Below are 69,947 nucleotides of genomic sequence, written 5' to 3'. Positions count from 1 at the left end.
CCAGCCCAACGATGGGGCTGCCAAGACCCAAACTGCGGTCACAGGTGGGGTCCTGCTCCCAAAAACCCACCTCCAGCAGCTGGGACTGCCCGGGAAGATGCGAAACCAACTCTGGCAAGGTATAAACCCTGCAGAACATGGGAAAAAAACCATCTTCCTGACCCCCAAGGTTTCGCTGCCTTTGCTTGAGCCGTGAGTGAGATGCTCACACCCGGGTGTTTCGTTGGGGAGCAGGATGAGCCCCCCCAGCCCTCGGCTGCCCCACGTCCCCCGGGCACTGCACATCCCATGGACACCCATCCCTTCGGCATGCCCGCCAAGGCCGGCTGGGCTCATCTTTCCCTTTTATTAAGAGCTAATTATCCCTCTATTAGTTTGGGGAAGGATAGTGGTGATGTTTGTAAAATCAGCATTCATTAACCCTTTCACCCCAGCCTGGGATTAATTTCCTGCTGACCCCGTGCTGGGCGATGCGCGCCCAGGGGGAGCGTGGCCGGCCCGCAGACAGTGGGGCTTTGTTCGGCCGCGCAGGCTGCGGCTGTTGACGGAGTATCGCCTTACGTGTGGAACGCTCCAGCCCCTCTCCCGGCGTCCAAAAGCAGCAAAGCCCGGCAGGCACCGGGATTATTATTGGAAGTCCAGGGAGGGCGAGGAGAGGCGTCAGGTTTTGGCAAGGCTGCGGCCACAGGTTCGCAGGAGGGAACTCGCCGGTGGGAGCGGGAGGGGTGGGGAGGGGGACGGGCAGAGCTGGGGGGTAGCACAGCACCCACACCCCCCGCTCTGCCTGCCCAGAGCTGCCTTCTCCCACTGGGATGCAGCTCAGCCCTCCCCATCCATCCGCCGGGAAATCTCTTCCCTCACAGCCTGGCTTCACGCCTCAGCCCTCTTCATGGTCCAGCCACTCGCTCCTCGAGGTTCCTCCCCAGGCTGGCCTGTTAAACCCGTAATTAATGGCCGACACCTTATTACATTAAGCAGCAGGATGCCAAAGTTCATCACACATATTTCTCAGGAGCTGCTTTTTTCTTTAGATCCAGTCAAAAGCGATGCAGGGACGGGAGCTGCTGTCTGTGCAAGGTCCCGCTGTGCCAGCACAGAACGGGCACATGGAGCGAGGTCACACAGAAGGTGAAATGGAGCTGCAGTGCTCGGGCACACACGGAGACATCTCTTCTTGGGAGAACAAGCCACGTGGCTTCCTCCACCGCCCTGCCCCACACGGTGTCCTCTGCTCCCCATCCACACTTGGGGCCACAGCTGCTGCCAGGCACCCTCTGGCATCTGTCCTTTGATTTCTTGGTGGCCCCAAGGCACCGAGGAAGGTTCTCCAAGGAATACCACTGCCCTGGAGCTGCTGGTTTGGTGTCAGGAAAGGGTGGCCACCAGTGGCCAGCTCCAGTGCCCACAGCTGAGTGCCAGGACTGCGGCTGCTCTCGCAAGAGCATCGTCCCAGGGGCCACTAGGGAAATGGCACCTTCTTCCTCGGGAGGAAGCCTGGGCCCAGATTTTCCCATGCAAGATGGGCAGAGCCAGCCGTACCCTCTGCCCCAGAGTGACCCTCGGCTTTGCTTGTGGAGAGGAGCCCACACCCACAGCCAGAGAAACCCCAAGGGGAGTCCAAGGGGCCAAGCCGCAGGCAGGGCAGCGGGCAGTGTTGGGCACAAGCCACCTTCCCGCAGCCTGGGCAGCCCCCATCACAGGGCCCGGGTGGCAGGAAGCCTCCTGGTGTTTTTCTCTCATTAATGCAAAGGAAAATAAACCCGTCAGGCAGTTGCCTTTGTGCTCCCGGCTCTGGCCAACACGCTGCCATTTTACCCGTCATCAGCTCATCTCCCCAGATTTCCCCTCTGTCCCCCCACCCTCCGTCCGTGCCACCATGGCGAAGGATAAAGACCCTGTGGAGAGGAGGGGAAGCCCACCCTGAGCCAGGCCGTGTGCTGGGGCCACTGAGAAGCCCTTTGCTTCCTGCTGCTGGGCAGGGCTGGCACCCCCGGGCACACCATCTCCTGCCCCACGCTTCGGGGCCAGCCCCACTCCAGATCCTGGCAGGATTCGGGGCTTTTTCCACCCCACGCCAGACACTGGCTGGGCCACATCCCCACCTGAAGTCCCACGCCCCCATCTCCACAAGCTGGGTGGAGGAGAGCAAAGCCCCCCCCCCCAGCCCCTGCCCTTTCGAATCGCCGGCTCTCTTTACTTTCTGGCTCAGCTTCCTTACAAAGACCCCAGAGCCACAGCAAGAGCCAATTTCCAGCAGGAACCTGGCTCTGGGCTCACTGGGGAGGATTACACCAGGCTGCAGGAATTAGTGGGGGGAAGCTCGGCTGAAACCGAAGCCTCGCTCGGCCCTTCCCAGGATTGAGGCTGGAGGCAATCGCTGGGCCGGGGACAGGGGCTGCAGGAGACGTGCCAGGCATCGCCCCGAGGTACAGCTCTTTGTCCCGGCTCTGCCCAAATCCCCTCCCCGTGCTCTGGGCACCGGCCTTGGGGCTGCAGGAGGGGGCAGGGAAGGCTCACCAGCATCTCTCCATGGGGTGGGATGAAGCGATGGGTGCATGGCTCACGCCACCCCCCCAGGACACCTCCACCCTTATCCCCCTGTGCCCCCCACAACAGGTCACTGTGATACAGGCAGAGGCACAGAGCAACCAAATAAATGGGGTAACCCCCTCGGTGGGGTGCCGGGGCTGGCTGAGGGGCAGGATCCCCCCCAGCTCACGGGGTGGCTGCAGTGCCGACATTTCACATTGACCACTCATCTTCCTTCAGGACAAGAAAAAAGAAGAGCTCCACGTTTCCTTCAGACCCTGTTCCAGCAGCCAGGGGACCCTCTCCAAGGGTTGTGTTTCAGTAACGTTAAAAGCTTGCACGTAATTAATTTACATTTGCTGTAGAGCAATGCTTGTTTTCGTTCCTTTTTTAACAAATGAAAAACTGGATTTGTCACAAAGCTCCCTGTTCTGCCAGGCCTCTCCCTTCTGGAAGAAAACTCCCTCCAGCGCCCTCCCAAAGGTCCTTCTCGCCCCTCCCAGCCCTGCCACCCCGGCAGCCGAGCCCCTTCCTCATGATTGCCCCAAGAAGCTGCTGGCAACGCAGGGGGGTCATGCACAGGAGCCCCAGCACGGCTCCGTGTGTCCCGGCTGGTTGGCTCTTCCCTCCCTGCCGGGATACATCCAGGGAAGAGCCATTTCAGGATGCTGGAAGCCCTGCCAGGGCGACAAGGCTGCAACCATCACCCTGGCTTCGGGCCTGGCTTCGGAGAAAAAAACCTTGGCAGCACGTGATGCCTTTCTTAGAGCACTTGAGATCAGCTGGTTTTAGCTACAGAAAACTGCTGGTCCTTTGTGTTGGGCCTGGGCTGGGCTTTTTCTCGTCCCAGATTCGCTCTGCCTTGGGGCATAGAGGGCTTCGCTACCACGCAGGACGCTGCTGGCTGCTGCGCATAAACCCTGAGCAAGCGCCGGATCCCAACCCGCTGCCTCGGCATCCCGAGACATATCCTCCTCCTCTTCCTCTCCCCCACGGCGGGCAGAGGCGCAGAACAAACCAGCAGCAGCGGCCAACCCCGGGGCAGGGACCACCATCCCGTACACTCCAGCACCATCCCCGCTGCCCGCCCGATGGGGACAGTGACAAACATCCCCCCTCCCGCCCCCGTGCATGGCCGTCGTTGCTCTCACGGCGGAGCCCGCGGGGCTCGTTGCATACCACGACAGGCTAAATGGATCTTCCAGGCTCCTCTCCCTGCGAGCGGGGAAACCAGGTGCGGCCGCATCGGTGGATGCCGCAGAAACCCTGGCTGTGGGAAAAGCCCATCGCCTCGACCAGGGGAACCTGTTAGTTATTTTGGATATACTACAGGGAAAACAAGGCTAAACTTCCCAATCCGCATTCAGCAGCTGGCCCAGCCAAGGTTTATTAAAAGGGATTGTTGTTACACAGCCTCTCGCAGGCTGAGGTTTTTTCAGATGCTCCCCTTGGAGTGGATATGGAAACGCCGGAGGAGGAGGCTGGGCGTGCTGGGAAAGGCGGCTGGGTCCGGGAAAGGGCTGCAGCGAGGGGGGAAAACGGGGCGTGATAATGGAAAGGGAACTCAGAGCAGCCCTGAAAATGGGGGTTCCACTGCCCCACTTACCCTTGGCCCAGCCAAGACCCAGCGCAGCGCAGCCGGGTTGAGCAGGGGGCTGGGGGGCTCCGTCCCTGCTGCCCTCCGGGGCCGCTGACCCTGTGGGTGTGCGGCTGCTCAGGGCCTTGCAGGGAGGGAAGGTCCAGGGGAGGCAACACCTCGGCTGTGCTGGAAATAACAGGGCAGTGGGAGGGTGGGTGCCATTGCGAGAACACCCTGCGAGCACCAGTACCACCAGTACTGCACCAGTGCATGGAGCCGGTGCCGCAGGCTCGGTCCCCCCGGCACTGTTGCCTCCCCTGCTCGCACCCCCCGGCGTGCCGGGACAAACCGGGCGCTCCTACATAACCGGAGAGATCAGAATACACCAAAAACATCTGAAAAGCATCAAGTCTCTCCCTGCGGTCTGCTTTCCATTCGGGGAGGTTGCTGCCAGGTTACATGGACCCGCTGGTATGCGAGTCTGTGGCCACGAGGCCAGAGGTGGCCTGGGGAGCCTTTGCTCTGATCTCCGTGGCCGTGACAGCCCGACCCTCCCCTGCAGCCCCGGGACACGGCGAGGTGGGAGGTGTGGGAGGTGATGCTGCAGCCCCCGCACCCCGAGCACCGTCCGCCCTGTGTCCCGGGCACCCCGGGGCTGCTCCTGCTCCGCGCTCCCCAGGCCGGGGCTCAGCCCGAGCCCCCCAGCAGCCCCGTCTCAGGTCCGGCCTCGTCTCAAACCGCGGCTGGAAGCGCTGCGGCGCCGTTAGTCCCTGATCACCCACCACCGGGCTGGGGTGAGCTTCCCGTCACCTAACCAGGTGATGCAGGTGCTTCCCATCGGGGCTGCCCCTTCAGCGGAGTAGGGCAAGCAGAGGTGGGGTTCCCCCCCCCCGCTGGCTCCTGGTGCACCCCAGCATCCAGCTGCTGCAAACGCTCCGGCTCGGCTGACCTGGCAGCCGCGTCAGACCCGAGCGGGATCCAGCCAAGGGCGAGTTAATAAACTTGACAGAAAGCTCCTTTATGTTAAATAATTAAAATAACTTATCCAGTCCTGATGGACGTCCAAAAACATCAGCAGCTTTGCAGCTTTAATGAACTTTCCAGATCTGGAGGCTCCCGGGCGAGATCCTGCTGATCCCCCTCACTGGGAGCAGCAGAGCTGCGCATGCTGGTGTGCCCTCAGCTCCCGCATGCCCGCGGGCACCCGGGGCTCCATGTCCCCTCCCTGGCACCCCCAGGGGTGAGGATGCTCCCAAGCAAAGCCCTGCCCAGCCCAGAGGCTTTTGCAGGACCCCCCCTTGCATCACGGGTGTGAGCGGGAGAGTGGCCGCTCCCCCAAGCCCCTTGCAATGGGGACGCCGCAGCTCCACCGCACCCTGGGGGACCCCCCTCTGCAGCAGCCTTGGGGGGCACTAGGGGACTCTGCCCCACCAGGCCTTGCTGTGGGTGTCCCTGAGCCCACGCCGGGGGGAACCCACCCGGAGCAGCCCCCGAGCTGGGGGGAACCTGCCGCGCTCCCGCTCCCCGGCCGGGTGCTGGGTTACAGGAACCTGTTAAAGTGCTTTTCTCCTTCTCTGGCAGGTCCGAGCAAGTTTGGCGCTTACAGTTTTACCCTTTGGGCATCAGGGACCAGTGAAGCTGTTCAAAATTAAAAGCATTATTTAATTCACACTGGGATCAAAGCACGCAGAGAAGAAGGATTTTTCAACCCAGCAAACCACATATAAGCACGTCTGTCACACCCAAAGGCCCACTCCCCCCACCCTGACCCCGATCCCACAGCCCCTGCTCGCTCCTGCAGACGTCTTGGCACGGTCCCCGCGGCTCGGGCCGTGCCCCAAGCACCTCTGAACCAACCTGCTGCGTTTGATCTCCTCGGCCCATCTTGCCTCTCACCCTCGGCCGAGAAGAAGTTCATCCTCCGCCCTCTCTTGGTGTCTCAGCCTCTTTTTTTCTGCCCCCCCCCTCACCCCATAACCGTGACCCATCCCTTCGTGCGCCCCTGCAGTAGCGGTGCGATCCAGCCCCCCCAGGCCCTGATGGGACGATCTGGATGGATGCAGATGTGGTTTGCACCAGGCAGGCAGAGCTTCGACCCGTCCATCCTCTCCTAGAGCAACCACCAGGCAGGCTAGAGGGAAGCCGGCCTTGCTCCCCTCCTCTGGGCACCCCGGGTTTCCCTCTGCCTGGCTGTGGAGGAGGCTCATTCCTACCAAGAGCCTTCTCTGTACTCTGGGCTGGAGAGTGAGGCCGTGGTGCCCCAGCCCTGCTCTGCCACACCAGGCCCTGCGATCTGCAGGGAGGGGGCACCCGGAGGCTGCAGCCCCTGCACGGGACCTCGGTGGCCGGCACTCACACTCCCGCAGCGTCTTGAGCCCAGGAGAGGTGACACCTTGCTCAGCATCCTACTCCATCATCCTGCTCCATCATCCTGCTCCAAAATCCTGCTCCATCATCCTGCTCCAAGATCCCGCTCCATCTTCCTGCTCCAAAAACCCTGCTGCATTGTCTTGCTCCAAAATCCTGCCCCAAGAATCCTGCTCCATCATCCCGCTCCAAAATCCTGCTGCTGCATCCTGCTCCCCCCCAGCCCACACCCCACCTGCCATGTCCTGCATCCCGCACCCCAGAGCCACACCAGCAATGAGGACAACACGTAACAGCTCCAGCACCACCCTTCCCTGGGATCTTTCTTCTTCAGCCACCCCACACACCCCGAGCTGCCTCCGTGCTACCTGCTGCCCCCGGCAGAAACAATCCTGGGGCCAGGCAGCAGCTGCGGCCAGGGGGCTGCACTCGCCAGGAGCAGGCAGCGAGGGCAGGAGAGCTGGCCCAGCCCGGCAGCGAAGGGGTGTCCAAAGCGCACCAAAATCAGAAGTAACGGGCTCCAGGCTGAGCGACACGGCTGAAGAAACTCAGTGAGCGTTTCCCACCCGGCCCCGCTTCTCACTCGCGCTGCGCCGAACTTTATAGCAACGCAAAAGAGCTGGTTGTAAAGAGCAAGAGCAATGACTGCGGTGGAGCCCGTTTTGGAGCCAGCTAAAGCACCATCTGGTAAGGATTTATTACCAACCCATTTCCTAAAATGACTTTTTAATAACTTATCAAATGAAGGTACATTGAGGAATGACTCAGGCACTAGATGGGATGAACCATCACCGAACTGCAGCAGCCAGAAACGGCTCCCGCGAGGCTCGGCCCGTTCCCCAGGGCAGGAGCAGCCCCTCGAGCTCACCCAGGGGGAGCAGGTGGCCTCCGAGGAGCCTCCACCTGCAGGGACCATCACAAAACCACAGAATTATTTAGGTTGGAAAAGACCTTTACGAGCACCAAGTCCCCAGCCATATCCACCAGGTCCCCCACTGTACCCAGCACTAAGTCCACCGAGTCACTGGGGCCACGTGAGGTGCCGCAAGCGTTGAGACCAAAATCTCCACATTTTTAACGCTGACCAAAACAAAGCCAACGGCTCCCTCCGATATCGGCCAGAAAAGCCGGCGATGAACCGTGCGAGCTAACTTGTCCCAGATCTCTTCAGACCAGGCTGCGATTTCAAAAGACAACCTGGGGCAGCAAAAAAGCACACGGGAGACAGCCGGGTTTCCATAGGAAAAAAACCCTTTTATTTAACAATATATCAGGTTCCATCACGGCTCCATGGAGTTCAGATGCCACAGAGCTGGTTACCGATGCCAATGATATGCTACTGGGCGGGAGAGCTGGGGAGAAGGCGAAAGGAATCAAAAAAGAGGAACATGACACGAAGAAACAAAAGTCTGCGGCGCCGGGGAGTGCGGCCGACGGGACCCCGGCGCCCGGCCCCGCCGGAGCCCCACCGGGAGCCAGGGATGATCAACCAGCGCGGGGTTGCTGAGCCCCACTCCGGGACGTGCCCCTGCAGCGGCTGGGGGAACTGGGCACCCCCCAACAAGGTGCTGGCACAGAGGGTCCTCGCTCCCCCCCTGCCATGCCACCAGTGTCCCCCTACACCACCAAACGGTGCCCAAATGGTGCTCGAATGGTGCCCAGCAGCTGCTCCGGGCCCCTCGGCCGAAGCCCCCGTCCTGCGTGTCCGCATCTGGGCTCTGAGTCCAAATCCAGCTCCCGGCTAACGGCAGCGGAGGATGGACAAGGAAAATCCAGCAGCCCGGATGCTCTGGAGGTGCCAGTGGCCGGGCAGTGGGTCGGGGGGGGCAGCAGCCCCGCAGCTGGTTGATCACACGACGCGGGGGCCGCCCGAGAACGCGGAGACTTTCCCCCCTCCTCGCCCTCCATGTCGGGAGGTGACGCCGCGGGATGCAGACGTGGTCACAGCTCTGAAATGGGGGAGCGCGCGGGACGGGGGGTGTGCTGGTGCGTGGCGCAGCGGGAAGGATGGAGGGAGGGAGCACCAGCCCTGCTCCAGCACCCCCAAACCCCCCCCAGGGCTGATATAACGCAGATTGACAGGCAGCTGCCCAGCAACTGGGGCTACTCCCACAGGGAAGTGCCAGTGCCACCGGAGATGGTTTCGGTGGGCACGGCCCCCCCCGCCGAGGGCAGGGAGCCCCAGCCCTGCGCTGCCGGAGGAGTGAATCCTCCCCAGCCTGGACACCAAGCAGAGAAGAGGCTACGGAGCGCTCGCAGTTGGCTAGTAGAAAACAGGGATAGCTGGGGAAAGGGATCTGCAACAGGAGCAGCTCCACAGGTCTGGGAAAGCAGATCAGGGGCTCAGGATGAGGCACTGAGCTGCACATCCTGAGGTCTGAGTGGTTTTTTGGTTAAAGATAAAAAAGGAGATCGTTTTGATGCTCCTTTTGTTCACCTTGTGTTACCGCGCCTCTTGCCGGGGCTCAGCAAGGGGCCGAAAGCTCTGCCCAGAGCCCGGATGGCCACGAAGGAGCCAGGCCCGATCCTGCCCGGGCTGTGCCGGCGGCGAGGGGCACGAGCGGCCCCGCTGGGGCAGAGCCGGCGCTCCCAGCCTCGCTCTCTGCTTGGGGCCCACCACATTCTGCATTATACCGAGGGCCTGGCCCCCCAAAAAGGGGACTGAACCCCCCCTGCAGCCGTTCTGCCCGGCAGCGCCCACACACCAGCACAGCCCCGCGGGGCAGCTCCAGGGCTGAGCGCAGTATGACAATGTTTTACACCCGTTCTTGTGGTTAAAATTTCTTTTTTTTTTTCTTTTTTTTTTTTTTTCTTTTTAGTTCTCATTTGTTTTTCTAAGAAAAAGCAACCAGAAAATAATTCAGAGTTTATACAAAACATCTTTACATTATTTCTTCCAAAAAAGACTAGTATTTACACAAACAAAATGAAGCAGAAAAAAAAAAAAAAAAAAAAGAAAAAACCAACCAAACTTCAATGCTTTCAATGAAAAGAACCGAAGGGACACACTCCGTTTCAGGACCCAGCAGACCGAGGTGCTCAGCAAAAACCAAGAGTTCAGATTTCACCCTTTCTTCACATATTTACAAGGTTTCTCAGCTGCCCCCAGCAGCAGGAGCGGGGCCGAGCCGCGGCCCGGCTGGGGGACGGTCACCGCAGGAAATCACCCGGCGCCGTCGGTTTGCTTTCGGTACAACCTGTGGCCAGACTCCTTCCCTTCTCCTCCAAAAACTCAACCAAAACTAAATTAACTCCCAACTGCCTCTTCCACATCAGCCGTCGATGAAGAATCCTTCACCACCACCCCCACCATCTCCACCGCCCAACCCGGGGCTCTGGCCGCTGCGGAACTGGCAGATTTTACTGATGGAAGAGGGCACCGGTGAGGAAAAAGGGGATTTTCTTTAAGACACGATTTTTCTGTGATTTCTGAGAGCAGACCCCATGTCCCGGCAGGGAATTTGGGGTCCCAGCCGGGGTAGCCCCAAGTCCTTCCACAGCCCGGGGTGGGCAGTGCTGGCACGGACGCTGTGGGGGAAAAGGGGGGGCTGAAAGGTGCTTGGGGGAGGGCTGGGGGAGCGGGGAGGAGAGTTGGGCAGGGGGGAGCACCCAGTTTAGGGCCCTGGAAGCTGTCCTCACCTCGGGCTGCCGAGGGCGGGAGGAGAGCTGGGGCAGCACAACCCAAAACCACAAAAACCAAAATCCCAAACCAACAATGCTCCCGGCCCGCTCAGGACTGCAGGAAACCCCCCCCTGCCCCCCTCAAAGCCCAGCGCAGCACCCCAGCCCTTGGGTTTTTCCTGCTCTGCCCCTCCTGCCCGCTCCTCCTCGGTCAAGGCACTTTTGCAGAGCAGCTCTCTCGCTCTTTGGGCGCTTCCTACCAGAGGTTCCGAGGCTCTGGGGAGCGGCGAGGACACGCCAGGCCAGGGAGCCCTGTGCCACCAAACCCAGCCCGGGGGGGAGCAGCACCGCCCGCCCCACGCTTGCTCCCTGAGCAAAAGCAGCTACTTCTGAAAGGAAAAGAAAGCGAGGAAGGAGGGAGGCAGCCGGCAGCCCCCGGGCTGGGACAGGGCACTGCCAGCCCCACCGGGCTCGTCCTCCTGGGAAGGATCCTGCCGGGAGAGCCCATGGCTCAACCCCTTCCAGTTTTTGGGCAGGAGATGGGCAAGGCAAGGGCAGGGCGAGCTCGGGCAGCAGGACCCCCGGGAGGTGGCAGGGCTGGTGGACACTCCTGCCACCAGTCCCCGAGGGCAGGGCGTACAGACGGGCACCACGATGTCCCGGCTAAACCCGGCGGGCAAAGCCTTGGGCTCAGCTCCCAACCAGGCCAGGCCCAAGGGATGGCTCCAGGGGGCTCCCAGCCCCGAGCACCGGCCTCCTCCTGGCACCCCTAGCTCCCCCTGGCACCGGCTGCACATCGGGAACGTTTGTTTTCCAGTTTTCCTTTCCAAGGACAGCCACCTGCAGCATCGCCGGCCAGGGGACAGGACCGGGGGCCGAAGCTACCCCCTGCCCTCCCGTCTCCCTCCTCCAGCTTCGCTTCCAGCAGGCTCAGCCCCAGCCCGACGGAAGATAAAAACCCTCAGCAAAGGCTTTTCTTGGCAGCAGGGGCCGGGGAGAGCTGCCCGGCCAAAGCTGCTGCTCCACACGGGGCAGGAGGAGCACCCGGACTCTCGCGCACTGAATGCTTGAGACATGGTATAGATAAATTTTTTTTTTTTTCTTTCTTTCTTTTTATAAAGAGACTAAAACAAGAGTCAACAGCTACGAACACAAAAGTTTAAAAGGGCAGCGGCGGGAGCAGCGGGGTCTGCCCCGCGGCCGGCGGGACGGCGTGCTGGAAGGAGGCGACAGTGTGTGCCCGAAGGCGGCGGGCAGGGGGCCGGAGTGCCGCCCAGAATTCACAAAAATAAAAATGTTACAAAAAAATTAAAATAATTATAATAATAATAATAGTAGTAGTAGTAAATCGGGTTTGCCAGCTTCCTCCCTGCACAGTTGTCTGCATCTTGGCACCTTGGCAAAGCATCCTCCTCCTCCCCCCGCTCGCTGCTCCTCCTCGGAGCGAAGCTCCTCGCCGCGGCCCCGGCGTCGCTCCGGGCTCCGGGACACCAGCGGCGGCCGACGCGGCACCAGGCGCACGGGCACCTCCCGCCAGGACGTGGGGGTGACGCAGGGAAATCCCCAAACGAAAAAAAGGGTGGTTGGTGGAGTCTCCGGGTTTGCCGGCGATGTCCGAGCGAGCGCAGAAAAGGCACGGCGCCCGCCCCGCCCCGGCCGGCTGCAGTCTGGAGAAGAAGAGGAGGATGCTGAAGGCTCACCCTCGAGTCTCGGGATTACAAAAGCTGAGAACTACAAAACTAAATACAAAGGGGAGAATCAGCGCGCGAGCGTGCGAGCGAGCCATCCGCTCTCCGGCGCCGGACCCCGGCGCTCCCCCGCGCCGTGCCGTGGGGTTCGATTCGCTTCCTCCCTCCCGGCGCCAGACCGCCCGTGGGGAGACCCGGGGGGGCGGCGGCTGCCCCCCGCGCTCGGCGCTCCCGTGCTCCTGCGTCGGCGGCTTGCCCAGGCTGCTCCTCACACCTTGTAGTAAATGTTGGCTGGGCTCTGGGGGGGCATCTCCTGGACAATGTAGACGGGGTGCCCGTAGTCCCCGCTCACCTTCTCGTAGTGCGGGCAGTAGTTGTTCTCTGTAGTCCGTAAGGGGATGATGATGTCGCTGGGCTCAGAGCCCGCGTTGCCGCTGCATTTCGGGCTGGCCAAGGTGCTGAGGGACAAGGCTGCGGCTCGCTGCTGCGTGTGCTTCCGGTGCCGCTTGCGGATCTTGATCAGAAGGACGACGAGGAAGATGATGATGAGGATGAAGATGACGCAGCCGGCGCCGATCGCCGCGAAGACGGCCACCTTGGAGCTCAAGAAGCCGTCGCTGGGACCTTGGGTCTCCTGGCCGTCCTGGTTGACGGAGCCTGCGAGGCGAGGGGAGGGAGGGGGGCGGTCAGAGGGCCCAACAGCTTCCCCCCGGGCTGCCTGGGGAGGGGAGCAGCCCCCCCACCTCCAAGGGCATGGCGCCATCTCCCCCCCCCCGACCCACACATCCCCCTCTGGGCAGCAGGCGCTGGGCAGGGCAGGCCCTGGGCAACCACAGAGGAGGGAACCACGAGCCCACTCCCCCACCCTGTATCGCTGTCCCCCCCCTTTTCCATCCCCCGGCCGATGGAGCAGAGCATTGCTCGTGACTGGGTGACGACCGCTCCAGACCCCTGGAGCCTTCGCTGCCCGCGACAGACCTGGATGCTCTGGTGAAAGCGGGATCTGACACCCGCGATATCCGATTACTGACCCCCCGCCGCCTCCTGACCCCCGGGGCTGGGGCAGCCCCAGCCCCCCAAGGGGAGGGCGCTTGGCTGGCCGTACCGGGCGAGAAGAAAAGAGCAACTCTTCCCTATTTCATCTGATTTCACTTTTCTCTCAGCAGGGTCAGGAACTCAGGAAACCGCCTTCAAAGGGCTTTCACACTGGCTCGGCTCAAAAACCCGAGGACCTCGCCTCCTCTAAGCCCTCTCGGATGTACCACGAGGAACAGATGGGCAGCGAGGAGGAGGAGGAGGAGGAGGAGGGAGAGTGCTGGAACAGCACTTCCCTGCAAAACTCCCGTCAGGAGCGGGGAAAACAACCCCGGGCTGCAGGACACAGCGACGGGCACGACGTATCCCTGGGATCCACGCAACAAACCCAGCCCAGAGCAGCTGCCCGGCAACCTCCAGCCCCCTGCCCTGGCAGGCAAGAGCCCCCCCATCATCCCTCTCCTGGGGTGTCTCTGGCAAAACTCACCCGGCTTGCCGGGCTCCTCCACCGCGGGGACTTTGCTGCGTGGGCTCTGCGTGACGATTTTCACGGTGTTGTCAGACTCCTTGCTCGGCCGACTCGTCGTCAGCTGCTCTGGGATCACCGCGTTCGGGTCTGGGGAGGAGAGGGATGAGAAACCTCCATTCAGCCTGGACGGCAGCAGGTCACTCCCCTGCCTAAACAAAAATTGCCCCCCAAAATCCCAGCTAGTCACCCTCCATGGGGCGCACGGGAGTCACAGGAGCAACGGGAGATGCTGAGAGCAACAGAGCTGCTTCAGGGCTTGTAGGCAGCAGCTTCCCCACCCTAATCCCCCCCCGGTTTTTATGTTTTCTGAGCTCCCATGCGTGGGTTGGGGCAAGTTTCTCGCCTGGGCAGCGGGAGGAAGGAGAGGGGAAGGGAGCCTGCCAAGGCTGCAGAGTTGCTGCTTCTGTTTGTTGTAAATATTGGCCCCAAAATGAAAACACAATAATGAAAAGCAGCCACCGGGAGCTGCGCATCCGGGTCGGGGGCTGGAATGAGCCCGGGGCCTGGCTGGGGCTGGGAGACACCCGGCAGCTTGTGCGGGAGGTGTTGGGGAGCTCCCCCCCGGGAGAAAAGCAGGCTCTGCCCCAGCCCCGCCGCTGCCGATGGCCTCAGTGTCCCGCTGCCACGTCCCCACAGCGTGGTGGCCACGGCCGGGACCACTCTGAGTACAAACACGGATGCCTGCTCGGCTCGATCCCCCTCTCAGGTGCCCAGCAAGTCCTGGGGGAGATCATTTGTGCCAGCCGCACCCCCCACTCTGGGGTGATGCACTTGTGCAGGTCGGGGGTCCCGCACTGAGCGAGCTTCCCACCGGGACACTGGCCACGAGCTAACGCGGAACAATCACTCCATTTTAATCCCAACGCACCAAACGTGTGCGAGTGTTGGCAAAAGAAAAAAAAAGAGAGAAAAAAAAAAAAAAAAAATCCTAAAAAATGAAATTCTGCTGAACTAACCCAGGAGGCCTCCCAGGCTCCAGGGACCAGATCCAGCCCCCCCTCCCACCTCCACCATGGCAGGGCTGGGGCCCGGGTTCGGGGCCCAAGGTTCCGGCGCGGGAGGACTCACCCTGCCCCACTTTCATGACAATCTTCATGGAGCGTGTCTGGCAGACCCCTCCCTCCCGGTTCTCCAGGCCATCCAGCGTCCCGTTGGAAGTGGCTGCAAGAAAAGAGAGGGAACATCAGGCAGGTTTCCCACCGGCTGGAAGGGCGCTGGCAGGCAGGGCCCCGCTGTCCTCCGGCACACGAGGGACCTGGCAGGAGCTCGGCACCTCCCGACACCCCCGTTGCGGCCGCTTCTTCACGCCCCAGCCCGCTGCAAGTGTTTAATGCACCGAGTTCTCATTCTCTGCACCTTCCAGAGATGTCTGCGGCGAGAAGGATGGGAGCCCTCCAGCCGCCCCTCGCTGCCACATCCACACAAGCGAGCCATTCTCCGCGCCTGCACCCTCCTCCCCCTTTAATTCCTGGATAATTTCCTTTGCTCCTTGGTGTATCGCAGGAACACATGCATATGCACAGCTTAAATTATACATATATAATTACACACTGTGCCTCAGCGAAGAATGTAAACTCAGAGCCCCAATGGGGTTGAGTGGCTTTAATTGCAGGGCAGAAGCCAGTTAAATTCACATTAACTTTTTGCTTTAGCCGGCACAGAATTTTAAGCCTTTCAATCCTGCCGCACGTCTCCCACTGCCACCACGCAGAAACCCCCCCCCCCCCCACCAGCCCTCCGACATGAGAGAAAAAAAAATAACCCAAACCAAAGGATTACAGGATTAAGCACCTAAATGGCAGGTTCTGCTCAACATATTCAAAAAAACGGCTTCTGACCCCAAAAGTGCCCTCGTCGCCAGCAACAGCAAGCACCCAGCTGAGCCAGGATGGGAGATGGGCTGGGTGGCCCTGGGTTACCAGGCCAGCACCTCCATCCACCACGGCAAACATAAATCACCCTGGTGCTCCACCAAATCCAGGCATTTGTTCACCCAGGGAAGCAACAAATCCTGGGAGGAGCTCGGCGATGGCACAGGGCCCGAGCGGGGCTTAGGAAAGGCGATGCACCGGAGAACCATGAAGCTGCGGGGATGATTTTACAGAGACAAGGCAGGGAAACAAAGCAGGACTTGGCCAGCACAGCGCGGCCAACACCTACCCCGAGCCTCAACGCCAAAGCTCAGCCCCGAGGTTTCGGGTTGCCTGCGCAGCCCAAATCCTGCCTCCACCCCACAGAAACTCGGGTTTGGGGAGGGCGGCTGGGGGCAAATCCATCAGACCCCGCTGGGAGTCAGCACGGAGGTGAAGGGAAGAGGCTGGGTTACGGAACTTGCTTTCTTTTGTGCAGGAGAAAACTCGCCCTCCTGTAGCGGGACCCTTGGGTGCCTCGATGAGGACTCATGCCTGGATCACGCCGCGATGGAGGCTCGAAGTCCATCAGCTCTCTCCAAACGCCTCTGTGCAATCAAGGCTCTCGTGTGAAACACCAGCGCATGTTTTACTAATCAGGATGTCACTGGGCCGTTTGCTGAGTTATCACCTCTCCCGCGGCAGGGTTTTGCTGGCCAGCAGCTCCCTGGATGGAGCCGTACATCCACGCCTCTGGGATTTGCTGGCGGGCGTTTTGACAGGAGCACTGTCAGCACAAATCCCGACACAAACGCCTGGGAAAGTGGAGAAAAGCCTCCCTGCAGCCTGCACGAGCTCTTCCCACCGTGAACTGGAGGCGTGAGCAACAATTCCCCACAAAAACATCTCGGGGAGCAAAGTCTGGCAGAAGGCAGAGCAGCCCAGTTCTCCCAGGCCAGAGGCACTGGTGTGGGGAGGAAAAAAGCCGAAACGTCCCAGCTCGTGGCCCTGAAGCAGTTCCATGAGGAGGTTCCCAGCACCACACCGTGGGTTGCTCCATCTCAAATAGACTTCACCCATTCCCACCGCAGGAAAAAAACAGAGCAGTCTGTAAAAACCAGCCTCTGCGAGACCTCGTAATCTTATTTATAAGGTAATGACCTAAATTATAGCAAAACAACCTACAGAGTAAGTATGGCTTGAGCGCAGGGAACCAGGAGATCCCGCAAAGGTAGAGCACGCAGCAGTAACAGGGGACAGCAGTTCTTCCAAAGTAACTATGGAGACGTTGCATTCGGATACAACAAAAATATTAAAGGTCCAAACAGGACAGAGGAACGGCAGCTGGAGTCTCAGAGATGGACGAGGGGACGCAGCTGAGCATCCTTCCTTCCGTGCCACACACAGGACTTGGTTTGAGAAGCTTCTTCTTGTTCTGAACGTCATCACGATGAGGGGAGAAATTAGCTTGGAAAGGGAATGGCACGAAAAAAATGAAGCGGCTACTCAAGGGAAAAAAAAAAAGGTAAAAACGCTTGCAAAAGCCATGGCGATGGTCTCCAAGACGGTCTCTTCAAACAAGCTGCCATGCTCCGTATAGATCCAAAATGGGCCAAAGCAAAGCAAGATGCTCCACAAAGCCGGCCGGGCTTCCAAAAGCCCAAATCCCATCCAAATGGCCAAAAGAGAGAGTACAACCTCCGGTGGGTTTTATATAAACACGTAGGACAGACCGAGGCGTTGGTGAGCAGCAGGTCCGGAGGCGGGCGGGGGTCCCCACTGACCCGTGGGCACGGCGGCGCCGCAGGCTCCTCTGCCAGGCTTCACTGCAAAGCTCCGAGATGGAGCTGATCCTCCCGCTCCGTTTCTGGCTTTCTGGGTGGAAGATTTCCCAGCAGAAGGTCACACGATCGGGCCAGCAGCAGACCCAGGATCCGGGAAGCACCTGGGATGGAAGCCCAACGCGTCCGGGATCCTCGGCGCCGCGCTCACAGGTCCTCACCCTCCGCGGCCGGTGAAATCCAGCAGCAACAAATGCACGGCAAAACGGGAGAAAAAGGTTAAATCCACAAGGCTCAACAGTGGGCAGCAGGGCGGTAGCAGGAGGCAGAGCTGTGAAACGATGAGGGAAGACAGGCAGGGAGCGGGGGACACCCGGGGGACGGCCGCCATCCCCACAGGCAGCATTTGCAACGTGCAGCTCCGGCGCATCGGCAAGGCTCCATCCGGCTGGGCCCCGGCAACCCGGAGCGTCCCGGGAGCGTTTTCTTACCCCCTTTTCCATTTTGGAGGGACTGAAGAGTTTGGTTGTAGGACCGGGAGAGCAGAAGCAGCCTCTGGACAGATGACTTTTACTCGGGCTTAAAGAGAAGGCAGCCCCCAGCCCCAAGAGCTATTAGATGCCTTTGCCTTAATGAAGCATTAAGCCTCAGGCTGCTGAGTGATGAGGATTTAACGTTGATACCATTAACCATGTAATTGCTTGTCAATTTAGAAGAGATGCTCAGCCTGCATGGCAGCACAGGCAGGACCTCCGCTTGCTGGCACGACTCGCCCCGGTCCTCGGGCACGAGACCAGTGAGACGCCAAGTCCCAGCCCAGTGACACACGCCAGCCGACTGGGACAGATGCCTCTGAGAGCCCCAACAACCCCCGTGTTTCCACCTCCAGCGGCAAGCGGAGCCCTGTGCTGTCCCCAGTGAGTCACACTCTGCCTCCCCACTGCCAGCACTCGGGAGTGTCACCGCAGCTTTTCTTCCTCCCTTAAAAATATTTCAAATGGGAACTTGGGTTTTGGCAGATGGGAAACTCTGGAAGTAATACCTGGCAGCAGATGAAGGCAAGGGTCTCTTAAATGGTCAGTTTTGGACAGAGCGAGACGTTTGCTTTCTCTTCTGGATTCCCTCTAGCAGGACTCCGTTATGATTTGGGCCCCAAAGCACAATTAATGTGCTGAGCCTGTAGCGAATCCAAGTCTCTTTCCTTTTATTATTCTTAATTACTCTTCCATCTGTGCACCGCGGCCCTGCTCCAGACCCAGCCAGGCGCTGCGTGGACGCAGCACGGACACCCGCGCTGCGATCCCCCCCTCGCCCCCAGACCCGTCCATGATTCGCGTTTCCATTTGCACAGCACCCACCGGCACCCGCCGCCACTCGCTGCCAGGGCCTCGGGGTGCCCCCAGCCTGACCCCCGTCCTGCCAGAGCAGACAGGGCAGCGGGAAGGCACAGACCAACCCTGCTGAGGGGCAGCGGGTGGAGAACGGGCTCAGGTCAGGCACCGCTTGACCGGGACACCCACATCAGGCTGAAAGCCCCGCCGGGCACAGGTAAAGACCCTGAAGAGGTGCTCAGACGCTGTGCCAGAAGACTCTCTTTAAAATAAAAATCCAGTTCATGCCACTTCCCTTCTCCAAGACTTTCAAGGCGTTCTACGCACCCTCAGTAGGGTTGTCGCATCGGCAGAGGTGTTGCACCGGCACCCAGCTCTGTCATGGCACCAGGCTCCTTTCCCCCCCATCCCGGCCAGGGTTGGCACCCCAGGGGACCCACAGAGCCACTTCCAGGTCACCGAGCAGCACCCGCCTGCTCTGGGGCTGCCCTGAGAGCACAGCTTGCCTTCAGCCCCTTCTCCTTCTCCTCCTCGGTGGAGCTGGGAGGTGGCAGGGGCACAGCCCCGCTGCACGCAACCTACGCTCACAGTATCACCATTATTATTAATATTAATATTATTATTATTTCCTTGCCAGGCCCCGCTGAAGGGAGGCGAGCCCACCGCTCCCCCCTCCCCGCACACACACACGTCACCCCAAGCCCCTTCCATCAGCTCCAGCACATCGGCTGGGTCGGCTGCCAGAGCAAGGGCAGGGGCTGCGCGGGGGGAGCCGAGCCCCGCGCTGTCACGCTGCCAGCGAGGCCGGCAGCAGCCTTCCAGCCCAGAGGCAGCTGCGCCGGGAAGGGGCCCCTAAAGCCCTAGAAATGTGTGTGCGAGCCAGCCCAGCCCCGTCCCGTCCCTAAACGGCTGCAGGAGGTGCAAGGCTAGGGTTTCACACATCCTCCTGGCAGCCCACGAGCTGCTCCAGCCTCCCAGCCCGCTACGGAAAGAGAAACGTGGAGCAGCCGGCTCCCCCTGCACCACTAACCCCGAGGATGTCCTGGGGTGCAGGGGCTGCCCCCTCCCCAGCGTCGGAGGGCACTGCTGGGTCCATGCAGGCAGCCAGGATCAAGGTCATGGTGCCAAGAGGGGTTTCTCTGTCTCCCGCCCCTATCCTGACCGTGGGTCAGCGTGCAGACAGCCCATGCAGGCCCCTTCTCCCGCCACCCCCCATGGTCACCGCGAGATGACCACCGTGGGCAGGGATCCCCAGCCTGCTACCACCATCACCTACTCCCCGTTACCCCCAAAAATCCCCTTCCGGCAGGAAAAAGCTGCTCCCAGCACGGCGACGGCTGTTGCCAAGGGGTGGGCAACACGCAGAGATCCTTGGAACTGGGGGTAACCACCACGACCTTCTCACTCTGCCCTGCCAGCTTCCAAAGCGCCCCAAGACCCAAACCTGTGTTTCACAAGCGACACGCTCCCTGTTCGTTATCTGTGTCCTCCTCGGGGTTTACTGTCTCAGGATCCCAGAAACAGCTCAGAAAAATGTGGGTGTTTTCTAGAAAACAGCCCATCCCAGCACTGCTGGAGCTGGGGTTTTGAAGCACGGAATGAGGAACCCTCCTCACGTCCCAGCAATCAGTCCCAGGTTCCCTTTGCCTGCAGCAGAGCATCTCCCGGGGTCAGGGGAGCCCCCTGAATAGGCACGGAGCTTGTGTCCTCCCCTCTGCCCCCACAGGGGACAAAGAGGGGTCCCGGCCGGTTACACCCACCAGACCCAGGGCTGCCACACCAGCGCGCACTGGGCCATGGCGTGCCGAGGCTCATGGCCGTGCTGCTCCTCCTCCAGCGTAGCCCCGAAGCCTCCCACTGCCACCGCTTCATGTGCAGAGCGAGGTTGGGGCTCACAGTTCGCCTCCACTGCTCCCTCCAGCTCACGGTGGGGATCTCGAGCCCCCGGAGCAGCACGGTCCCTACCCAGCTCCCGCAGGCACAGTCGCATCGGCCCATCTGCCCAGTTACCGGCCGACACAAAGGTTCCACTGGTACTGGCCATGGTACTGGTTAAGGATTTCAGCTCTCCGACGTGCTTCATCTTCCTGGGAAGCACTGGGGTATGGCTGGAGGGGAGGGGGATGCTAATGCCCACCAGCACCATGCGCCCAGCCCCGGAATTGCCTGGCTAAATCGATTTTATGTATAAAAATCCACAACTCCCCCTGCACCAGCCTCCCTGCTGCAACCTCGGACTGAGTCCTTCCATCGGGGGGAACAAGCAGCTACAGCCGAGCCCTGGTGGGTCTCCAAGCAAGGCATGAGGCAACAACCTAATGGTGCTGATTCGGGCTGAACTGGTTATAGTAATTATTTTGCGTTGTTGCAAAATCCTACAAATTTTCCCTGCTGAAGGGAGGGCCCGAACCTGGGGCTTCAATTCCATCCTCCCCATGCACCCAGCAAGCAGAGGATGGGCTGCTGGCCACCATGCCCTGGGCAACCTGGCCTTCCCAGCTCGCAGTTCTTGCTCCAGCAAACACCTGAAAATCACCAGGTTCCAACATGCTTCTGAAAACAGGAATGAAAACAATCGCACCGGGTCTGGCTGGGATGGAGTTCACCTCCTCCTGGCTAGGGTCAGCCCCTCCCCAAGATAATAAAAATGTTAAATTAGCCCCATCCCTTCTAAAGAGCAGCAGCTACGTTCGCAAAGCGCAGGCCTGGCAGCGCCAGCTGGGTTAAGGGGGGAAGAAGGGAGGACACCACGTACCCACACTCATCCTCGTGTGCTGCCGGCCCTAAACGCTGGCCCGGGCCCAGGCAAACACTGAGGCACCGCATGGAAAACGATACCTTAACACAAGTAATGCTTAAGCGAAAACCTAATTTCCCAGTAAAACAGCTTTCCGATGGAAAAATTATAACCAATCCTCGTTAGGACTATAATTAAGAGTCACAGCTACATTTCAGGTAATCTCACCAAGGCCAGGAGCACTTTTTGGTCACAAGACCGCTGCTTGCTTACTCTCCCACAAGCCCTTTTGCCCCAACACCACCGAGATGTTCACGCAGAAAAACCTTGCAAGGTCCCCGTGTCCCCGTCCTGTGCCAGGGGGCTCACGCAGCCCCGCTTCTCGTGTGGCTCAGGGCAACTGGGGCACTAAATAAAGCCTTTGTCTTCAAGGCCATCCACCCCCTTCCAGAAAAAGAGAAAGGTTATTTGCACAGTCTCTGTGGTAGCCCCATGCAGCTGGTTATAGGTCAGGGAAAAAGTGCCATGTAATTCTCCACCTGATGCTCTGCCAGAGTCATTTGTGGGCCCCGCTGGGAGCGGGAGAGGAGGAAAGCACTTATTGCGTTTTAACAGGGTGTAAATCTCTTCAGTTAGGTAGCAAAACATCTGCGACTCTGACCGAGAAATCTGCCGTGAAGGGGATGGAGAGGGGGATGGTGCCACCCGCCGCCGGCGAGGCCGGTGCCAACGCGGCAAAGGGGACGCGGAGCTGGCGCTGCCCGAGGAGGCCGGCGGAGCTTCAGCCATGTCCCCGCTGCCTGGGTGCTGGGCTGGAGACAGCACAGAGGAAAATCAAAGTTATTGGGGAGCAGAGAGGCTGATTCACGTGGAAAACTGCTGGAAGTTCAATCTGCCTGGGAGAGGTCCCAGCAGGAACGCAGGAGGGGGTCCCAGCTCCACGACACCCGCACACAGACACAGAGGCCTCCAGCAACACCCTGAGTTACAGGATCCGGACTCCAGACGCGGATTTGCCCCCTCGCTGAGCGAAGGATGGAGGAAAGGGCCTCTCTGCCCCCCAAGTGAGGGCCGAGGGGTGACCCCGCTGCTCCCCGCCAGCGCGCCGCGGCCGGGTCTCCATTAGCTGCGTTAACACCCGCGCGGCGCTGCCGGGCGGGATCAAAGAGCAGAGTCATTACACAGCAGCAGCAGAAAAATCATCATTCCTAGGGCAAAGAAACTTCAAATGGTGAGTAAAACCAATTCTCCCCAGAAAGGCAAGCTTTTAAAGGTGCTGCACGCAACCGGGGCAGCACTCCCCAGCACAGCCAGCCTGGGCAAGAGGCGTCCAAAACCACAGGTCATTAGAAATTAAAGAGATAGAAAGGGGCTGCATGTCACAGTTCATTAATACCAAACCTCCTCGGGCTCTAGCGGGTCTCCTGGTCCAAGCACAGCATCGCTTGGAACCCCGCAGCCTGCTCCTGGTCTGACAGCCAGCACCCACCCCAGCACCCAGGCCACCCCGGGTGATCGCCCAAGTGATCCCAGCTTGAAGCTGAAGCTTTTCACGCCAGGTCGGAGCGGCGCTTGTGCCTGCAAGCCTCTTCCTAGCACCCTGGCAGCAAGAAAGCACCGTAGGTGCAGGAGCAGGAGGAGATCCCAGGGGAAAAGCCCATGGAAAGGGTCTCGATGACGAGGTGGTTATTTAAAAAAATACACCAAGGAAGTAGGTGCCTGCACGTATTTGCTGTACTCCCCTCCCCAGCCGCTCCTGTATGCTGGGATTTTCTTTTCAAGTCTTCCTCAAGCTGAAGGCTTCTGCTGCCTTTCAAGCCTCTTACTGGAGGTTTAGTCCAAAAGGCACCAAGTTTGAAGCCCTCCCGGCATTACGGAGGAAGCCGGCACTGAGAACTGGGGTCCACCGTGCATCTGCAGCTCCAGAGGATTCCCTGGGGTCCCAGTCCCGTGGCAGGGGGGAGCCAGGGCTGGGAGGGGAGGAAGAGGAGTGGGGGCAGAGGCACGGCCACAGCATGCACCCCAAAATGCCTGCAGCATTGGCCCTCTGCTGCAGCTGCAAAGGGAGCAGCTTTTTTGGGGTGCGCGCAGGGCAGCAGCCCCCAGCAGCGTGGAGGGGTGCAGGGCAGGATTGCCCAGGCTGCACATCACCTCTGGATGTCACCTCAGTTTTCAGAAGCACTGAGGAGTTAAGCCTGGTTTATTTTCTACTAACGGGTCAGGTCAGCGTTAAAAGAAACGCTCTTAGAAATCGCTTGTCCCGGGGAAGAGCATCCTGGGATGCAGGCAGCGCAACTCCCCAGGCAGACACAACCCGGTGCCTGGCTCCCCACGGCGGGGAGAGCCCTTGGCCCTGCAAGAGCTGCGGGCAGCTGCCTGTTGGGTGCAGGCAGGGGCCAGGCTGCCCAGCAGGCAGAGAGTTAAGCGGCCCCGGCACCCCGGTTGCAGGCAGGGCCCCCCTCTGCCCAGCCCAGGAGCAGATCAAAGCGCTGGGTATTTACCTCCTGGCCGGGTGGGGGACACTGGCCCTTTCTGATAGGGCTTTTCATCCCTATTAGGGCCGTGAAAGGCCGAGCTATGAGATCAGCTGCCAGGGGCTGTCCAGGGACAGCGCTGAGCCGAAAAGGTCAGGAGGGAGGAGGAGAAGAGAAAAGAGGCAGAGGCTTAAGGGACAGGGCTCAACAAAATCGCATTTACTGTGGTCACGGTCTTCAGACAAGCCTCCAAGACAAGGAATCGCGTGTTGTCTAAGGGCCATTATTTGGGTTTGACACGTCCAGCGCCCGGGCTTTGAAGTTGGGAGTGGGACACTGTTAGAGACCCGTTTGTCTCCGGCGCGAGGCTGCCGGCTCCCACGCAGCATCTCCCGTAGGGAGAGGGTCTCCTCCACCCTCTGCCACCAGCTCCCAGCAGGACGGGGACGGAGGAGGAAAGCCAGTCCATCCCCAAACCAGACGGTGATGCCACCACGCCGGCTTTGCTTCGCCCAGGCTTTCCGCATCGCCGCAGGGATGTCGCAAGCCGGTGGGACGAGGACAGCGTCGGCCCATTTGGGTGAAGAATGAGGAAGCTGGTTAATTGGGTTTTTATCAGCACAAGTTCATAGCTCTCATCATGGCATCAAACGGCACTTTTGCTTTCAACTCATCTTCACCAAACAAGTTGTGGGACGGAAGATGAGGAGCACATGAAAGTGGCCACATTTAAATGCAATCAGCAAAGAAAGCCAGCAAAAAGCTGGCGGGCTGACAAACCGCCCCAGGGGGCTGCGCCTGGCCCCCCCCCTCACTGCACCCATCAGAGACGGGCAGCCAGCGCAGCACTTGCCAGAGCAGAAGGAACCGGGGAGGAAATTATTAAATACCAAAGGCTGCAGAAAGGAGCTCAAGCAGCTCCATAGACACTCTCACACATGCTGGCATGGGCTAAAGGCTTCCCAAACCAACAGCAGCTATTTCGGAAGCTGGAGGAGTACAGGCAGCAAAGCAAGCATGGCAACGTGTCCCAAAAAAAAGAAAGGAGGAGGATTCTGGCAGTTGGCAGTATATAGGTGACCCCCTTCTCCACAGTGAAGCGCAAGCCATAGAAAAACGCTGATGTAGAAAGGCCCAGGGACGAAGCCCACGTCATAGAGGCAGCAATGGTTTACAACAAATAATTCTTGCCAGGTTAAGTCTAATTGCATCTAAAAACAGAAATGCAAGACAAGGGTTTTAAAGAAAGACTCAGGGTAATATATCTGGTCTCGCTGAATCCTGCTGCCAAAAAGCGTTAGATTGGATTACGAACATTATTACATCAAAAATGGGTTGAAGGGCTTAAAGACTAACAATAAACAGCGTATGTATTAGATTTATGGGGCAAACATCCACCGGGGCCTCGCTTTTACTTCAGCGTTTTCATCAAGCGAGGTCTCTTTGCCTTAAAGAGGCTCACGGGAGAGGTGGGACACTGCGGCCATGCCCAGGGACTTGGCAGAGGGACGGGCAAGAGATCCTGCCTGGAAAAACACCTCCGGGCTGCCCATCCCACCTGCAAAGAGCTGCCTGGAGAGCAGCGGGGCTGTGCCTGGGGGCTCTTCGCTCTCCCCTACCCCATCCGACACAGGAAGGGCTGCAGGGACCACCACCACCGTGTCCAAGGATGAAACGGGTGTGAGGCTGAGGAAAACATCACCCGAGGTGGGTCCCTGCCAGCCCAGGGTGGCACCAGCACCGCCGGGCCGCATCCAGAGCTCCTGCACAGCAGCAGCTCCTCCTCACACCGCCCCGCTGCCAGGACACAGGGATTAATGCATCTCTATCTAGGCACCTCATTACCGGAGATAGTAAAACTGGAGCGAGTTCAAAGAGTAGCAGCGAACGCAATTAAGAGCTGGAGTGAATTAGGAGGGGAGGTGGAAAGAGCTGAACCTGCGCAGCTGGCTAAGCCGTGGTGGGGCTGGAGCTGCCCACGAGCAGCCCAGGAGCGCAGGCACCAGGGAGGAGGGGGAAGGCTACTTGGGTGGGACGCAGACAGCCAAGAAAGCAGAGAAAAATCATCAGAAATTGGTAAAAACCAAGGCCGAGGAGAAATGTTGGTACAGTCAGGCTCCGGGACTCGCAGGCATGGAGCAGAACCCCCCCACCCCACCTCTAGGACAGCACCTTCCCAGAAAGTCTTCAGTTTTCCTCCTCCTAGAGCCTCCTGCTCCTGGTAGCCCAAAAAGCCACTGGATGGATGATTTTTAAGCACTCAGACACGTTCTTCCCTCCCATTTCAGGCATTCACAAGCAACCAGCTTCTCTACCAGCTCAGCAGGGACGAAGGGAGGAGGAACCACACGCCTGCTAATGAGCCAGGAGCACCTTCTACCTCGATGAGGACGGTGTGAGGGATCCAAGCCCCGGTGCTGCCCAGGGAACGGCCGCAGCACTCGCACCCGCACGCAGCTCCGCGAGTGCAAGCTACCCCGGCGTCCCCATCGACCTTTCCGCAGCCCGACCGCGGCTTTGTTCTTGGCCCAGGAACCCCTAAATGGGCTTTCTTTTGGGGGCAAAAAGCAAGAATTCATTCCTGTTGGACCTCACCTTCCTACCTCCCACACAGCACAGCAGGAGGAACCGCCCAGGAGAGCCACTGCCATGGGCTTCCCGCGGCGTGCGGCGGTTCTGCAGGGAGGGGACGGGACGCTGGGGACAGGAGACTCCCACCCAGCCACCAAAGGCAGCCAAGGCAGGGAGGCAGCCGCAGGAGAGCAAGGACAGAACAAACCACGGGCTGCCCTGAATCGAAAATCCTGCCATGGAGCAAAACACCCAATTCCCCAATTCCCAGTTCTCCACTCTCTCAGGGCCCTGTTCCAGGGACGGTGCCCCGTGTCCTGTCGGAGCCCCCTGTCCTCCACCAAACCTCTCTCTCCAGCCTGGACCTGCAGGCAGGAGCTGCCACATCTTGTTCCTTATGAAAAGGCTTCAGAAGCAGCATCACCTTCCCCTGCCCAGCCCTGGGAGAAAAGATGCTTTTAACAAAATCCTGGGGCTGGTGCAGAGGGGCTCGGTGCGAGGCTCCGGCGAGGATGCGCAGAGGTTATGTTCGTTTTCAAAAGCCTTTTTCATTGCTAAGCCGAAGGCCGGGGCCGTGTCCCTCCATGATAAAAGTGGCCCTAAATAAGTCTTGGCATATCCAAGGCAAGGGAGGGGGGAGCAGACCTGAATGGGGAGGGATCCCAGGAAGCTCCCCCCAGGCTCCGGAGGGGAGGTTTTCCAGCTGCCTGGGGAAGGTGGGGGGCAAGCGGCACACGTCCTGCTGCTGCCCCGCTCCCCTCCGCTTCGGCATCGCTTCCCCCGGCTTAGGGCCGCCAGCAAATGAAAAGGAAGGGGAAAAAAATCCCTTTTGTGTGTCAAGGCAAAGCTTGGGGAGAGGGAGGGGAAGGAGGAAAAAAAAAAAAAAAAGGGAAAAAAAAGACAAAAAAAAAGACAACATGTGGGTGGTCTGCTGGGGAGACTTCTGACTTTGTTTTTTTGGCTATTTTATTTCTTGGCAGAAAGAGCTCCTGGGGCTGCTCGGCAGAGGGTACGGCCAGATCACAGGAGCATCCTCAGCCCACCCAGGGGCCAAAGTTCAGCTGGCAGCGGCCGCTCGCTCCCAGCGCCGAGGGGGCTCGCTTCAAAGCGCAGAGGAGTCAAGAGAAATTAAAGTCAGAAACAGTGCGAGGAGGGGGGCAGAGAGCACTGAGGAGAGGGAGGGACACCCCACAGGGATGCTCTGAGCACCCCACTCGCCACACGCCTATTCCAGCCCTATCCAGGCATCCGAGATGCTGCTGGGAAATAAAAAGGATAAATAGGATTTTTACGGCAGTCTCTGGGGAGATCCCCCCTCGCCTTGGGATGAGAGCAGGATTGTGTTACAAATAGAGAAAAAATTTCGAGACAGGGGAGAAGATTCCCACTGCTGGTAGCAGAATGATCTAAAGGAAGGTTGGGCACAAATGTGAGGAGTTTAAAAGCCTCAGCCAAACCTCCACCGGGAGCTGCGTTCGTAGTCGGCAGCACGCCGTCAGCTGCTTGTGAAAACACCACCGAAAGCGCCGGGCGGCGGATTGAACTTGAGCAAGAGCTTTCGTGTGAAATGCAAAGCAGCTTCTTTTAAAATCTGGGCGATTCAGAGCCTGGTAAAAAAGCCTTCTGCCTGCCCTGCCTGCACCTGCCTGCCAGACCGCATTGCAACGGGAGCGGGACCCCACGCTTCTCCACCCCGGCGCTTCGTTAGGCTCCTGAGCTCCTTCTGGGGAACTTTTGGGGGGCTATTTACAGCCTGAGGGTCCTACAGGACACAGCAGAGAGGTGCAAGGCAGGAACCTGTTTTCAGCCCTCATTAACACGACGACTATACTGCTGCTTGAACTTGATCCCTGAGCACAGAGGAGCTGCTGACAGAGTGCTTCAAGCACACAAAGAGCAGAATCCTGGCTGCAAATTTAGCCCCTCTCCCCCCTCTTTGCCCACTGCAGGGAAAGTTTGCTGCTGAATTAAGCCTGGCGTCAGCCAAGGGATGCCAGGAGGGGTGACCTTTTGGGGTCCCAGAGCCACCAGGCTGGTGCCAGCCACGGTTACCAGGGGTGAGGGCGATGGGAGCCCGCAGAGGAGCTGCGCCGGGGTTTTTGGCATCGCCAGCCCATCCCCGGGGCGCCTGGGCTTGCAGCCAGCGACACCTGCACCCCCAAGGGCTGCAAAGCGGGTGACCCCGCTTGCCCGTGTCCCCCCGCCACCAGCGAGGGTGACGGAGCGACGGCAGCTCTGGGCAGAGGCCGGCCTGAGCCAAGCGGTGAGTCAGGCCGGCGCAGCCCGCGCGCCCAGCAGGCCGGGCGGGTTGTTGCGCCAGGTCCTGGCCGCCATCCCCCCTCCTCCGGCCACACGGTGCGGGGCGCAGGTGACAGAAACCCCTGCCAGCCCCTTCCTCACCACCCCTCCGCACTCAGCCACGCGTCAGGAAGCGCCAAGCGAATTTCCCCACGGAAGGAAGCCAGGCTGGGCGCAGGGTGACCCGCCGCACCCGTCCCGGCTGCTTTCCGCGCCCTGCATTTACTCAAATTATTCTGCAGCACAACTACGGGCAGCCCCAGCCCCAGGGAGGGCAACCCAAGCCACGGCCCGGCGCTATGGCAGAGCCCCTCTGCCCGCAGCACCCTCACCATCCCCTCCGAGGGCAAAGATTTGAGGCTAAAAGCACATTTTTGACCGACTGGAAAGCACCAGCTCCCCCGGCTCGGCGCTTGCCTCGGCTGACCCCTGCGCCAGGCCGCGAGCCCACGGCACAAGCCACGCGGCCACCGTGCCCTGTGCCGGCCGCTCCGCCGCGGGTTGACCTGGGATGCGCCGAGCGAGGAGGAAAAGGCGAGGTTGAGAAAATTCATCCACACTGGGGCGGGCACAGGAAAATACAGCCCTGTGCAACAGTCCCCTGCGTGCACAGACCACAAGCTCCAAGAAAACTCGGCCCTCCTTCCCTCTCCCCTCCATGTTATACCAAGAAACAAGAGGAATGGGCCAATGTGCAGGATTCAGACCACATTCAGGCTTTCTGCTGCCGGGGCTGCTCTCGGAGGCCGCAGCCAAGAAGGAGGATGAGCACCCCCTCGGTCACCGTTCCTCCCAGTTCCAACTGCCACACCAGCAGCTCACCAGCCCCGAGGCAAACCCCTACAAGAAACACCTCCAGCAAAGATGGCAGCAAGAAATCATCTCCAGCCGTGACGGTGCTCCAGACACGCTGCCCCTCGTGCCAGGGCTGACCCTGGCTTGTGGACGCTCCTGCTCCTGGCCGTGGGCAGGGCAGGGGACACAACACCGCAGCCAGATACGGGCCGGTGACACATTCCTCCCCCTTCTCCCATTCAGCAGGAAATATTTTCCATACGTGTCAGCTCTTTGCACCGGCCAAGTCGTGAACAAGCGCCTGGCGACACTCTCCAGGCCTCCGTGGCCCCCCCCTGAGCCGGGGCCGGCGGCGAGGAAGAGGAGGGCAACTCACATGTGATGAAGTAATCCTGCTGCCGCTTGAACTCCAGGCCCATGTAGTTGGGGCTGAACTCCTGAAACTTGATGGTGAAGCGGATCTCCTGCTCGGGCCGGTTGCACGTCACCAGCACGTTGGGGTCCATGACGGTGCTGCAGGCATCTGCCTGGTCCTTCTTCACCAGGTACAGCTTGTAGTACTCGTAAGGCTTGGACGGCTCCGCCTTGGGGCAGATAATGTCCAGTTTATCCCCAATCTCCGGGTAGATGACTAGTCCCTTCCCAGTCATGAACCTGGAAGAGAAGAGGGCGAGAGGTCAGCCACAGGCTCGGGTGCCGGCCACGCCAGCCCGTCCCACCCCCTGCAGCACCCCGCTTTCACACCGTTTATTTCGTGCTTCAACTCTGCTGCTTTCCCTCCTCAAGCTGGTTTTTGACACCAAAACCAAGCTCTCTCCTCTTTCTTCAGCACCGCTGCGCGTGCAAGGAGCCAGCGTCGGCTCCCACCAACAAAACCAGGGGCTGGCATGGTTCCACCCCACTCCCCAGCCCCGCTGCCGCGACGGGGGCGAGCACCTTCCCAAGACCCTTCCCCGGCGCCCCGCAGAGGGAACAGAGTCTTTCCGCAAAGGGCCGGGGAGCAGGCGGCCTGGAGACACCCCGGCTCTGCGCGATGGCCGGGCAAGGAGCTTCCTGCAGGGACAGGTGATAATTAGGCACAGGGAGAAATCCTGACAATGGGGCGCGGGGAGGGATCCCTTCCACGCCCCGGCTCCCCGAGGTATTCCTGTCCCTAAACGGGTGGGAGGGAGGGAAGCATCCTGCAGGACAACTTCTACTAAACCAGGCTCAACGGCGTGCCCAGGAGCGTGGGAGGACCGGATGGAGAGGAGCAAGGAGGGAGGAAAGCTATTTGGGGCTGGAAGGCAGGGCACTGCGAAGGGAAAGAAGGCAATATGCTGATAATTAGCATTCAGATTTCATTATTATGGAGCAATACCCTCGATTTTTTTTCTTTTCAGTGTGAAGTAGAGGATTAGGGCAACAAGGAGGGAAGCAGCAGATCGTCTACTTTGATGTAGGGAATGTAACGCGTTCTCGATGGAAGATAAGGTGGGAATGGATGTTCCTGCAAAGTTATCTCTGCCGTGACTCCCTCGTGTAACTTGGGCACAGCAAAAAACGACGCGTGTGCTTTCCCCTCCCGCTCTCGGACGTGAGCGGGCCCTGCCCCATCCCACCCCGGAAGGATTGGGGGACAGGATACCTCCCCGCAGCCAGCGGCTGCAGGCACGGCAGGAGGAAGATCAAACACACAAGCCCAACCTGCTCCGTGGCTCTGGTACAAGTCTTAGCAAGAAGCCACGGAAAGCTGAAACCAGCTCCAGGCCTCCGGCTGCGGGAGCCCCGGCGGATCGGGGCTGGGAGGAGGCAGGTGGAGCCGGAGCCCACGCACACCCCGATGCCCTCGGCAAGGGCTCTGGTGCTGGGTGCCAGCTCTACCAGCGGGAGGGACACGGCCAAGACAGACAGACAGACAGACATCCATCAGCTCGCCGGGTCAGAGGGGGCAGCCGCAGTGCCCACCCTCGCCCAGCCCCGGGAGAGGAGGCAAGGCTCAGGGCGTAGGGCGCCCGCCACCCACACGGCTCCGAATGCGGGAGCTGAATTTGGACGGGTCATTGCCCCATCCTCCCTGCCCGGCTGTGGCACGGCCTCGGCCACGCCAGCTCCAGCAGCACCCTGAGAGGCACCGCGGCCGCGGGACAGGGGGGATCACAGCAACCCCAGCACCACCGGCTCAGCGGCCGTGCCTCTGCCGTGTGAGCTGGCGGGGACGCGATTCGATTTCGTAAAAGCGATGACCCTTCTTCCAGCAGCCTCACGAGAGAGTCGGAAAGTTAACCCCTCAACGGCCCGGGTGGGTGGGATGCTGCCCGGTGCCGCCAGCTCCGGCCCCGCAGGTTGAGCCGCGCTTTGCCCAAACGCTCCCAAGTAGGTCAGCTGGCCCGCGGCCAACACGCCGCTTCCAGAGCCTTGGGAGCGATAAAGGCCTCCCTCACCCACGGCTGGAGCCCTGACGCCATCCCAGGAGCCGTGCAGCAGGAGATGCAAAGGAGCCCCTGCCCCTCCCTCCCCCGGCTCGGCCTCCCCGCCCCGCCAGCCCGCAGACATGCAGCGCAAGTGAACACTTGCACGCTCGCTCACGGGTTCCCACCCCGAGAGGCAGCTGGATCCCACACTCATTTTCTCCACGGCTGGGCTGAGTCAGAGGCTTTCTGGCACAGGGCTCCCAAGTGACTCAAATTCCCTCCTCCAGCCCCTGCCAGCTCCCTCCTGCCCAGAAGATGCCAAACAGGAAGCCACAAACAAGTCAAGCAGATGTCTCGCAATGCCGGAGCGGGAGGAGAAGGCTCCTCGCCACCCCCTATCTCCATACCGGCAGGACCTCTCACACCTCCTTGGCCAAAGCCTTGGCCAACACCTGCAAACCCACCGGCCCACGGGACACCAGCCCGCGCTGACGGCACGGCCGGCTGGGATCAGGTCACACTAATTTTTAACCAGAGGAAAAGGCCGTAAAACAGCTGAGAAAATCCCAGCACCACATCCTGCCAGCACTGCTTCATCCCAGAAAAATTCAGAAAGAAGGCCTACGTTTGGTTTCCTTGGTCCGAGGATAAAACGACAAGCCAGGTTTCTTCTACGAGCGCTCGGTCTCAGCCTCAGAAGCAGGCAGCTTCCGCCTGGGAATGAGCCCAGGAACAACTTCCAGATCTCCTACGTGAACATCAAGCCAGACAGAGCCGGCAGCCCCTCATCGCACTGCGGGGGGCTTTTGGGGTGCTCCCTCCGACCGCTGCTCCCCGCCAGCCGCATCCCTGCCTGCGCACACACCTTTCACCCTTTTTTCCCCCGATTTCCCTGATTTTTTTTTTCCTCTTTTTCCCTCTTCTCTAAAAGCAGGGCTGTTCCCAGCCCACAGGTCGGGCAGCAGGAGCGGTGGGGATGAACCCCTGAAGCATACACCTTCAAAACCCCTCTTGCTGCTCTTTGAGCTCTTAACCATACATCGAGGCTTTTTTTCCCCCAAAATTTTGCTTTGTCGCAAGCAGTGCCTTATGACAGCCATCCTCGGGAAGACTGACAATGGTTCCCGTCACGTGAGAGGCCAGTTCTCCAGGAAGTTCTCCTTTAAAATACAGAAGGTGCAAAGCAACATTTATCACAAGAACGCCAGAGAAAAAAGCGTCCAAAAATTGTTGCAAGTTGCCTGTACGTGGTATTACAGCAAGTTCTGGGTATGAGAAATTTGCCTTCAGAAGGGCCATTGAAGGCGAAAAAGAATGACACTCCTGACTTGTCTTTACAAGGACACATCTTCAAATTTATCTGAACAGGGAAGAATGAACAGAACTCTTTTTAAATTAATGGGGAATTCACTGTGCCCTCAGAGCACAGGCTGTAATTTCAGGGGGAGGGGAATCAGCTGTATCCTCCACACCTTACAGCTTGATCTCCCTGTTTTAAGGCAGGGAGGGGAAAAAGAAAAAAAAAAATAAAAAATCAAAATTTAATTCAACCTTAACGCTGTAACCAAGACTGACACCTGCACACCAACTCGCTCAGGGACGCAGCCCCAGACACATACTCTATCAGACAGCCCGAGCGCGGGTCCAGCAGAGCAGCAACGCACCCAAAACCCCACTTTCTGTCCCCGTTCCTGGGACACAAACAGACCCCTGGGCACCACCCGCCCCAGCAAGCCCCTTGCAATGGGAGGGGGGCAGACCCACCACCAGTGCCCCGCTGGCGAGGGCCCAGCACTGTTGGGGCTAATCCTGCACGGTGTGTGCCAGAGCCCTGCTGTGGAGGGCCACGAGCAGGCACCCAGCACCCCAACCCTCCACAGCACCCAGCGGGGTCCCCCCACGCACACACCTGCCCCCCCAAACCACCCTCCTCTACCTCTCCCACCACTTGGGAGGAGGATGGGTGGCTCCAGCTTTTATTTATTTAGCATCAGTACTACCACCAGTTAGCAGCTCACAGATAACATCTCAGTATCCCTTCTCCTGCTGTCACAGGTGCTGGGAAAGATTAACTACACCCATTAAAGTTTAAAAAAAAAAAAGTAATTTTTTTGCCACTGCTGGGCAGAGTGTGCCGGGAGGGGAGCGCTGGCCTCCGCTCTGGTTATCACCAGCTTCACCACTTAAAGCCCCTCGAGGTGACTTTTGGGTGGCACCTGCGGTTGCCCACCCGCAGAGCCGTGCTGGCCACCGAGGAGCATCCCTGGGCCAGGCATCCCCCCCTCCACCCCCCCCATGGCCCCCAGCTCCTGGCCCCCGGCTCCCGGCCCCGCAGGTTCCTTGGGAGCGATCAGGTGGCGGCGTCCAATTTCCTCATTGTTTCGGGAGGTGTTTTCTGATGGGAAAGGTGAAAAGGGTATTTGTGAGCCTTGTAAACCGATTCCTCCGAGTTGGGTAAACAAGGGGAGCTCTGTTGGCAGCGGGATGCCGGGATGCCGGAGCAGAGAGACGGGATTAAAGAGCAGCCTCTCCCCTGCCCCGAGTTGGGGGGCCGCTGGCGGGGACCCCCAACCCGCTGTGGACCAGGAAGCCCCCCCCTCACCAGCGCCGGGGGCCAGTCTCCCCTCAGGGCTCCAAGAAGCTCCAGTGCAACCTGACGGAGCGACCCAGGGGCTACAAGCGGGACCTGCCGGGGACTGGGCCAGCACTCGCTGCCAGAGGCGGCCGCCCTGGCATGACAGAGGTGGTTGGCTGGAGAGGAAAAGGAACGGGGTGATAAAAAGATGATAATCCCTTGAAATACGCAGCGGGGCTGCCCTGGGGTCCAGGGAGGGCTTGCAGCCCTGCGGCGCCGGCTGCTCCTTCGGTCCAACCCCGACACGGCTGGGGACAGACCCCCCGATGGCTCGAGGACAACCGGGAAACCTGGTGCAACTGCAGGCAGGGAGATGCCGTCCCGCCACCGAGGAGCCCCCACCTCAGCTTCGAGGAGGAGCAGCCACGTGGGAGGGTGGCGGAGCTCCCGGCAAACCACCTGCCAGGTCACAAGCCCGTGGCCTCCCGGGCTGGCTCACGGGACACCGGCCACCCCAAGGAGCTCCCCGGGGGTGTCTGCAACCGGCAGACCCCAAAGGGCATCGCCCAGGGGTGACCTGCTCCATCCCACCACGGCGAGAGGTTCAACAAGCCCCGGAACAAGAGGGAAAAACCCGCTGGTTTGGTTGGAGCAAGCTCAGGATTTGTGTTGGGCACAACATCTCCCTCCTCCAGGCACCCCCCCACCCCGCGCGGGCTCCTCTTCTCCCCAAGGGCACCCACAGGCTCGCAGGCCGGGTCATGGTTAATCGTGGACCAGCCAACATGTTCACAGCAATAGCTGCAAACACGAGCGTCCCGCAGATAGGTGGCACCTTTATACAAACACCCCAGCAGTCCTCTCCCTTAGGGAGAACGTGACCGGTAAATTGCTTGAAAATAGAATTTTTTAAAAGAATGGGTCGACACACATTCCATCAACGTCTCTCTCCCCAAGCCCAGGCATTCTTTGCACCCCGTCAACTACAAAATTTTGGGGTCAGCATCACCTTTCCCCATGCCTAAGGAACACAATGCACCTCACTTTATTTCGGGCTTTGCAGAAAACCGAACAACATTTAACAACCATCTTCTCCTTGGAGAAGGTGCTCTAAAGCATTAATACTGACATACATACAAGATGACATATGCTAAATGCTGTTTTCTTCAAAGAAATCCAAAAATAACTGTATCTTACAAGGAGGACATCTACTTCTGGCAGCAAAGGCTGCCGATACCGGGCAGAGCGAGGTGTTGCGAGAGGAGGGCAGCGGTAACGGGGCCGCAGATGGTATTTTCTGGTACGCAGGAGCTGTGTGTTTTTCTGGTGTCTGGGTGGCTGAAGGTCACGCTGGCACCCCTCTCCACACCAATGGGACATGTGGGTGCTCCCAGCAGGACCACGGCTCCTGCAAGCCACCACAGCCCACACCAGCCAGGAACCCCCTCAGAAAACGGACAAGCAACAGCCCTGCAGGCTAAAGAGATCCAGTAAAAAGGCCAAAACTTGGTGTACCAACTGGGCGCGTTCGGAAAAAACACTTCCGAAACCTGGGAGAGGTTTGCTGATGCCCAAGTGCACGCAAAATTAAACACCTGCCTCTCTCTGCCTTGTTCTTCCTCGCCCTCCCGGGGCACTGCGGGGACTCTTGCTGCCCAGGACACTCGGCTGCCAGCTAGAAGAAAGCCATCCTGTCCCCAAGGAGCCCCCCAGTGCCGCAGAGCCAGGTCACACTCCAGCCATCGGCACGTCCCTCCAGCTCCAACCGCCGCTCCAAAGCTCCTCTGGTGTCACCTAACCCCTCCTGCATTTGCCAAAAACTCATATTTTCACCAAGCGAGAGACATCGACGGGTTGGTAGCAAATACCAGGACCTTCCTGGGGTGGCACCTTCACAGGACTACGGCTGAAGTCAAACAGCAGCAGCGACAGACAGGGACAACCACAGGGTCCCCCCGTGAGCATCAGACACCCCATTTCATGGGGACAGGGGCAGCTTTCCCTGGCGATACCCTGGGCTGGCACATCCCGGGAGACCCCTGCCAGCCCTACGGCACACCACAGCCCACCACCCGTCGCCTCTCAAGAGCCAAGAACAATTAAAACACAGAAATTAATAGATACTTCACCCAAGAGCCCACCTCATCCCAGTACACCATCCCAGCAGCATCCACAGCTCTTCCCAGGAGCAGTGCCAGCGCCCGGAGGCACAGGACCCTTTCTCCTCTTCGACTTCCATTAAATTCTTGGGAACAAAGATATCCCGCGGAAGGAAGTTAATTAACTTGAATAAAAAGGTTCCCCGCTCTCCTCTGCCTCCCATCTGTACCTGTCACCTTCTCACTTGTTCAGTCAAGTTACTCGTCACCGCAAGAGAGGGTAAATAGGAGCACGCAAATCCCCACACTTTTAGATGCCATTTCTTTTATATGCTCTTCTATTATTAGCCTCCTTTAAAAAGAACCTTCGATCTTTTCTTTCTCCCCCTGCTAATCTATGTATAATTATTTTCATTGCCCTTCTGCAGACCTCTTCTATTTCTGTTCCATCCTTCTGGAGCCGAGGTGGTCAGCGCCCAACCCAGCGATTTCAGGTAACACGGAAAACGGCCTCGTATCTCCTTCACTCCTTTGGCCTCCGCTGCTCCAAGAGATATTTTTCAGCTGTTCACAACGACATCTTCCAGCCCCCCCAGCTCCTCGCCATGCCCAGGCAGGAGGAACTGCTGCTGCTGAGCCCCCACGGCTGCCCCACGGGGCCATCCCATCCCGTCCCCCTCCCAGACGCACTCTAAGGCCCTTTTTCCACATCTCAGGTTTAATGAGGCCCATTCAAGCCTCCCAAAGACAAAAGGCCCTTCTCGTTTCCAAACGGATTTACACGACACATCAGTGAGGCATAAACGGGTCGCCATGGCAACGCGCACCCTGACACCCCCCCTCCCCAGCACGGGGATGCCATTTTCTAACTCCACTGCTCCCCAAAACCCCTTTGTGGCTTTAATGCCAGATGTAAGGCTCGTCATAGGCTGGTAAAAACACCCACCCACCCACCAGCAACCCCCCCAGGGTGCCAGCGATGCCACTTTTTGAGATGAAGTTAAAAGATGCTCAAGCCAGTGCTCCACTGGCACAGGCACCCCGGTAAGCCCTGCCCTGTGACTGACTCCAGGTTGTGGTCAAGCCAGGGTTCAAATTAAGCAGAAGGCAAGGAAACACCAGCTGCAAGGGGAAAATGACACTAAAATGTCCCTCTCTGCCCCAAAAGGCGTGATGCTCAACACAGCACAGGCGAGTCCATGCTCAGGTGCCAGCCCCAGCCCCGACTCGGCTCCCAGCGTCTCTCCGCAGGGAAGCTGGCGGCTGCGGCCATGCCAGGAGGCCACTCCAACGCTTCATGCTCAGGCTTAGCAGCCATGAGCCACACGTTCGACACGTCATACCGTGACCCTGTCTAAGCAGCTTCGATCGCTAAAGGCTGAGCGAGCTCCCTGGCTGGGAAGGAGGGATCCCACCGCGCCTCTTTGAGCCTTGTTCAGAAGTTGCCCGGTGGCTGCTGTAACTCTGAAGACGAAGCCCTTACAAAATGTAAAGGGGGACGGCCCGTCGTACCTGATCAGCAAATGGAGACAGACCGTGGAGAAGCTATTTTACCACAAAAACACCCCCAAATGCAGCATCGTTCCGCAACGGGGAGCCAGGAGGACTTATGTTCCTGCTGCAAACCTGCAGCGTGGAGAAGCGTCTGGTCTCCCCTCACAGAATCCCAGAACCATCCGGGTTGGAAAAGCCCTTACAGCTCCTCCAGCCCAACCATGACCCTCCCCCTGACCATTCCCAACTCCCCCAGATCCCTCAGCGCTGGCTCAGCCCGACTCTTCAACCCCTCCAGGGATCCCGGGGACTCCACCACTTCCTTCCTCCAGCACAGACCTCTTTCCTAGGGGAGGAGGTAACCATGCGACACCCGGCAAGGCCCGACTCTAAACTTCACATTTCCACTAGTAGAGATGCCCCTCAGCCAAAAAAGCCACAAACCAAGCAGCAACGCGGTCCTGCAGCACAGATTCTGCTTTGACTGTCCCTGCCACAGCAGGGGAAGTCTGGATGAGGGACAACTAGTAGAGGTTACACCAAGGTTATCACCAGGCACAAACAAACCGAGCAGAAGAGGGTTCCAACCACAGAGGATGCTGCAGAGAACGGGTCAGCACCCAGGATTCGGACACAGGTGCCCGGCCACACCCCAGCACCCACAGCCGGCAGCTGCCACCGCAGCTAGCGACGTCCCCAACCCCACGGCCACCACCCTGGTGACTCAGAGCCCTCCCGCACTGCGGCGGGGCTGCGGGAAGGTTTTCTCCTCAAGTTGTCCCCATAACTACAGCATGGTGATGGTACACGCTGCTGGAGAGCATCCGAGCCCCACACCCCCCCACCAGCCCCACGGACAACGGGCGATGGAGACCCACGGCCACGGGTGGACACCCCAGCTGGGCAGGGAGCCTGGGAACAAAGCTCTGCCATTCCCCATCCCACGTCAAGAAGCCACACACAGGTGGTGGGGGACAAGGGGGGACCCCCAGCCTGCCGCCGCGCCGGGGCTGAGCGCTGCCAAAGGCGGGTGGCAGTCCCCACCAAAAGGCCAACATTTGCCTTTGTCCCCAAGGGGACTCAGCCAGGATGCCTCCCAGCGCTCATCTGCCACTCAGGGGGATGGCTGCTGACCACCCCAGTGCCCTGAGGAGGAGGAGGAGGAGGAGGAAGGCTCAGGGCCCTTGCAGGAGCCAGGTGCTGATGTGAGCATGTGCTGCTCCATCTTCCCGCCTCCACGCAGCACCCCGCGCGCTCGGATGTGGCACCCAAACCAGGCAAATAAATGATATGAATCCAAACCCTGCGGGGGGGGGGGTAAATATAAAAAAAAGAAAGAGCTGCTAATTGAGGGAGTTTGGAGGAGATTTAATTGGGGCCAGAGCACTGGCGCAGGCTGCTGCTGCCACCTGCAGCGCTCTCAGCAGCCGGTGGCGTGCGGCTCCAGGGACCCCAGCCCGGGGTGCAGATGCCTTTTGGGTGGAATAAGGAGCATCTGGGGTCCCCTGGGCTCACCCCACGCCCCAGACGCACCCCTGAAAACTCACCATTGTCAGCGCAATAAGCAACTCCGCCAGCGACAGAACCAAAGTCTTGGCCAAAAAATAGAGGATAAAAAGCCATATTTTCTCTCTCGAGTAATATCGTCCCGCACCTCCCATTGGAGAAATAAAGACGAGCCGAGTTATCTAATTAATGCTGGCAAGAAGCGGGGAGGCCGGGGGCCGGGGGGGCTGCCGGCGGCCCACAAAGGCGGCGTGGGGAGCGGTCTCCCCGCCGCCGCCGCCGGCATCTCCCGTCAATGGGGCCCCACGCTGGGAGTGAGGTAAGAGGGGATTCAAAGCGGGGTTTGTCAGGGGTTTTGTTTTTGAAAACGGGGGAGGGGAAGGGGACAGGGCTTGACAAGAGCTGACAGACAACTGAACAAAACCATAAGGGCCATGAATGGCAACACGGCTCTTTAATTGGCGTAGGAATGGAGAGAGAAGTGAGACAATGAGGCGCGGGCAGCGGCGGCGGGGGCCAAGGCGGGGGCAGCGAGCGCTCACCTTCTGCCTGCCCGCAGCGCCGTCCCCCAGCCCCGCTGCCCCGCCAGGTTGGCAGCAGGCAGCACCATGTCCCCCCACCCAAAAACACCCACCCGAAAGCTCTCCAAGGAAAGAGGGAAGCAGGGCGCAGCAGCCCAGCAGGCATCGCGATAGGCAGACGGCACCAGGAGCAGCCCCGGAGCGCGGGATGCCGCAGCTATCCCCCACCCGAGGGAAGCGGGGCGGGCTCCCCCCTCGGCCCCGTCCGGTTTTCGGCTTCGCTTCGGTTTGGCCGCTCGTGCCCTGGCTGCAGCCTCGTTCATCCGGTGGGTGAGGTGGGGGGCGGGAGGGGGGGAGGCAGGTTAAAAGGGAACAAGGTTGGATCAGCGGGGTTCCCACTCCTTCCCTGACCCCTCCGAAGTAAGACGGAGGAGATTTCGTCTCCCGGTTCCAAAGCAAAGAATTACTTTGGCAGGGGACGCGGCGGCGGCCGGGCGCCCACTTGGAAGGGAAAGCGGCAGCGGTAGGAATATGCCCAAGGAACCCAAGAGTGAGACCCCCCCCGCCAAGCCCCGCTAATTGTCATGCAGATGAATCCCCAGCCGGGACAGAAGGGGGGCAAACTGCAGCCCTCCACAATGCAGGACCGGGGAGGGGATGCAGAGGAAAGCGAGCAGGGGGGGCTCAGCCCATCAGACCTGACCCCAACCCCAGGGTTTTCTGAAGACACCCCCTCCCACACTCTTCCCACCTCTCACTTTTCCAAGTCAGTTGGAAAAATAAAGAGCCAAAAGCAAAGAGCCAAGAGATGAAATTACAGCCGGCGGTTAGTCCTTGGGCCAGAGGAAGCCCCTTCCTCCCTGTACCCCAGTACCTGACACCCCGACTAACTCCGCACCCCACAAACCCAGTTTGCAGCTGGGAGCCCCAAACAAGGCACCGCCCCGTGCTCGGGTCCCCGCAGGACCACGGCTGGACGTGCTCCTGCACCCCGACCTGGCCAACCCCAAGGGCCGCAAGTTGCTGCTGCTGCATCTCCAGGGGTACAGGAGAGGTCCCCCAAATCCTTCAGCTCCCTGCTTCACACTATGCCAGTCACACAGCCGCCTCCGGAGCCAGGGAGAGGAGCAACCGGCCCCCCCCCATTCTCCTGAGGACTTCTACAAAAATAAAGGCCACGCGTGCCCTGGGGAGCAGCAGCAGAGAGGGCCCCCCGGCTTCAGCCCGGACCCCGGGAAGCCCCAGGGAGCCCCCATTCCCAGGAATCCCGCCAAGAGCACCCAACAGGTCCCCAGGTGGGCTGGGGCTCAAAGCTCACCCTTGTGGTTTTGAAGAATTAATCCCAACATTAGGAACCGGGCAGGGGAGAAGAGAAAAAAAAAAAAATAATAAAACAACCACCCTGCAGATGGTTACCCACAGGCCGGCTGTGGGCTGCCCTGCCCTGCACCGACAGGTCTCCCGGGTTTCGCCAGCCCCTCGGTGTCCCTGGGGAGCAGCGTCACCCCCGGCCGCGCCGCCGTGACTCACTGCCGGGCCCTTTGATCTCCCCGGGGCTCCCAGATGTGGCCAAACGAGTTGGGTCTGGAAGCGCCATCTTCCCAGGCAGCTGCAAACCACCACCCCCTCGGCCCTCGTGTCATTACCGGGAACTCGCTCGACTGCAGCCTGTCTTATAACTTATTAAAACCTTCTTAACCACCCCATTATAACCCAGGGCAGGCGTACAAGCACCCCAAGAGCCGGCCACGACACCGTGCAGTAACTGCCCCGGTAACCAGGTCAGGCAGGGCTCCTGAGTCAGCCCTACCACCCTCCCGCCGAACAGGACCTTCAGCCCCACGCCACGGGGGTGGACGGGTCTGGTTTAGGTCTAGGAGAAAAAAACTAAAGATGAGTCACAGGGCCTCAAAACGGTTTTTTATTTCTTTCTCCCCCCCCCCCCCCCCCCCTCCACCTTCTTCTCCTGCACACAAATTGCAAGCGATCGCCAAAGGCTGGTGAGCAGCTCTGCGAGAAAGTGTGATGCTCCCGGGTGTCACTCAGAGAGGATGAAAATTCTTTTCCCCAAAACTTTTTCTTAGCTCTACCCACAACCCCTCTTTACCGAGGGGTCCCATTCAGGTGCAAAAGCTGCAGTTATCTACACATCTATAACCTGCAGCAAAAAGAAAGACCCTCCTAAAGGCTTCACCGCTGGAAGGGGCTGCGACCCGCTGTGCTCCCCCCCTGCCTGACCCTCCACTGCTCCCAGTTTACCCAGTTCAGGGCTGGTCAGCGCAGCGGCAGCTGAGAGAGGGGCCGGAAGAGAGGCCAGCACAACACACGGGTGTCAGGTTTAAACCTCTCTTTCAGCGGGAGGAGATCTGGCTCGTATTCGCTTTTATTTTTAGGCCAGATACATGTACGGCTGAACTTTAATAAAATGTACAACCTCCTGCGGGGAACAGGAGAGGGAGAGGAACCAGAAAGCCCAGTGCTGTCTCAGGTGTCACGGACGCTGCCAGACCCGGGTATGTTGGGACTGGGGCTCCTCTCCAGCCCCTTCCCCAGGGACGTCCCCAGCCCCTGCCATGCCACACGGCCTCTCCTCCCAGCAGGAGCTTTCACAAGACGCTAAGAAAAGCTCGGGTTTTAAACCTAAAAATAAACCAGCCCTTGGGCCTGGGGAGGAGGAGGAGGAGGGCAGAGCACCCAGCCTGCCGCCCTGCTCCTGCGTCTCCCGTCGCCCGCGGCCGGGGAGCGTTCGCAATCCTCCCCCCCAAGACGAAAACCTCCGCCTTGCCACCCACGTGCATGGCAGAAAGCTGACGCGATGCCGCAGGAGAGACCAAAGCCTCCCCCCCAAACCACTTCCTCCTCCCCTCTCCTCCACACCCCCTTCTGCTGCCAGATGCGATTCCCCAGAGCCTTTGCTCCCAAAATCCCGCTAGCTCAGGCATTCCCGGCGGCGGCCCTGGCCCCACCGCACGCTGGGGACACGTCCCCGCCACGCTGGGGGCCGCCGAGGGCTGACGCTGGCAACACAAAGCTGCACGCACGGGGCTCTGCTCTGCGCTGGGCACGGCGCTGACACCCCGCTGCCCCCCCAGCACCCCCCTGGCCACACAGCGGGCAGAGCCGGGGGTGTTTCGGGGCGCTGCGAGGACGGGTGCTGCCTGGGGGGCACAACCACGCCGAGCCACCGGAGCCTTGCACGAACACACAGGCCAGGATTGTTTCGGGGCATCCACCAGGCCCCTTTCCTTAATCACCGTGCCTTAAAAAAAATACCCCAAGCAAGCTGCAGAACTGCCCCAGCCCTGCCCTGCAGCCCCAGGGCCAGGGCAGGACTGACCCCCCCCACACACACACCCCACGATCTGCCCTGGCTCGCCAGACCCCAAATCACCTCCTGGGACCCTCAGCTCCTCCTTCCCCTCTCCCAGCTCACAAAAGTCCCTCCTGAAGGGCTCCAGCCTCCAAGCATCCCGCTTTAACTCCGACAAGTTAAATGCATTTTAGTCTTGCTTTGCATTTAAGAGGTGCTGCTTTTTTGTTTGTTTGGGTTTTTTTAACTTATTAAGGAGAAAGTTCAAAACGTTTGCAGTGACTGCAATGCACTAATTTGGAACTTACTGTGGTGTCGACATTGCATTAAGTATTTCTGTCAACCGTGAGGACACACCATGTCTATGTAAGAAATTACACTAGCAATTATAGCTAAAGAGGCATGTAAAATTTCAAAAAAAATTTTAATGTATTCAGAAATGATAACTGACATTCTTATTAGGATTAATCTAATTTTAGTAGAGTCATTTATATCCTGCCTCTGGATAAAAAATGAATTTCAATTTTAAAACCTGGATGAAAACTGGCGTTTAAAAAAAAAGTACTTTTAGAAGTCACCCTGCATGATTAAGCATGGTGATAATATGAAAAAGCTTAACAAAAAGCTTTGCCATTAAAGAAGATATTTGTTAAACAAAATGGAAACAGAGATATTTATCAACCTGAGCAGATTATTTCAGGATAACTCACGACCTGGCACAGTCGGGCGTTGCTTGTGGTCGCAGGAGAGCAAAAGGGCCACTGGATAAGGGCACTGGGCCAGGAAGATGCTCAAGGGCTGGAGCGGAGTTTTGCCTCTGGATGACAAAAATGTTAGGTTGGTTTGGCTTATGGAAAAAAGAAAAACCAAGAAATTTCACACCAAGGTCCTTGGCAAGGAAGAGCTGCAGGAGGCCGGGGCTGCGAGCAGGGCCGAGCAGAGGGAGGGCATCGCCCACGGCACCCCGGGAGCCGCGCCGGCTCCTCCGCAGCGCTGGCACGGATTAGCTGTCTCGTAGAAAAATGCGCTGTTGGCCTCGTGTGCTGATCTCGGAACTGTTGCAGCTCGATGGGAATTGATAGTTGGGGTGATAAAGGTCCTGGCAGTCTCCGTTTCCCAGACGTGGACACACGGAGCCTCTTTGCTCCCCTTCCTGACCGACCCGGAGAGGACGCCTTGCCACAGCATCTTTAACAACAACAAAACGACCTCAAAAAGCACGTGTCGCACATCGGGCTCCGCTACCCCAGGCGAGAAACCAGCTGAGATGTCTCCTCCAAGCAGCCACAATGCTCCACGTCCCCCTCCTCCGCCACAGCGGTGCTGCTACGGCCATGCCCACGGCCACCACGCGCCAGAGTACGGCAACTAGAAGGTGTTCAGCTGGGCCAGGATGGAGGGGACGGGGAGGCAGGAGAGCGTGTGGGGATGGGACAGGAGTGGGGAGCCTGCTCCCAGCCAGGGATGGGGCCTGGGGTGCCCAGCACTGAGCTCCTCTCACCTGCAGCCCCCCATTACAAAGGTGTTCAGCATGTAGGCAAGACACAAAGTGATTTAAGAATATGCGGAAGGAATCAAATGCCGAAGAGAGGGGAAAAAAAAAAAAAAAAAAGTCCTGGGCTGATTATTTTATTTTCTTCTGACAGTTTCAGCTACAATGGCCAATAAATCCCCATTACGGATTTTAAAAATGCTTCCTGCAGACACTTGGACCATCAAGGCAATTCTGGGCTCCCATAACTCCTCGTTTATGATGGTCATACATGTCAGCCCTTCGCAGAGCCCAACATTTCAATAAAGATGACCATAAACCCAGATTAGAGATTAAAGGACTGAGTCTGAAGTTTGTCAGAGGAAGAAACAAGTTTCCCTGAAATCACATTCCCATTTATACCAACTAACAGTTCTGGTTTTTGATGGGTTTACACCAGCAGTAAATTTTCGGGCTGCCGACAGCTCGGTGCGCAAGACAACAACTCAAGGAAGGCGAAGGAAGCAGCGGGGAGGCGCAGGGAGGACGCGAGCCCAGCCAGGGTCTCAGCCAACAACGCGGAGATGAGAAGTGACAGGTCTCTGCGACGGCGCGGGGACGGGGACGCCAGCGCCGACCGACCTTCCCGGTTCTCCCCTCCCAGCCCCCCGACCTGTCAGACTTCTCTCCAGGGAGCGGCATTGTCCTCATTTCTCCTCCTCGCGCCTTGGCAGGGTCAGTAGCTGCCAAGCAGAGCACAGGGGAAGGGGACAGGAGACTGGGGACCCCCCCCCAAGGGGTCCCCACTGCCAGGCAGGACTGGGGACCCCGGGGTCGATGCGCACTGGGAGCACCCCCAGACCTCCACTGCCAGCACCCGCCTCTTGCCCCCCAGTTTGTCAAAGCAGCAGCAACAACCACGATGGAAACGGCTTTTAAACTACAAACGCCGTGCGTTTATTGTGCTCTCGCTTCCTGGATGAATGTGCTGTTTCCTTTTAATAAGGGCTCTCTTAGGAGAGGGGAAAGGGAAAAATAAAAAAGCAGCAGAAAGGAAGGAGGATGACTCACGGCAAGGCTACGAACATGGGAGAGCTGGGAGACGGTGCCCAGGAGGAGGGCTGGGATCAAAAGGATGAGAACGGATCAAACACACGCCCTCCTCAAGGAGGGGAAAGGTTTGAGGAGCTGCCGAGGGGAGGAGGGTGGGATGGAGCCGTGCCCTCCCGGCCGCCCATGGTTTGCCTGCTTGGGTTGCCAGAAGCCACCTCCTTCCCCAGATTCAGCCACTACTGTCCCATTTTGAACAGGCCTCTTAATTTAATTTTGCTAACATGGGCCCATGGGGCTGCCCCACGCCGGGACACGGGTGGTTATGAGGATGCGAAGGACCAGGAGGAACTGTGGGTGCATCCAAGAGGAGGTGAAAGAAATGCCCTTTTCCCCAGCAAATGAAAGAGCCGAGCCCGGAGCTCAGCACGCTGAAGGGGGCCGGTGCCCTTTCTGCCGGTGTCTCTCAAAGTCTATCAAAAGTCCCATTTACATCAGAATGCCCTTCCAGACATGCTTCAATTTTACTTTTCCCCTTTCATCTCCTTCCACCCTCCCGCCCCACCTCGCAGCCCTATTGTACTGACAGCATCTCACGTGGCAGAGAGGGCCGAGCGGGCTGCCAGGGTGAAAGAAACAGGGGAGAAAGAAAAAAGCTTGAAACTAAGGGAGAAGCCGGAATCGCTCCTGGTCGCGCTCCAGCAGGAGCTGTGACCCCCTCTCCTCACCCGCTGCTTGGCGGCTGCCCCGGAGGGATGGCGCTGGCCGTGTCCCCACCGTGGGGACAGGGGACTGGGACTCGGGCTGCCCCGGCCTCCGCGGCCGCCCGGGCTTTCTGGTCAGGCTCTGGTAACCACAGATGGTTTTAATGAACTTTAACAAAAGCCTCAAGGCAAGCGTTGCAGAATTCACGGTCCTGCGCCGCTCAGCAACCTCCCCTTGGCACCGCTGCCATCCCCGGCCGAGGGGCACCCTGCACGCCCCGCTCCCAGCACGGCGGCTACTGGGGACACTGGGATAGCCCCACAGAGCGTTTTGGGCACAACCGCGCATCCCAGCTGGCAACAAAGCGGATGGAGTTTAAGTCTCTCCCTCTCCAGATCAGTCCTATACACCAGGGGAGCTGGAATGTTTCCACCCCGTGCCAGGCGCTCCTCCGCCAAAGCCGGGTCCCACCTGCCCTCCAACAATTCGGATTTAATGAGCTGCTCTCCCCGCCCAGCCCTGGCCCCACCAGCACCGCATCCTCGCTAACAAACTTCTGCAAGACCCTTAAAAACAAAAGGCACCTTCCCCGGGTTGGCTGACCCACATCCAAGCCCAAGAGCGAAATCCACTCCAGGTTACAAGTGCAAATGAGGTTTAACTCCAGCCTAACCTATTAAAGCCCAGCTCTAGCAGTGCACAACCCTGATGCCTTTCACCAGGCTCTGTCCACCTCCCCTGACATGGAGCTTTTCCAGTCCTCCCTTCCTATTGTCAGCATCTATTTTTAACCCCAAGCATTATTTCTCCCTGCGTGACTTCAGACACTCTCCGAGGACGAGGTGGAATTGCTGAGCTGGTACCAGGCAAAGTGACTCAACTCTCACCTTCAGAAGCACCACGGAAATCGCAGGAGTAGTAAGTTTTCTTCCGTTTACATTTTCCTTTCCCCTGCCCACCAAGGGGCTAAAAGCAGGGGAAAACCACGGGGAAGTAAGACCCGTGTCCAGCAGCAAGCCACACGCCAGCAAACCGAATTGCTTTTCTCTTCCCCAGAACCTTTACCAGCTAGATTTACCTCTACCGCCATCACCTCGGGAAAAATCCTGCATCGACACCCACTGCCGGTGTAAATCAAGGTCAGAACCATCACCTTAAAATAGGCCTTATGAGTCGAGGCTCCGATCTGCCAGGCGCGGGGAAACCAGCTCGATAAATATGCAGAGAGAGGCACACATCCCCGGTGCGAGAGGGAGGAGGTGTTTTCCTCGCGGGGCCCTGGCCGGGCCGAGCGCGCCGGATGACAACGCTTCATTACTCCCTTTCAGCCGGTCCTCCCGGCGCTGCAGAGCAGTAATTAATGAGAAGGTCAGCAGCGAAGCCCTTCAAGAATCTCTACCTTCAGGGGAGTTTATCAAAACAACCCACCATTTGCCGCCTTCTAATTCATAAAGTGGGTAAACCCAACGCCAAACCCTCGGCGATGCCTCATTGCACGGCCAACGCGTGCGCGGCGCTCGCCAGAGGTTTGTGTTATTTGGCGTTGAGAACCGATAAAGAATATTAATAGCATTAAATAATCTAATAATTCAAGAAATAACACTACCAAATAATCGTTAACAGTATTGCTAGCCACAACGCTCTCTGCAAGAAAGCCCGGATGTCAAAAAACGCCGCGTTTACGGCAAAAGCGTGGCAGGGAAGCCAGGCGCAGCGGAGGCGGCCTCCCCCGGCGCGGATCTGCGAAGAGCCGCCTGCCGCGCACCGCGCTACCAAATCCCGACTGCACCCCTGCTCCTGCAGCCCTTGGCATTCCCCACGACACCCCAGCGCAGGGGCTGGTGGACTGGGGGAGCCCCAGGCGCCGCTCGCCAGCGTGTCCGCACAGGACGGCTCCGGCCGCCAGAAGATGCGGTGAAATCCGGAGCCGTGGCGGGTTGAGCTGAAACCACTCGGGCCAGCGCCGGGTTTTGGGCTGACTCCTGGGTTCTGCTCACCAGAGCTGGCAGGGCATGGGAACACACACAGCACCGGCAGCAGCTGGAAACAATTATCCCACCACTCTGTATCTGTCACCCGCTCCCCGTCTTTGCATAAGGAAGCCATTCGCACTATCAACAAATATCTTTAATAAAAGAGGAAAGGGATTCGCACCCCCCTCCCCGACAAGCAGCCGGCAGCAGAGGCCTTCCCAGCGGAGGGCACGGGGTGGGCAAGCTCCCTCCTGCCAGGTCTCAGGCACAAGGGGTGAACTGGGCACACCAGGGGCAGGCACATGTGGGTATCTCACAGAGAAAACACTATGGGGAAAGAAACACAAAAATTTCCCGGCTCCACCTGCACGCTGGTACAAAGCCGCAGCGCGTTGATGCCTCACATGCAAGTTTGACATCCTACAAACCTCCAACAGCTTTAGAGGAACTCTTGGGAGCGCTGCAGGATGGTCCATGTGCCTCCGGCCTCAACCCAACGCAACCTCCGGCCTCAACCCAACGCAACCTCCGGCCTCAAAGAGGACCAACAAGAAGGAAAGGTCCCTGCCTGGGAGAGCAGGAGCCCGGAGAATGCCGCAGCCCTCGTCCACCCCTAGATGCTCCCAACCCAAGCTGGGGACAGCAGCGGGAGTCCCTGTCACTGCCCCCCAGGCATGACGTGCAGCCTGCACCCCAAAAGAAGCAAAGCCCAGCCAAACCAGGATGCTAGGTGGGCACCGGTGCCCAGTGACACAACTGGCAAACCCCAAGCCCCACTGACCCAATGGCACCCTGAAAGGGGGAGGGGGGGACGACACACTTCCACCCACCTCCCCAAGCCTATGGGCTCCACATGCAGCAAAGGGAGGTGGTTTTGGGAGACTTTCGTGCCTCTCCTGGATGTTATGAAACCAGCCAAGGAGCATGAAACTGCCTGCCGTGGGTGGGAGCACCCAGGGCTATGGGAAGAACTGCAGGATTCCTGCGTGGTATGGGAAAGCACGCTGCGCTCCCCCACCCCGCACACACCCTGCCAGGGTTGTGGTTTGGTGTTTTTTTTTTTTCTTTTCTCTTGAGAGAGGGAGAGAGACCGGGTAAGCACAACCAACCAGCACAGCTTCCCATGAAGGGGGTAATTAGGGAAGCAGCACCCAAGTCAAGACAGAGATCAAAAGCATCATCAAGTGTTAAACCTCCCTGGGATGGGGAACTGCTCCTGGGAAGGGACGCACATGGGACCCTCTTGCCCCAGCTGTGCAGGATGGTCTCCATCTCCTATTCCCAATAATGAGTTTTTCTGTAGTTCAGGCAAGGGGAAAAAATGAAAATAAAAATAGGAAAAAGTTATTCTCATGCAGCAACAGGCATAACGCCACAGCAGCGCAGGATAAAGGGGTGGGGGAGGCCTGGAGGCACGGCCACATGACAGACCCTCCTCTCCCTCCGCCAATGCCCAGCACCGCTGCTCTACCAGGCTATGGCTGCCCTAATTATTTCAGCAATTAGCCACAGGCAAGGCCCCGCTAACAGGAGGGGTGCAGGGGAGGGCGTCCCACCACCAGAGAGGGCACGGATGCGCAGGCGGAGGCGTGCACCCACCCCGCGTCCTCGCGGGAGTCACGCGCAAGAAGAAGAAGAATACAGATTTCAAACCAAAGGCAGCTGAAGGGGAAATTCCAGCCGCCTCCAGCCCTTCGCACCTCCGCACGTCTTCCTGAAACCCCAACCCAGCTGGGGCCCCCCCACAACTCCACAGCTCCCTCGGGCAATGGGAACCATGGGGCTCTGCCTAGTAAGAGGGGAGGGGGCTTGGCCCCCCCTGACGTCACCGGGACAGCCCTTCCCCACCTCCTGGGGAAGCATCGCCTCCTCCCTCCCGCTGGGAAGGAAGCTGGGAACAATGGGATGCACCAGTGCCAGCTGGGGAGGGGACGCTCAGGGACCCCTCACCTGGCTGCCTGGGGACAAGGGACACAATGGGGGGGGGGGGGACGGGGGACACAGGGACAAGCAGCTGCCAAGGCCCCAAATCTTGCTTGGTGCAAGGGGCAGCACCCCATCCCGCCAACACAGGGTGGGGGGGATGTGCCAGAGATCAGCCACGACAGCAGGAGCCCCCCCAGCTCGCCCCCACCCCAGCGTTTCCCTCAGGAGAGGGGCTGCTGGCTGATGCCTTGGTCAGACCTTCCCCTAATAAAAAAAAAAAAAAAAAATTCTTCTAAAATAATTGGCTAATTGGCCAAGCCCCAGTTCCGTGCTGGGAGTGGATCCCAGGTTCGCTCTTGCATGAAGCGTTTATTAAAGCCCTCAGAGGAGAGGAGGGCAAGGCAGAGCCCGGCAGGCGGGGGGAGCGGGGCGGTGCCCACACCCAGGTGGAAATTTCCCATCGCGCCCAGAGGGAGGAAGCCCAAAAATTAATCCCAGCCATCCCCCGCAGCGCACCTCTGCCCCGGGCAGGCCCTGAGTCAGCCGGGGCAAGCATCGCGGCCCCCGCGCCCTCGGGAGCGCGCCGGAGGCAGCGGGAGCGCGCGGGGCTGCGAGGACGTGCGAGGGAGGGGGTCCACAGCCCCCCCGTCCCCTCCTCTCCTCCCTTTAATCCCCAGCCCCAAAGCAGAGCCCTTTTAGGGGAAAGTGTAACGCAATACCTGGAAAATTTCTCCCACCCGCTCTCCGCTGCCGGCTGCCAAATTTAAAACATATTTGCTGCTCGGCCTTGAAGAAACGTAACCTGCTGCTTAATTCCGACACGTTTATTCTTTGGGGGCAACGAAAAAATTCGCGCTGCCGCTAGTGGCTCCTCTCCTTACACCCCGCAGCCCTCGGGGGTGGGAGCTGCCAAAAAGCTGCCTGGGAGCCGTCCACCACCAACGCAAGCACCGCAACGCCGGGGACGGGCAAGAAGCTCGTTCTGCCCATCCTGCCCTGCCCGCGGCACCAGTGCGGGCAGGGCAAGAAGTTTTTTGCTGGGCGAGTAGGTGCCCTCAAGCCCCGAGCATCAGCTGGGGGTGCCACTGACCCAAAACCCCTTGGAACGTGCAAAGTTCAGCGCAACGCAGCGCTCTGGAGCGAGGGGAGGGGACCCCTCCTCCGCAATGGGGTCACCCCATCCTCCCACCGCCTTGCAGAGCCCCCGGGGGGGTCCCCATGCAGCCCCCCAGCCCTCACCGCCCCGCCCGGGCTCCTGGGCCGAAGGAATTTTCCGGCGGGGTTGGGTTTGCGCAGGGAGGCCGGAGCGGTGGAAAGGGGCCGGGGCTGCACGGGGCTGGGGGAGGGCACAATGTGTTTAGCAGACTGAGCGATCCGACAGGGCCCATTAAAGGAAACAATTTGTAATACAATAATTATTATGTCGTTTCTCTGGACTCTTTCCTAAGCCTCTCTTTAAACAGTTAGAGGCTTGACGTGCCTGTAGAAAGCAGACGTGATCTGTAGGGCTGAGGATGCTTAAGTGCCCACATGTGCCGGGACCAGGCAGACGGGGCGGCCGCTCTCCGCGCGCTGGCCCAGGGGGTCAGGAGCTCATCCCAGTTTGCTCCCAGCCCTCGCGGGAATCACTGGGAACACAGCGGTGCTCCCCAGCTGCAGGGTGCCTCCCAAGTATCACCAAGCGAGGGGTCCTCTCCCGGCACACTGCTGGGTCTGGAGCTCAGGCTGACGGCAGGAGCCGCATCCTGGCAGCGCGGCCGGGACCCGCAGCTCCTCCAGCTCCGCTTTTATGCTCTGAAGTTCTCGGCCGCACATCTGAAGAAAGCGGCGGTAGCGAACAACAGAGCAAGAGCAAGCAACACAAATCCCCGGGATAATGAGCCCGGAGGAGGGAGACGGTGGGCTCTGTCTGAGGAGGGAGCCGTGCTTTTATTGGAGAGGCCTAAAAGGGCTATAAATCCTCAGATTCAAAGGCGAACTCGAGCTCTTTCAAGTCTGAGGAAGGCCTGGGATGTGTCAGCCGGGAGGACTAACCACGCCGCGTCCCCTGCTGAAGTGGCCTCTTCAGCAAAGCCGCGCTGCAGCCCGGGATATTACACCCAGATCCTTTCCATATGCTGCCTGCCCGGCCGCAGGCAGGGCACGCCGGCAGCCCCGCCGGCACAGGGGGGAGCCCGCCCGGCCAAAAACCGGCTTTAAGGACGGGGAGGGGGTGAAACACCTTTACACCCATTCCCCTTTCCCAACACACATGGATAATTTGCCCCCCAAAACCCCGTCGGGGGCTGCGGACTTCCCCCTCGCGTCTAGCTGCGATACTACAGCGAGCCCAGACAAAGAACGCCGGAGCCCAGCACCGCCACATCGCCGAGCATCACCGCACCGCCGCCAGACCCGAGCCTGCAAACCCACACACCAGACTGCGCTCGCACGTTTCAGAAACCCATTAAAACGTGAAAATCGGCAGCAAAGAGAAAACGGCGTCAAGTCTCAGCCTTGCCGCTAACGCGTGTGCGACCGCAGACGTTCCCCAGCCTTAATGAGAAGGAAAACATGCAAACGCTCAGTGATCAATATTAATGGTGCGAGGGTATTTATAGCTGATAAGGCATGAAAACACTCTTTGCCTTTTCTGAACGCAGAAGCCGTTGGATGGCAAAAGCCAGGCGGGGCAGACAGTCCCCAAGGCTGGGCTCATGCTGCAAGCCAGGGTGCAAAGAGAAGGACTGCCAGGAAAAGGGACACTTGTGTCCCATCACGGAGCAGAGAGGGACAGGAGTCACCAGAACCAGCCAGGACCCCCCTGGAAGGGAGGGCACCCACCCCAGGCCTTTGCAGGGGAGCAGGACCCAGCACTGCAAGGAGGGCGCTTCCAAAAATCCTCGCCTCACCCCGGTCTGAAGGGGCAGGGACACAGAGCTCGTGCCGTGTCCCCTGTGCATCCCACCCCAGCGAGAGCCAAGCCACGTCACGCTGGGCTGACACGAAGCCTCTCGCCGACAGCCCAAGCCCGTCGGTGGCTGGGCCAGCACACACAGCACCCACGGACCGATGCGCAGACCCAGCCCTCGGAAGACACCGAGGGACGTTCACAGCCAGGCGCTGACAAACCCCCCTGCTCAGCCCCCCCAGCAACCCCAGTGCCATGGCCTCAGAAAGGGGCAGCAGCCCACCTGGGCAAGGCCGGCTGTGGGGAGGAAAAGGTTATTTCAGAGCTGCCGAGCCAGGGTTATAAATAGCTGGCATTTTTGACGTGCAGCTGCTCGGCGCGGCACTGCCACGCCGGCACCTGGGCCAGGCCGGGTCCCCCCCAGAGGCGCCGGCGAGGAGAGCTCACCGAGAAGCCACCGCTCGCTGAAACACCATGGGTAGGCCCCCAAAGGTGTCGCTTCCCCCCATCCTCTGGGCCCTCCCCAGGGAGGAGGGTGCTGGAGGCCCCCCAGTCCCCCCCATCGCTCCCCTGCATCACCTGCAGCCTCCACGGGGTTTGGCTCCAGCCCTGGAGGGAGAAGCCCGCTCCCCAAAAGCGCAGGAGCCACGCAAACCCCACCTCATGCACAAGTCCAGCCTAACCAAGCAGGATGCTTAGCCCTGGGTGATCTGACTCATCTGGGACGGAGCCTGGACAGGCTGGCGGAGCAGGGAGCACCCGCATCCCGAGGCTCCAGCCCAGCCACGAGCAGAGCAGCCGCACTCCAACCGAAGGCGATGCACAAGGGGCACGAAAACCCTCCCGGAAGCATGCGGGGTGGGCACCGAGGCTCATCGCCAGCAGGCGAAACACCCCCACAGCCCTCCTGCTCGCCGGAGGAGGTCTCTCTGCCAAGGCACCAGCCCCAGAGCGAGGGACGGGAAGGAGAAAAGCGTCAGAAGGCAGCAGGAAGGACCCCGGCTCTTTCGAGGCGAGCACAACAAAAGCCCCGCAGCACGGCCACCACATTCCTGCCCAGATGTGACGCCGAGATAGTGCTGAGCCCAGAGTCCTCCTCCCGCTCTCCCGATACAAGCAATCATTAATTAGACACAGAATGGATTTCAGCTTTGTTTCTCCCCACCCTGTTTCAGCTGCCAGACTCCAAGTAGCATGTGCTACTGATCGGGACAAGATGTTTTCCCAGCGGACCCCAGCGCTCCTCGGGCAGAGCCGCTTCCCGGCAGCACCGCCACCGCTCTGCCCAGACCAGAGAGCTGCGAGGAAGCTGTGGGGCAGGGGGGAGCCCGAAATCCTCCGTGGAATGGAGGGGTCACCCCTACAGCTAAGCCCGCACCCAGTTTCCAAGAGACAACCCAAACGCCTCCTGACTCGTGCTGTGCGAGGGGCCGCGTGTGCATCGTGGCTCTTCGCAACTCCCATGACCTGTACAAACGCGCGGGGGGGACCCTGCCCTCCCAGGGAAGCTGCTCGGGGGACCCTGCCCTCCCAGGGAAGCTGCTGGGGGACACCTCTGCCCCCCAGCCGGGGCCATGCCATGGGAGGGCACGTCCCACCCTGCCGCACGCAGCCTGTCTGAGCCCGGCCTCCAAAGGAGCAGCTTCAAAACCCTGACGCGATGAAGGGGCTCAGGTGTGGCGGAGGGCAGCAGCCCCCCGCCAGCTCCCTCCTGACCCTCCACCCTCAGAAATGGCACAAAAGGCCCGTCCCGGCCCCGCTGCCACGCAGCCCCGAGGAGCTGTAGCAGCTGTTTTGCTCTGGAGAAAGCTCCGGCTCCTTTTACAATCAATCAGCCACCCCATCACGGCTCTTTTTTTCTTTTAAAGGAAGCAGTTAAATCCATTTTATAGAATCCAGTGGTATTTACCCAGCTACTGCAATAGCCGCAGCCCTGCCTTTGCTTTTTTTTTTTTTTTTTTTTTTTAATTTAAGTTAATGAAGTCATTCCCAAGGAGCCCTGGGTGCTGCTTTCCCCCAGGCACGGCAGGAAGGGTAACCCGGCCTCTGCAAGGTGGGCCAGACACAGGAGTTTCTGCTCTGGGGGGAGCAAAAGCAAGAGCCCGCCATGCTGGGAGGGCACTTGGCTGCTTGGCACCCAGCAAAGGGTCCCCCCAGCACCCCTGGAAAGGGCTCCTCCCTGCCAGAGAGAAATTCCAACCGGGACACAGACAGTCCAGGCTCGCTTAACCCAAACCAGCCTTCGGAGATTAGACAAAACCCCGGGGCCATCGGATCCCATACGGGACCGTACATACCCCCCCCACTCCTGGGGAGCCCCCACCTCTCAGCCCCAGGTGCTCCCCAGGAGGAGGGAGTCACCGAAAGCTCCGCGAGCCAAACGCGGCTTTTAATTAAAAATAAGCAGCGTGTTTTCACTATTTCCCAACTCCTTATACTGCAAAGCGCCTCACGCGCCCACTGGTACGGTAATTAAATTACATCTGCTCCGACAAGTGTGAGCCCACCGATGCAGAGCTCCAGGCCAGCCATTCCCCTCGGAAACAGCCTTCCCACAAGCACTTTGTCCCTCGTAAAAGGCATTAAAAAAGGCAAAGATATGCCAGGCTTCAAACTCAGCGCCGGGAGAATTCAACAGGACACCATAATGTCATTAAAGACAGAATAAAAATACCACAAAGGATTAGACTTTTGTCTGGGGGGGGGGGGTGGGGGGGTGGGGTGGTGGTTTCCCCCCTTCCGCCACCTATTTATTTTTTTAAATTTTGTTTCTAGAAAGCTGCTGGCTTGCTCTGCAGAGCTAGCGAGCGAAGCCGAGTAAAACTTTATACAAGGGAAAGAGAGAAAAGCAGAGCCGAAACGACCCGCTCCTCGGAGCGGCGTGGATGATGTGTCCCATTTCCCCCACCTCCTTATTAAAATACTTTCTGGAGAGGCGGATTCCAGCCTGAAATGAATTTTCCAAACCATATTTTATTAGGAATGCTTCCTTTTAACGGTCGGCACAGGAGCCCACCAGGGTCAATATTTCTCCAAAATTACAGCCAAGGGAGTTCAAAATGGATTTAGCCAGAATTCTCCCCGCAACTCCCGGCTGTCCAACAAGAGCACGCTCCCACCAACCCCCCGGCGGAGCAGCAAAAGGGCCGATTAAATCCCCAAAGCACCCTCCAGCCCCACCAAACCCCCTTCGGTCATGACGGAATCAAATTAAAACCACACTGGCTCCCCGAGACCCCTTCCGAGGGGCTCCGCAGACACCCCGGGGAAAGCTCGCTCCGAGGGGATCTAATTTAGCCTGAGCTTGTCCCAAGAGCGCGCTCGTGACAACAAACGCCTTTTATCCAGCAAAAGCGTTTCTAGGCCTATCTTCTCCCTTTAAAGACACGGAATTATTCACGACGGGAAGACGGTGGCGATTTCACTGCTGGTTTTTGAACGCACACCTAGGAGGCGAAAGGAAACGTCTCCCCGACGCCGCACAGCGCTACAGCTTAAGCCAGTCTTAACTCGATTAGGAAATTGTTCCTTCTATCGGCCGCGTTATCAGCGTCCCTCTGATCACCACCACGAGATCAGGAACCTGCTGGTGACGCCCAGGTGAAGTTATAAGCCCACACTTCGTAAGCGCAGCCCTGAGCTGCCCACGGGAGGAAAGGGCAGAAAAATATTTTCGTTATTTACAGCGATACCAGCAAGGCCAGACGGCCCAACGCGCAACACTTTCTCCTTCTATCTGTTGGAAAATTCCACTTAGCGATGTTATTTTTAAGGGCTTTAGCTCTCTTTACTCTAAAAACAAGAGTTAAAGCTCGCCGGAGCGGGGCAGAGGGCTGGCACGGACACGGCATTGCCCACGGAGCGCCGGAGGAAGGGGCTGGAAAGCCCAAAGGAGGGTGGCGAGAGCGCACGGGGGGATTTGAATCCAGCCAGCCAGGAGTAAGCCCAGTCTAACAAAGAGCACAGCTTTTCCTCAAGCTAGAACCAGACTGTAGAGCAGGCGGTTCCCCAAACTGGTTTGCTCAACCCGCGTTCGCGGGCAGGAGCCGCCGTGGGGAGGCTCTGCCCCACACCGCGCAACCTGCAAAAGTGGGGAGGCGGGAGCATTATGGGATAAAAGAACGTGCGGGACCCCAAAACCAGACTCCAAAGACGAGGGTCTGGGATCAGGCCACAGGGGCACATAGTGGGGGCACGGCCAGGCACCCACAGCCCTCGCCACAGCAAACCCCAACCACGGCTCCTGCCCCATTGCTGGGCTCCCCCCCCGCAGCGCCATTTCTGGGTGGGAACGCCGACATTTTGGGCACCTCCTACCATCTCCCATCCCTGGGGGGACCCAGGGCTGGGTGCCCCCGAGCCCTCGCCCCACACCAGGCACCCAAAGGAGCAGCCCCCACGCGGGATGGCACACACCCTGCGCCGAGGGCGGACAACCACGGCGCTCCAAATTGGGGGAAGAACCATAAAAACACATCAAGCTACTCCCAGCGGGGACAGACACCCCCAAACCCGCCACAGGCAGACGGGGAGGGCGGTGGAAACCCCCCCCCCGGCGTGCCCACCGCACCGCCACCGCCTCCTCCCAACTTCCCGGGCCTCGGCAATTTAATAAAAGCCAAGGCTAACGAAGCGGATTGGAACGCCATGGCTGCCCCCCGACCCCACCGAACCATTTCCATCTCCAGCCGCCCTTTTTCCAACAACAAAAAAAAAAAAAAAAAAAAAGGTGTTTTCTGGAACCGATTTGCCGCCACCTCGCCAACACCGCCGGCGCAACGGATCGATTCCCGAGGGTAAAGGCTCTTTCTGCTCCCAGTCAAGGGACACAACTCCAAATGGAAGGAAAGAAAAAAAACCCCAACCACCACATCGAGGAGGAGCACGAACTTACGGGAGCCCTCGTCCCAGCGCTGGACTGGAGCTCGGCAGCCTGTGTGCACACACGGGTGCCTGCAAAGTTGGGGATTTTTTTTCATCCCCCCCCCCCCCCCCCCCAAAATAATGTTTGGTCGGAATATAAGTGTCCAAGCAGGAAAGTTGCCCAAATCGCTTCAGTTCTCCTCTCTTTTGGTTTTGGTTTGAGGTTTTTTTGAGAAACGTGGTAGGGTGGGGAAAAAAAAAAAAAATAATATCAGGCTAAAAGCAAGACTATTTTTTTTTTTTTTAAACCGAGAAGGAGCTAAAATCAACAAACACTCCGCGATCTACAAGATAAAGCCCAGGCAGAGCGCTACCAAAACCATCCTGACACCACCAGCAGCTGTGCCGAGCACCTTCCACTCCTCCGCCTCTCCTCCTCCTCCTCCTCCTCGCCCTTCATCCCGGCGCGCCGGAGAAGCCCCTTCTCATTGTTCCTGCAGCCCAGCCGGGGCAGAGACACGTACGCGGACACAGGGAACACAGATATCTATAATTTAGCTGTACATATAGGCGAGGCAGTGCTGTGGAGGAGCCCCGCCGCCGGCTTTGTTCGGAGCCAGACCGGGGGAGTCACACCGATGAGATGAGAAAACCCAGAAGAAAAAAAAAAAAAAAAAAAAAATTAAAAACCAGGTAATAAATCCAACTCTAGCGTCGGCGTGGTAGAGGGGAGCGGTGATCCAGCCCGGTGGCGGCCTCCCCACACACACACACACATACACCCCCCCCCCCCAACACACACATACCCCCGGCCCCCTCCCGAGCACGGCCAGGCGAGGGGCGGCGGCGCCCGCGGAGCCTCCCTTAAATCCCGGGGAGGAAAAAAAAAAAAAAAAAAAAGGTGAAAAAAAATTAACACATCTGAAAAAAAAATATCGAAAAGCAATTTAAGGAGAAGAAAAGCTTTCAAAACCAAAAGGAGTTTTAAAAATCGGGAAAAAAACCCAAAAAAAACCTTAAAGTAAGTGGGGTTTTTTTTGAAAAAAAAAAAATTAAAAAAGGGACAAGCCCGCAGCAGCCAAGCGCGCCCCGGAGCAGGCGAGGGTCCGAACTCCAGCCGGGGGTCGCTCCAATCCGTCCGTCGACCGCAGCCTCCAGCCGCTCTTCCCGTTGCCCGCTCCGCTTCCCGGGCGGGGATTTATATATTTTTTTCCTTAAAAATCTTGCGCTTTTAGTTAAATTTTTTTTTTTTTTAGGGGTGTTTTCAATTTCCCCGCGTTTAATTATTTTTTTTTTTGTCTGGAAAAGCAGAGGTGTGGGGGGGAGGAGGAGGTGTGAGGCGGCTTCCCCCTCCCCGTTCCCCCCGCGCCCCCTCCGCCGCACGTACTTGGGGTTACCGGCGCTCCAGGAGACCGGTTCCAGGCTCTTGGCGAGCGGCGCGGCCAAACGACACAGGGCGAGGAGGACGCCCAGCAACCACCGCCCGCCGCGGGGCCGCGCCATCGTCCCTCGGCGGCGGGCCGGGCCGGGCGTCAGGCGCCCATACCGCTTCCCCGCCGCCTTCCTCCGGCTCCCGTCCCGCCGCCGCCGCCGTCCCTTCCCTCACACAGCGGCGCCGCCCGCCGCGACCGGCGCTCTACTCCTCCGCGCAGGCAGCGCCACGGGCAGCCCTCGGCGACTCGACCAATGGCAGAGCGGCGCGGGGGGGGGGCCTTGCTGGGCGGGGACACGCCCACTGGTTTTTCTTAAAGAGACAGCGCCGCGTTTTCCCGCCGCCCCTTTTCTTTTACCCGCGCACCCCACAATCCGTGAGCGGGAGGAAAATGGCGGAGGGGGGACAAGGGGGTGGGGACGGGCCGTCGGGGCGCCGTTCGGCGCCCCGACGGCCCGTCCCCACCCCCTTGTCCCGTCCCCTCCCGCCGCTCCGGCGCCGTTCAGCCGCGATCCAACAGCGCCCCCCAGCGGCCGCCGGTGGCCCCGCCCCTGCCCGCGCGCGGCACAACCGGCCCCGGTTTGGGCCCGTTTGACCCCAAAGATTCCCCACGTGCATCTCTTGGGGGAGTTTGGTGAAGTTTTTCCGGGAGTTTTAAGTTCTTTAGAGGGGGCGTTTTTCGAAGGCTTTGTGGTTTTTTTTTTTTGGGGGGGGGGGGAGGCTTTTTGTCTTTTTCCTGTTTTTTTGGGTTTTTTTTTAATTTTTTTTTTTTTTTTTGAGCTTATTGGAGGGTTTTTTAAATTTTTGGAAGGGTTTGGAAGGCTTTTTGGATTTTATTTTGTAGTTTCTTTAATATATTGTACATATAATATTGATGTATTATATATATTCTGTAATATATATTCTATATATTTATTATATATATTACATATATTATATATAATCTATATATATTATATATCTAATAGAACATATATTCTATATATATTCTATATATTCTATATATATTATGTATATTATAGAATATATATTCTATATGTATTCTATATATATTATATTACATCATATTATCTCATATTATATTATATCACATTATATTATATTATATTATATTATATTATATTATATTATATTATATTATGTTATATTTTATTATATGATATGATATGATATGATATGATATGATATTATATTGTATTATACTTTATTATATCATATCATATTATATCATATCCATCATATATTATATTATATTATATTATATTATATTATATTAGTTATATATCATATATTAAAATGATTATATATTAAATTATATATCATAAATGTATATCATATATTAAATCATATTATATGATGTATTATTGTATTCTATATTATTATATACACTCAATACACTTTATTTTTATTTATTTATAATCTTTTTATATATATTATCTATATTTATAATTAATATATAATTAATCTATAATTATTATATATTTATTTATATTACTTTAATACAATAACTTTCCTTGGAGCCTTTTGGAGCGGTTTGGGTCTGGGTGTTTGGGTTGTTTTTTTTTTTTGAAGCGTTTTTGGAGATTTTTGAGATTTTTTGGGGGGAGTCTGGGGATTTGTGGGGAAAAAAAGCCGTTGGGTTTTTTTTTGTTTGTTTGTTTTTTTGTGTTTGTTTTTTTTTTTTTTCCCACTAGTCAGTTAGCTTTAGCTTAAACCAAAAAAAAAAAAAAATGGGGTGGAGCTTATTGGAGTGTTTTTTTATTTTTTGGAGGGGGTTTTTTTTGTAGTAATATACTTTACACCCATATATTATTGTATATACACTCAATACACTTAATACGCTTAAACTCTCCTTGGAGCCTTTTGGAGCGGTTTGGGTGTTTTTGGTTTTTTTTTTTTTGAAGCGTTTTTGGAGATTTTTGGGGGGAGTCTGGGGATTTGTGGGGAAAAAAAAAGCCATTGTTTTTTTAGTTTTATTGTGTTTTGGTTTGGTTTGGTTTTTTCCCACTAGTCAGTTAGCTTTAGCTTACAAAAAAAAAAAAAAAATTTGGGGGTGGAGCTTATTGGAGGGGTTTTTTATTTGTTGGAAGGTTTTTGGAGGGGTTTTTTTGTTAGTAATATACTTGACATCAATATATTATTATATATACACTCAATACACTTAATACGCTTAAACTCTCCTTGGAGCCTTCTGGAGCAGTTTGGTTTGGATTTTTTTTTTTTTTTTGAAGCATTTTTGAGATTTTTTTGGAGACTGGGGATTTGTGGGGGTAAAAAAAAAAAAAAAAAGAAAAAAAAACCAAACCTCCCCCTCCTCCAAAAAACAAACCAACAAACAAACCCCACAAATTCCAAGTCAGTGCGCTTTCTATTAAGAACATTTTTTAAAAACATCTGGAGTCAGCTTGTTTTCTGTTATAAAAATAATAAAAGACCTCTCTGGAGTATTTCTATTAATAAAATTAAAAAAAAAAAAAAAAACAACCTCTAGAGTGTTTCTATTGATAAAATTAAAAAACAAAACAAAATAAAAAACAAAACTCTGGAGTCAGTTCACTTTTTATTCAGAAAATTTTTTAAAAAAACCCAACCCACTAGTTAGTTCGCTTTTAGCTTACAAAAAAACAAACAAACAAACTTTTGGAGTCAGTTTGATTTATATTAAGAAAGTTTACAAATAAACAACGCTGGAGTCACTTCACTTTCTATTACAAAAGTAAATAAAAAAACCTCCAGAGTCAGTTCTCTCTCTATTCAGAAAATATAAATTAAAGCTCGTGTCAGTTTGTTTCCTACTACAAAAATTTTAAAACCCCCTTCGGAGTCACTTCAATTTCTATCACGAAAACTGAAAAAAACCTCCAGAGTCAGTTTGCTTCCTATTACAAGAATTTTTTTAAAACTCCACACTGCTCTGGAGTTGGTACACTTTTTATTAAGAAAATTTTTTAAAAAATAATAAAAAATCTCCAGTCATTTTGCTTTCTATTACAAAAATTGAAAAAAAAAATCCGCCTCTTGGAGTCAGTTCGCCTTCAGTTAAGAAAATATTGGACACCCTCGTTTTGCAACACCCCGAGACACATTTTTCTCTGTTCCTTTTTTATCTATCTCCACGTTTCTCCTCCTGCATAAACCCGGCTGTCAAATTTGGGTGGAGATTTGTCCGCTTTCGGCGTTTTTCAAATAAACTCCCAACGCGGGGTGCAGCGCGGTGCTGCAGCGGTGCGGAGGCTCCCCCGGGCGCCGGGGCTGGCGCTTTCTGGTGACACCCTAGTTCAAAAGAGATAAAAAGACTGGAAGAAAAACAATTTTAAAAATTTTCATTTCTGGGGAGGGAGGATGGAGCAAGCGGCCTGCCCTGGCCTGGCTGGAGCGAGGAGTGGTACCTGCTGCCTGCCCTGCCCGCTGCCCCCCCGCTTCTCCCTATCCCTGCCCCATCACCTCTGCCGATGACATCCCGACCGGTTGCCATGGCGATGCCAGCTCTCCCGGCACAGGCTCAGGTGGGGATCCCTCAGGAGGGGGATGCTCATCCCGGGCGTCCCCTGCGCCCAAACCGCGCTTTGGGATCCCTTTGGGATGGGACTCCCTCACCTCGAACCAGTTGAGACCAGTCTGGGCACTGGTGCATCCTCGGGGTGAGGGGAGCCGGCGTGCGAGCGCCCGCAGAGTCACCAAAGGTCACCTGGTGCCACTTCACCGGGGTTCAGCCCTCCCCAACCCTTCCCAGGGTCTCTCCCACAGCGGGGAACGTCCTCCCAGTAAAGTCACGCGGGGATTAAATCCCGCTTTTCCCACCCAGGCCCCCCAGGAAGGAAATCGGTGGTATGGAACCAGGGCGATTCCTCAGGTGGTTCTGGGTAAAAAAACCCAATAAATTGGAAAACGGTTCCCTGCCTCAGCTGCACTGGTGACACCGGTGACGCAGGCTGAGCTCCGGGCGGGAGCAGTGCAGGGGGGCCGTGACCCTCCATCTTCTCCGAAAATCCTGGGCCTTGGGGGCGACTCTCGTGCTTCCCCAAGGAGCTGGATGTGGGACAGATGTCACCAGGAAGCTGTGGCCCTGCCCACGCCCGCCTGCCCGCCCAGGGACATGGGGGGTCACGTCTCCCTGAGCATTTTCTGCCCTTCCGCTTCCCCAGCGTTGACACTGATGTCCCCGCACGCTGCACCCGGCCACGGGGCCCTCACCCAGCCCCTTCCCCCGAGAGCAGGGGAGTGTGCACGGAGAGAGCACGGGGAGAGAGCACGGGGAGCGAGTGTGCACGGAGAGAGCACGGGGAGAGAGCACGGGGAGCGAGTGTGCACAGAGAGAGCACGGGGAGAGAGCACGGGGAGCGAGTGTGCACGGAGAGAGCACGGGGAGAGAGCACGGAAGCGAGTGTGCACGGAGAGAGCACGGGGAGAGAGCACGGAAGCGAGTGTGCACGGAGAGAGCACGGGGAGAGAGCACGGGGAGCGAGTGTGCACACAGCTGGGGATACAGGAGCGATTCGGGGCCCAGCCCGCGCTCCCCACTCCGGCGGCTCTGGCTGCCTTTGACGTCCTGAGCAGGACGAGTTCAATGCCCGCGGGTGTCACGAGTTTCCCGGGTCTCAGCTCCCGTGCAGGCTCCCTCCACAGCACCCAGGAGGGTAACGCTGTGGCAGGGTCCCACTCCGGGGGGGGCCTCCAGCCACACACAGACCCGCTGCTCCCTCAGAGTCTTTGCCTCCACCGGGGGGGCCTGCGGGTGGAGAAAGGGCGTCACTTAATTCCTGAATTCTTCATATTTTGGGGGCTCAAGAGTGGGCACCTTAGCGCTTCCCTGGCCCGTGGATCGCAGCATCCCTCCCTGTGTACTCTGGTCTCTCTTCTACCTCCTCTCTTTTACTTCCCTTGAAGCAGAATTTAAAATATTAATACAATTCTGGGGGGTGATCGGGGGGATGGACCCCCCACCTGCTTCATCCTAAAGGGACGAGGCGAGACAGAAGTTTTTGCGCCCCTTTGGTAAGACCCAGCGTCACCCCAATCTCAGTGGTTCTCCGCGTCCCCCCCCTCGCAGGTTCTTCCCGTGCACCATCACACCCTCATCAAATGATGACCCACGTCCCAAAATACATTCCACAGCCACTTCAGATTTAAATTACCTGAGAAATTTTACAGCGAAAGAGCAACGGGATAAAACAGAGCAAAAGAAAATTTGGGCTGAACACCAGGAAAAACTGCTTAGTGCTGAAATCTGTTCAGCTGTGGGATGGTTCCCCCAGGGAAGCACTTGAGTTATTTAAAACTCACCTAAATAAAAATCAGTGGGGAATAATCTTCACTCATTCCACAAGCATGAGCACCGTGCAACTGGGTAGATTTTTTTCTCCCCCCTCGCAACTATTTTTTGGGGATGAAACAGGTGAGATCGCAGCAGAACACGTGTAACCCAAACGCCTCTGCGGAGAGGTGCAGTCCTGCACAGACTGGGGCCAAAATTCATGATTAATCCAACCCTCTTTGATTAAAAAAAGAAAAAAAAACAAAAAAAACCACACGGATTTACGGATTTTTTTGAATCACCGGGACATCGGATGCGTGGAGATGTCTGACAAGCCTTGTACCTATTCAATAGCAAACAGCCAGGCAAAACGCGTGCCAAAAAGCCAGCACTGCGCTGCTAAATCAGAGGATCAAATTCAGAAATGAAGGTGATGTCAAGGATTTGCCTTCGCCGTGATTTATACCATCATTCTTGCGCTCAGGCTCCTGGAAACTTGCACCTTCTGCAGATGTGCTGGCTGATTAAAATGATGCAACGCATTCGCTAGCTGTGTAATATGATTTAAATTAAAAAGCCCATATTCTAACTGAAAATCTGCAGCCCAGCCACCGCCTCCGGTGCTTCCCACCTGCCTGGGGTGCCGGGAAGGAGCAGGGGGAGAGGCACGGGGGGACCTGGGGGGCAAGGGCCGAGCAGGGAAATGCAGCAGCACAAGGCGATCGGGTTCCAGAAGGCACATTTTATGGGGCTGAGAAGTCTACTGCATAATGGTCCGGGGAAGGAAGTATTAAAATCTTTAACCAGTTTTCAGAGACTCGATAATTAAGGTGGTGTAAGCTACAATTGCCTGGAAAAAAAACAAAGGCAAGGAATAAGATTTTTATCGCTTCAGAAGTGGCCACTCATGGGTTTGAGGTTTAAAAAAAAAAAAAAAAAAAAAAAAAAAAAGAAAGAAAAAAAAAAAGATCCCTGCAAGAAAAAGAAAATATAAAAGGCAACTGAAGAAGGGTCTGGACAGGGGCTGCGGGGATGAAGAGCAGCAGAATGTGGGAAGTCGGGGAACCTGGTGGAGGAAAGTGCTCAGCATTGTCCCAGGCCGGCCGTTCACCGCTTTAATCAGGTGCTTTAGTGGAACTTGAGCACAGGCTTAATGCTTAAGCATCTTCAGTGGAGTTGCTCTCTTTCATCAGGACCTCTGGGGAGGAAAGAATATTGGCTTAAATTAATGAGGCCTCAGAAACGGGTGAGAGAGACTGAACTGAGCGCTTTGCCCTGCCTTCTGCCAGAACGGAGCGGAGGCAGAGACGGCGGCATCCCGAGGGCAGGACACATCGTTTCCCCCTCTTGCCACGTCGGGAACAAATTCATTTCTTTGGCTGTGCCCCAGAGTGGGTGCCACGAGGGAGGGGACAGCAGCGCCGAAAACCGCATCTCTGGGAGGCGGTTGGCATCGCCCGAAACCACGAAGGGAGGGCACCCCGGGGAGCGAGCGCTCGAGCACCCCCAGGGTACTGAAAGTCCCTGCCAGAAGCAGATCGCCTTGCTCTCCTGAAGAGTGATGGCAAGGGGTGAGAAGCGGTAGGCAGCTATTTTTAGCTCTTTGAACGATATTGTAGAAAACATAATGAAAATAAGTCGAACTGGCGGGAGCGTGAGCAGCCCTAAACCGCACGGTAATACATCCCGCCAGCAAGAGGCGGGAATGTGTCTCACGTATATGTTGAAGGTAGCCATCCACTGGTGCAGAGCTTGCTGGAGGAGGCAGGAGGTGGAGTCGGGAGCATCTAACGGGGCACTGCAGAGGTCATTCGTTAACATCTTCCTTAATGACCTGGCAGAACGCGTAAACAGCATGTTAATGACCTGGCAGAGAAGATAAGCAGCTTGTCGATGAAATTCCCAATGCGCGGGGCTGCGCGTACTTCCACGGTCAGGGGGACATGAAAGAGGCCTGAGCGGCTAGAAATACGCACAGGAAACGTAATTATTTTGTTAGGGGGGAGAAAAAAAAAAAACAAAAATCATCTAATCAGATCTATCTGGGGTGAGTGATTAAAAACTTGTCAGAGGGGGGAGAGCGGCAGCCGGGAGAGGCTGCTGGGGACGGCAGCGGCGTCAGGTTGGGTTTGATATGCAGCTATGCCAGAGCTCGTCTCATCTACCTCTCCCAGGGAAAACATAAAGTGCATTTTCAGGTCACTGATCCACCAAAAGAAGGAAAAGCCCCAAAAAGGAGCAGAGGCTGGAGGAATGGTATGTAAGCCGAGATTTTAAAACACATGGATCTGTTTTCTTTGGACCGGAAGCGGCTCGGGGAAGTCACAACTGCATGCAAATATCCCACACGGTTTTAACACCAAAGGAAAAATGATTGAGGGTGGCAGAAGAACAGAAGGTGACCTCGGGCCGTACCCTACCCAAGGGGAAACTGCCGGGAGCCCGGAGGCCACGCTCCGCACCGCGCCGGCGTTGTGCCGGGGCACGCGGCTGCCCGGGGCATCGCACCTCGGCCGCTCCCGGGGCTGCTCTCCCGCTTCCCGCAGCCTTGGCCGGGGCAGCAAATCAAAGTGTTGCCGTCCCCAAGGTCAAATCTACTGTCCCTAAGGTCCATGCCCAGGGCCAGGGCCTGCGTCTGGGCCTGAGAGCGGGTCTCTGCTGCGGCTGGGAGAGGCTGGGAGACGGCTGTGCCACATCCTCACGCCGCTGCTGCAGGAGGGACCTGGAGGGAGAGGGGCTGAACTCCTTGCCCAGGGTCCCCGCAGGAATCCCAACACGTACCTACCCGCGCAAGTGCCCAGAACAAGACGGTGATCTCACGTGCATGAGCTAAGAGCTGGCTGGGTCCTGCCAGGATTTACATGGGAGGCTCCAGAGAGTCTGTGTGTACTCACAACCCTCCCGCCACAGCTCTCCCCGAGGGGAGGAGGAGCGGGGCTCCCTTTCCTGCTTCCCCACCCTGCCCTGCCCGCCCTGGCTCCCTGGCAGCCGGCCTGCGCCGGGCAGCCCACGCTGCCTCCCCGGGCGGCTGCGTGGCCCCGGGCCAGCGAGCTTCAGCACCCTGCACCCCTGAATCTCCAAGCCCGGCACCCCTGCACCCCTGCATCTCCACACTGCTGCATCCTCGCATCTTGTACCACTTCTCCCCTGCATCCCCACATCCCTGCATCCCTGCATCCCTGTACCCCTGCATCCCCCACATCCCCTTCATCCCTGCATCCCTGTATTCCCACATCCCCTGCATCCCTGAATCCCTGAATCCCTGTATCCCTGCATCCCTGCACCCCTGCACCCCACAGCCCCTCCACAACCACCCCAGCAGTCGGGAGGGGACCCCAGTTTCCCACAGGGCACCAAGGCTATAAAACCCTCCCCCTTAGGCAGATCCTGGCGTTGTGCTGCCTGCTCGAGCCCTCGCTCCCTGCCCCGCTGCGGGTTTTGCCGATGCAGCCCCGGGGAGCCCGCGGCAGCGACGTTGGAACGTTGCTTTTCCAGCCACGCTGAGACACCGACTCCTGGCACGGAGTGGGACGGGGCGAAAGGCAGAAGAGGAAAGCGGGGAAATGATGCTTTATCTCAGCAATCGCAGAAGGGATAAACTGACATCATGAGTAGTTGCACAGCAGCGTTTCTTTTGTGGGGCCGGTAATTTGTGACAGTGAACATCACTGGAAATATCTTAATTAATGTTTATTTTGATGGCTGTGTAGGTTTGGGGTGACGTGTCCCTGAGACTGGAACAGGGAGGGGGGGGCAGGGTGGCAGGAAAAAAAAGCAGATTTTTTTTTGACTTGCTGCCCAGAACCACAAAAATGCCTTTTAAAGGCTCCCTCCCTCGCCCTAACAGGCTCATCAGGAGCAGAGAAGAGATCATGGAAAGAAGAGAGATAGAAAGATAGAAATTCAGAGGAAGGGGGTGAGGGGCAAAGACATGGGAAGGAGACAGACAAACACACACAGAGCAATTTGCATGTTTTATGAGTCTTTGATTTCAGTGTATTTACAACCTCAGTGCTAACACCCTGGTGGGAAGTTCTGGAGATTACTGTATTTACCCTCTATTTTGCTTTACATCTTTATCAAGCGATCTGTCTGTCTCGCCTCCAGCCAGTCATTTAACGAGCTGCATCCACGGCAGGTACCGGCCCGGTTCAGAGGACCCCCCGTCTGCACCAGCCTCCAGCAGCCGTTCCCATACCCGGCATCCCGCCGGCATCCCGCCGGCGCTGCCCCGCCGCCCCCCGGGTGCTCGGTGCCCCTCTTGCCAAGGGTCCCCCCCACCCAGCCCTGCGAGGCGGCTGGGAGCCCTTGGGGTGCCGTGGGGTGCCGATCCGCCCCGCCAACCAGGCCCAGTGACACAGGAGGTTTTGCTGGGATGCTGCTGGAAACACAAAGATAATTGTAGGAAACAGCAGAGATGCTGGTGTCTTTTTTTTTTTTTTTTTTTTTTCCTAGAGGGATCTCATTCTTTGTTGCTGTCGTCGGTTTTGCGCAGTTTCAAACACAAGTGATGGCATTTCTGGGATCAGGCCGGGCGGTTTCTGGTTCAGCACAGGGCAAGGGGAGCCCGAGCCCACAGCATTTGGATCCTAAATGGGAGAGACGCTGAGGATGCGGGAGCTCCTGCCCCACAAAAGCGCCCCATTCTCCTCCCATTTCTTTCTTGTTTTCCTCCTCTTTGAGCCGTTTTGTTCCTGGTGAGTTCCCTGCTGTAATCAGCTGTGCCACAGAAATGGGATGGCTGGGGAGACCAGCAGCCAGAGCGGGCAGAAACACGCCTCCAGCTGCTTTGTGTTCATTCCGTATGTGAAATCAGAGAATCATGGAATCCCAGGGTGGAAGGGACCTCAAGGATCAGCTGGTCCAACCGTTCTTGGCAAAAGTCCTCTCGAGACAAGCCGGCCCAGCCCCCTGTTCAGATGAATCTTAAAAGTGTCCAGCATTGGGGAATCCACCTCTTCCCTGGAGAGATTATTCCCGTGGCTGCTTGTTCTCATGGTGAAAAATTTTCCTCTTGTGTCCAGTCAGAGTCTCCCCAGGAGTAACTCGTAGCTGTTACCCCTCGTCTTTTCCGTGGGACTCCTTGTAAGAAGGGGGTCTCCACCTTCTCTGTAGCCCCCTTGAACCGCTGGAACCTGGTGCTGCGGTCTCCCCCCAGCCTTCCCTTCTCAAGGCTGAACAAACCCGACCCTCTCAGCCTCTCCTCACAGAGCTTCCCAGTCCCTTGATCGCCTTTGGGGCCCTTCTCTGGGCCCTCTCCAGGCTGGCCACCGCTTTTTTGTGTAGCGGGGCCCAAACCT

General features: G+C 57.7%; 1 protein-coding gene across 1 annotated transcript; it reads right to left on the bottom strand.

Annotated features, from left to right (window-relative positions):
- Positions 1-12,048: 12,048 nt before the first annotated feature.
- EFNB1 (ephrin B1) lies at positions 12,049-59,622 on the bottom strand. The gene is made up of 5 exons (XM_074915076.1): positions 59,349-59,622; positions 29,562-29,839; positions 14,417-14,509; positions 13,307-13,435; positions 12,049-12,441 (listed from the first exon to the last, which is right to left on the bottom strand). The coding sequence occupies exons 1-5, from the start codon at positions 59,462-59,464 to the stop codon at positions 12,053-12,055; spliced, it is 1,005 nt and encodes a 334-aa protein (XP_074771177.1). The 5' UTR covers positions 59,465-59,622; the 3' UTR covers positions 12,049-12,052.
- Between the last annotated feature and the right edge of the window lie 10,325 nt (positions 59,623-69,947).

This window comes from Athene noctua, chromosome 11 (assembly GCF_965140245.1).
Source record: "Athene noctua chromosome 11, bAthNoc1.hap1.1, whole genome shotgun sequence".
In the NCBI taxonomy this organism is placed as follows: Eukaryota; Metazoa; Chordata; class Aves; order Strigiformes; family Strigidae; genus Athene; species Athene noctua.
The sequence above is the reverse complement of the archived record's forward strand: the minus strand, read 5'-3'. Positions and strand labels throughout refer to the sequence as shown.

Excerpts from the sequence above, each read along its gene's own strand:
- EFNB1 (XM_074915076.1), bottom strand. The coding sequence starts at position 59,464 with ATGGCGCGGCCCCGCGGCGGGCGGTGGTTGCTGGGCGTCCTCCTCGCC. Across the intron at positions 13,436-14,416 it reads TGTCATGAAAGTGGGGCAGG|ACCCGAACGCGGTGATCCCA; the intron begins GTGAGTCCTCCC and ends TCTCCTCCCCAG. Across the intron at positions 12,442-13,306 it reads GGAGGAGCCCGGCAAGCCGG|GCTCCGTCAACCAGGACGGC; the intron begins GTGAGTTTTGCC and ends CTCGCCTCGCAG.